Below are 62,971 nucleotides of genomic sequence, written 5' to 3'. Positions count from 1 at the left end.
TCACAGAACCAGGAGTGGCACTCCTAATGGTATCCTCAGATACCGTATCTGCAGGCACGTTGGAACTTGATTGCCCTTGCCCTCGTAAGGACCTCCTCTGCAATGCTGCCTCCTCAATCATGCGGTAAGCTTCGTCAAGTGACGGTGAAATCTCCTCAGGGGTGGCTGCAATGATAAAAAAAGTGGGTTAGGATACCTAGAAAATCAAAAACAGATGGATTGTGAGAAGATAGGGTGCATGATGTGAGATGTAGGTTGAAAAAGTGGGGCAGTTGACATGTGTGGTCCAACTACAGTGGCCATGTCATAGCAACTACAATTGTCATATAGTTGCACTGTAGTTGCCATCTAGTTGGACTGTAGTTGCCATGTCACAGCAACTACATTTGCCATGTTGTGTCAACTCCACTTGCCATGTGATTGCCGTATGAAAAAATGCAGCATGGAAACAAAAAATGCAGGCGACATGGTGTGGCAAATCCAGTTGCCATGTGTAATGCACTGTATTTGCCATGTGACAGCAACTATAGTTGCCATGTTGAATCAACTTCAGTTGCCACATGGTTGCCCAAATGTCAAATGCAGCATGGCAGCAAAAAAATGTAGGTGACATGGTGCATCAAATCCAGTTGCCATGTCATCACATGTCAGTTGCCATCACAAGTGAGAACCCCCAAAATATATGATTGGGACAAAAGGCAAACTACAAAGATGTATACAAGAAAAATCATAAGGACATGACAAGTGTACCTTGCACAATCGGCTCTGCGAACTTGACAACCTTCCTGCCCTCGACCATTGGCTGCGCCATCATTGCGGGCATGCCTCCTAGGAAAGCAAAGGCAACAGACATAGGATCTTGGACCACCGGTTGATCTTGACTGATGCCAAGGCTGAAGCTCGGTGGGGTAAAGGCCATTGGGTGCCTCTCATTCCTACTGGCCGGACCACGAATGACTTGCGGGGCAGAATCCAAGGGTGAAAGATCGACAAACATATCTGAATCGGCCGCTACAGAATGATCGGCCTTATTTGCAGGGCGGGGCGTGTTGTCAGCGGTATCAGCCGCAGCTTTCATGACAATCTTCTTGTTTGGGCTGTAGGGGACACCGACATTGACTGGGAGGCTGGAAATGCGCAGATTTATGCTGGGGATTTCCACTGCGGGTAAAGGCGCAGTCTGCTCCGGTTTTTCACCTGCGTCACTCGTGCCCGGCTTGACACCTGCATCAGTTGTGCTCCGGTCTTCCGGTTTCTCCATCACATTGCTTTTGGCAGGTGGCGGAAACAGTGTGGACGCAGGAACATAACCAGACTCGTCTCTCCTGCTCCTAGCTAAAGCCGGTGCATTGGGTATGTCTGTTGGTTGCTTGCGGGGGCTATGATGCCTAGGTGGAAGACCAGCACGCGAAACAGTCGCCTTAGCAATATCTGCACCGACAGGAGCTGGAGCTGTTGTGCCAGGACTCTCACCTGTAGATGGCATATCCTTGTGAACTGCCGCCTCAGCCGCTTCTGTCGTGGACACAGGAGTGCCACCACGCACACGCTTGGAATCAGTGTCAGATGAGCGGGAATCTTCCTTGCTTAGGTTCGTCTCGGGAGCGTCCACTTCAACGCTTGCTGATGGGGTGGCATGGCTCACAGCAGCATCCTTCATTGCCAGAAGAGTTGGCAATATTTCAGTTGTCCTGGCAGATACCGACTCGTCACTCCCCGATGTACGGATGCCTATTGTTCTAGCCTGCACATCTGCAGCCGGCGGAGATGGTCAGCCACTTGCATCAGAGTTGGTGGGAGCGGTCAACGGTGCAGCAGCAGTATTGTCGCATGGTGCCTCATGTACATCTGAGTTGCCCCTTGTTGGCAACTTTGAATGCAGGCGTTCGAGCGGGTCCTTACTGATATGCTTGGCCCCGCGCGTAGTAGTCTTCTTCACCCTGCAAAGAAAATAAAGCACATGAAAAAGGTATTAAAAATGAACAAAAATATGTTTGCCTTGATAGAAATCTTAAAAAAATAAAAAACAAGTGGAAAAGCTGGTAGTTGCCATGTAAGGGGAACGTGAGTTGCCATGTGTCATAATTAGCAGTTGCCATCCAGCAGCAGTTGCCATGTTAGCCAAATTGAAGAATGATAAAAATGTCTGATCTGCCATGAATGCAATTTCAAACCTAGGTGTGGGATGAGCTCACAAGCCAACGATAAAGATGGCAGTTGCCATTAGGTACATTAAAGTTACCATTTGGCCTAGATTTCAGTTGCCATGTAAAAAACAATTGGAGTTGCCATACACTTAAAAAGGAAGGAAAAAATCATTTGGAGAACAGCAGTTGCCATGTGGGGGCGATGAAAGAAGACAATGTGACAAGCTAAACGGATGCATTGGAAAATCAAGAAAATATAGCGCTATGTCAATGAAAGTGGATGAAAAAACCTACTTCTTGACTGCATTCCTCATGTCTGGCAACACGACAGGATCCCCGGTGTTGGTCGTCGTCGTGTGAGGAGATGACCTGGTGAAAGGGGTGTCACCGGCAATGGGGGCGCCTTTGTTCAACCGAGCAGAAACACGGGTTGGCGTTGGCGCCTGTTTCTTCGTAACTGCTCGTTCACCAGCTGTCGGCTCGCTGCACGTATGAGATGGAGGAAAAAAAGGTGGCAATTGTCAGACAGCAAACTCGTTGCCGCGCTTGACAAAAACAAGTGCAAAAAAGGATGAGTTTGTTCGAAGAAAATAGACAAAGCAAAAAACTAAAATAAAATTCGAACCTCTTCCTGGCAGCTACGGGGTCGGTCCTAGACCTCTTGCCAGCAGAACCCTGCCCAACACCCTCTGGAGCCCTCCCCCTCTTTGATGGCAAAACCCCCTCGCCTCTCGCAGCCGTGTGTTGTTTGACTTTCTCCGGTTGGGGGACATCTGTTGCATCCCTGCCCTTGTTACCACCTGCGCGAACTTCAGCATGATCATCATCATCTGTGTCCTCTTGCACATTCTCCATGACGTCGTCGTCATCCTTGCTGAGACCAGCATCTCCACCTAGTTCATCTTGTGTGTCAGCAGGCTCTTGGGAACTGTTGTAGTCATACCGGCCACGGCAACCGGTTGGCCGGTGTGTACGTTCTGGGACAAATGAAGTGAACTGCCTCGCAACCGCGTCGCTGTCAGAGCCACTGAGGGACGTCCACCCCTCAACCAACTTCCCGAGCAAGCCGGTCATTCCAGATGCAAACTGCCCTATTAGATGCTCAATAGGTGCCCTCGCATGTGCATGAAACAAAGAAGCATCAATGACCACCCGTATTGCAATCACTTGCACGACATCAAAAAATACTCCACGGCAAACCATAGATGTAGATCTTTTGATTACCTCGGCAGGGTAAGACGGAGCTGAGTGCACGTCCATCCACTTTCCAAAGTTTTGAGGCCCCCCAAACACGCTGTAGTCTATAGCATGCTTGGCCATCAGCTGGAAAGAACAAAAAAAGAAAAAAAAGCTAGGACGTAAGAGAGAGAATGTAAGTTTAAGCACGAATGAAAAGAGTTGCCATGTGGAATGAGACATGGATACAGTACTCAGACAGTCATGGATAATAAAGGTAGTCATCTCTTATGACCCACAGACGGTTGCCTCATGCCAATTTGTAGGCATGCCGTGTGGGCAAAGAAACCAGAACTAACCTGCAGTTTTCCATATGTGGTGTCAGTAGACTTGTCTGTGGCAAGCACAGCCTTGACAGCGTTGATAGTCCACGCAGAAACAGCAAACTTGTGCGCAGGCGGCGGGCCTCCTGTCCCAGTGAAATCCACGGTGGACAGGTCAAGACAGTCGACGTACATGAGCTGATGCAAAACAATTTTAAAAAGAAATAAATATCAGTTGCCATCATGGGTACTGTGTGGAGGAAAACAGGATAATATATGTTCCCATGATAATCAAGTTGAGGTGCATGAAAGAAGAGAAGAAAAAGAAGAAGATGCCATCTACATGTGCTAATTGCCATCATAGTGTGATAGCAGTTGCCATGTTGTTATGATGGCAGTTGCCATCATAGTATGATGACAGTTGCCATACTAATATGATGGGAGTTGCCATATTGTCATTATGCCAGTTGCCATATTGTCATTATGGCAGTTGCCATCTTGATATGATCAGGTTGCCATCTTGTTATGATCAGGTTGCCATGTATGAATAAAAGTGTGTAAAAACAGTGTTCAAAGAAAGAACTGGTAAAAAAATACCATTAAATGCAGTCGACAACCCTTTTGGTACATCTTGCTTGAGAATGCATCATGCAGGAAGTCGGCAATAAACTTACACCAATTCATGTTCTTCACATTTTCCAGATCCGCCTGCACCACACAAAATTTCAGGACAAAAAAAGGTTGCCGCATCAGAAATCAAATGGAAAAAAACATCGGAAAACGCTGGCAGTCACTAGCTTTACACATGACATCGGAGCCAAAAAGATCAAAGGAAAATAAAGTAGTAAAGATGGATCATTCATCAGGATGGGGAAGCATTTGTTGCTTGGGCGAAGAGAGGTGGTCGGCGCGAAAACAGCTGAGATGAGGTACATGAGTAGCTTCATCTTGAAAACATCTCCATGCGTCGTCATGGCCTGCAGCGAATTTGCCACTGCAGACGTGTTCGGCATGGATTCAGACCCAGGAAACAAACGGGGGAACAGCGCTTCCTCGATCTCATTGTTGACCTCGTACGGGACTTTCATATGTTCACGAGGCACACCCAAAATGCAGAACACGGATTCCTCGTTCAATGGTAGTCTTCCACGTCCCGGAATCACGAATTCCCTGGAGGCGGGGTCGTAGATCTCACCAAGCCAGTCGCATACAGGGTTGACAAGGTTCGTGCACCGGACATCCATCATAGACTGCATACCCATCTCAGCAGCAGCCCCCTTCTGATCGTCGGTGAATTTATCAGTCAACGCAGTCAGTCGTTCGTGGGAGGCTCTATTGCGAATACGTTTCTTCTTCTGCAAAAAACAGACAAAAAGTGATCAGTTGTTGCCATGTTTTTACAAAAAGTGATCAGTTGTTGCCATGTTTCGCAATGTCATGAAATTTTAGTTCGTGTCAGACGACTGCAAGCTCGAGGTGTCAACCAGTAACATAAAGCAGGAGAAAGGGGGGATGTGTGAACATTTACCTCATCACCCTCTTTTCTCCATCCAGTTGCCCGATTACGCTGTAGTGGATCCATGAAATCATCATCATCGTTTTGATGATCGCCACGAGCCATTCTGCTGAGATAGGAACAGACCAAATTATCATGGTGGAAATGTAAATGCAAGAGGTAAGCAGTTGCCACCTAACAGAAAATGTCAACTAGTGAATGCAAAAAAATAACATGAACACACACACACCCCTCCTATGATTGTCGGAAACATAAACGTGGCAAGTAAGCACGTTGATTGCATTATCAAGTAAAAAAAAGTGTGCATATGGTAAATGCACTTGAAAACAAAAAATGTTGAAGTTGCCATGTTAGCCCAAGATAGTACGATAGAAAGTCACAGAATCCTCCACATCAGAAAAACTAAGATGTAGCAGCTCACACACTGTCCTAAAAATACACCAATCAAATGTCACTTATTCAGCGGCAGAAATGTGCTAGGGTGAAATTGTCGTGCTGAAATGCAACACATACTACAACAAATCGATGAAACCACATCTAATTCAAGAATCTGAAAAATTGCCACAGTGTGATCAGATATTAGAAAGTCGTTGTGGCAAAAAAAAAATTGCGCCTACAGTACAATGAATTTGCCATATTGTACTGACGGCGGCATGGCAACAGACATGATGTGGTCAGCCAAAAACTTGCCACATGCAAAGCATATGTATGGCATCTGACACAATTGATATGCAAATTTGGTTGCCACATTATGCAGCCAATTTGCCACACTGTCTTATCTGCAGAATGACAACAGACAGTGTGTTCACATTCTATTCGCCACATGAATATACTATCCAAGTGGCAACATGCACACTTGATGTGCACATTAGTTGCCGTCCAGTGCAGTTGGCTCCTGAAACTGCATTGACTACCGATTTTGGCAACAATCACAGTGTGGTAACTATCACAAATCATTCAGAAAAATTAGATGCCACAATGAAAAAGCATGTTTGTGGCTACTATCACAGTAATTCAGCAAATTTAGTTGCCACATGGAAGAGCGTGTGTGTAGCAACTATCACAGTCATTCAATAAAAATAGTTGCCCCATGCGAAAGCTTATATGTGGCAACTAAAACAGCCATTTCAGTAATTTGTTACCGCAAGGGGAAACACGTTTGTGGCAACTATCACATTTGTTCAGGGAGTTAGTTGCCACACAATCATGATAGTTAATGAAACTATCAAGTTCGCCTCATACTACAGTTTCAAAACCCAACTAACTAGATCTAGGGTTCAATGGCAACTACGCGACTTCAAATTCACCCTCAAAATTCTCCCACGAACTGACTGCAAACACAAATTCGAACCAATGCGCATCAAACAAACCGGGAGACACCTGCCCAATCCATAGGCAAGACTAGTGCGTGCCTCCGAACAGGCATAACCACACCAACGATGCCGCCGCCGCGGCCGCGACGAAACTGTCCAGTGCCACCAAAAACGGCTAGCAGACGACTTCGGCACCGGCGGGAACGCCGACGCATCGCCGAATCGCCTGAATCTCTACGAATCTCGATCGAGGAATCGAACAGGGAGGGAAGGGGGAAAATGCAGGAAGGGATTGCGAGAGTTGTAGCGAGCATTACCTTCAACCCGCAGGCGCTCCGGCGAAGGCGCTCCGTTCCGGCGAGCCCCACCGACGGCCGCGAACACCGTTGATTCTTCCGCCTCCGCCGTCGCCTTCTCCTCCAATGGTTTGAAATGCGAGTGGGTTGTGCCAGTAACTGCGGTGCGGGTGAGTAAATGGAACCGTGAGGGAGAGGGGGCAGAGGTGTGCGACGTGTTTGACGTCAACCGCGATCGGAGCGTGGCGTGCGGGCGCATAGCAGTTCCACCGTACGCCTCCGAGTGGCAACCGCTGACCGCGGGATGGCAACCAACGTGCGGGCGAACTGACTCGCACACCGCACACGCGCCTCGTCCTACGTGACGCAGAAAACCGGCCGGTTTGTTCCAAGATTCGTGCACAAAGTTGTCAACGAAGATGCTTGCGTGTGGTCGGGATGGTGAACGCCCACACGTGTGGACGTTAACATTTCCGTTTACCTAATGCCTCACGAGCCTTTCGTTACTCCTTGCTTATCACGCACACAACAATGCCAACTTTTTTTTGAGGGGACGCAACAATGCCAACTAGGGCGTACTACACATACACTACCTCTATGATTGACACGGAACCAACATTCGCAGTATCACTTAACTCTAATCCGAAGCTACAAAATATCTGAGCCGAGTTGCGCTAAACAAATGACGCATCATCATTTCCAGATGGAGAGGTGCAGGTATCGGCACTGGCATGGGCCGGCGCAGCACACAGCCTCGGAGCGCAAACCGGCGACCATGTCCACCTCAATTCCAAGTGTCAGCAACCACCACCCAACGAATATAAACCCTTACTTGATAGTAATCCACGACTGTTTCCCGATGAGCACACGAGCACAGCCGAAATTGACCAGGCAAGAAATAGTACGTACATGCCAAACCCAAATGCAGTTTGCTACGTACTTTTGCATTCTCTAACAGCACTGCCAGATCTTTCACCCGGTTGGAAATGGAAAAAATATAGTGTAGCTTCGACTCGTTCACCACCCGCTCTAGCTTGCAGCAAGTTGGGAGCCGGTTGCCGGTGCCAAGAACTGCAAGTTGACAATGGCGCCGTGATTTCCTAATAAACAAGGATGCAGGTGGCGCCTGGCTGCTGGCCGCCCGTCGTGGTTCTCCTGTATTTCAGAGCATTCTTTTTTTTTCAAAACGGAGGCATAAGCTTTGCCTCATCTATTAATTAAGAAGGAGAATAGAGTTTGTTACACACCACCCCAAATACAAAAAAAAAGGTCATTACTCTCCCGGTATTATGTTTCCCAATTTTTTCGCACCTGCGATAACCCAAAGTCTAGCCTCCCTTTTGATGATACTGAAGATGACCGGTGCCGGAGTTGATTTGTGTTGGAATACACGAGCATTTCTCTCTTTCCAGATGGTCCAGCCGGCTAGCATGGTGAGGGATGCCATGGCCTTTCTATTGAGGATGTTGCTTCCAGACATGTTTCTCCACCAATGCGAGAGTGAGTGCAAGGTTCCCAAAGTTGCCGTGTCAATCACATGAAGACCGAGCCAATTTTTAATAAGGTTCCAAATCCTGACGGTGTACCGACACTTGAAAAAAAGATGTGCTCCACTTTCTTGCACACATTGGCAAAGTGGACAGAGTCCACAATTTTGCCAACCCCTCCTGGCGAGCCTGTCGGACGTCCAAATCCTATTACGGGTTGCAAGCCACGCAAAGAATTTCACCTTTGGCGGAGCCCAAACGCCCCAAATGTAGTAGTGGAAGGTGGTGACTGTAGATCCAATGAATTGTGCGCGGTAAGCCGATGCCGGAGAATAATGCCCACTCGTCGAGTGCTTCCAAATCATGTCGTCAATTACATCTTCGCGGAGTTGCGTGTGTCGAATTTGCTCCCAAAGCTCAATAAATTGCCTAAGGTGCTCCATGGTGAGAATCATATTGAGTCTTAACTTGCGAATCCAAGCATCGTCCGCCAAGGCCTCTTTGACTTTCCAATTTTTTCGCGATGAGGCCAAGTAAATGAGGGGAGCAATGTCCTTCGGTTTCTTCCCATTGAGCCAAGGGGAATCCCAAAAAGGGGCAATGGCACCATTGCCAATTGATATGATGGTAGAGGCATAGAAGAGGTTGATGTCCACTTTGTCGCATGGGTTCCCCATACCCACCCAAAGCTTGTTTGTTTCTTTCCACTCGTACCAAAGCCAACGTAAGCGCAATGCCCGAGCGAACTTGTCGAGGTCAAGCACACCAAATCCCCCAAGGTGTTTTGGACGGCACACAGTAGCCCAATTAACCTTGCACTTGGCACCCGTGATTTTTTCTGTTCCCGCCCAAAGGAAGGCCCTCTGGATTTTGTTGATGCTCTTTATGACCGGTGGCGGGATGATAAGCGGAGTGGCATGGTAGATGACTTGCGAGGTGAGAACGGATTTGACAAGGGTACCACGACCCGTAGTGGTGATGTTTTGCCCATCCCAAGGGACAAGCCTTGTGGCAACCTTGTCTTCAAGGAATTGGAAATCTGCTCTCTTGAGTTGCCATATGGAAAGGGGTAGGCCCAAATACCGGATGGGAAAATAAGCTCGGGTTGCCGGCAAATTATGTAGGATCTCCCCCAGATTGCGGTTACCACACCGAATGGGGACAAAGGAGCTCTTTTGGAAGTTTGTCTCTAATCCGGTGACCTCACCAAAACAGCCCAAGATGGATGAGAGGTTGTCAATATCTTGCTTGATGGGAGCCATGAACACCATTGCATCGTCGGCATATACTGAGGTCCTACACACAACCCCACGGCCTCTAATCTTGTGAAGCAACCCATGCCTAGTGGCCAAGTCGAGAACTTGTTGGAGAGGGTCAATGGCGATGACGAACAATAGGGGTGAGAGTGGGTCTCCTTGGCGAAAGCCCTGGCCGTGCTTAATTGGGGGGCCAGGAACACTATTGAGTAGGATCCGAGAGGTAGATGTGCAAAGTAGGGCCGCAACCCACTCACGAAACTTTCTAGGGAAACCTCTCCGTTGTAGAAGATCAAGAATGTATCCCACCGCACGGAGTCAAAAGCCTTCCGAATGTCAAGCTTGAGAAGGATGGATGGCGTTTTGCTTTTGTGGAGCCGACGAGCAAGGTTGCGCACGTACATGAAGTTGTCGTGAATACTTCTCTTTTTGATGAAAGCACTTTGGGCCTTGAAGATAAGGTTGTCCATATGAGGCCCAAGACGGATCGCAAGCAACTTAGCAATGATCTTGGCTATGGCATGAATTAGACTAATAGGCCTATAGTCACCGATCCCCTCTGCCCCATCTTTTTTGGGCAAGAGCACAACGTTCGTCGAGTTAAGCCAATGAAGGTTGGTAACATGGAGGTTACCAAACGTTCAGAGCGTTCTGATTGCTCAAGGACGAGGACAATCGGTGGCTTGCTGTGCAAGAGCTGGATCGGTGATTATTTTACTACTGGCACCTGGCACGGTCTGACTCGTCGACTAACATTGCGGTTAGGCCGGTTCGGATTATGATACATGGAGTGCGTGTTGGAGTTTCTGAAAGTGTGCTGTACCATTGGTTTCCACTTTTTTTTTATGTTGATCGCCTTCGCCTCTTCCGAGTTAAAACCAGCAGTAACACAATTTTGTGAGGGAACAATGTGGTATCTCATCGGGGCATGCGGGCAGGGTGTAATGCTCGGGTACATTTACTTATTTTGGTTCCGAATGGGGTACATTTATTTATAGCTCCTTTTTATTCAAACAACAATAATTCAGACGTGTGGGCGTGACGAAATAAGCGAATTGCTACTGCTTTAATAACCATTTACACATCCCTAGTTTGGTATCCTCTAGTCTGCAATAGCTGGTTGGAATTAACAGTCGCCAGAGCCGGATTCCACACTGCTAGGATTAGTTTAGCACCTGTCAGTTTACCACTTGTTAATTAGTGAAACGTTATTAGATTAACAACTGTAATTAGTGAAGAATTGTTTTCACCACCGAACAGGTGTCTTTCCTTCTTTCTCTTCTACTCCCTCCGTTCCGATTTACTTGTCGTGGTTTTAGTTCAAATTTGAACTAAAACCATGACGAGTAAATCCGAACGGCGGGAGTAGCTGTAAACGACGCCCCTTCGAGGCGCTCCTTCACCATGTACTTATATATATTCATCATGTCAATGAAATCTACAACTGTTGGTTCATTCAATCACTTTTACATTTAACACGCACAATACCGTAAGTATGACCCCCGGTTTGTTCGGCCGACAAAAACGTCGCTCAGCAGCCAAATTTTCACGAACCGGCAACGAAGTACCATCATATCTTACCCTCCCAAAAGTTGCTCCCAACGAAGTTCCCCAGAACGATCATCCAACGCATGGAGTAAAACTTGCCTGATTTAACCAAGGGTTTGAGGAGCAACACCATCCCGAGTTTATGATAGATATTACTCCCTCCGTTCATTGTTGCAAGTCGTTTCAGACAACTCAAAATAAGTTGTTTTGCACATTGTCTGAGATGTCTTCAAGGTCTTATAAAAATGAACAGAGAGAGTATTTGACTTAACTAGATAGTATCATTTGACCTGATCCTATCCTGACGCAACGCTCTCGAGTTAGGCCGTGTGGCAGCATCAGCTGCATCCTTTGACCACGAACGTACCACACGTTTATTACCACTCATTGTCACTGGCAGGCCAGGCCAGTAAACCGGTGGCGAGTGGTAATCACCAGCTAATCTCCGAAGCTTGCCAGCAAGATACAACGTACAAGTCCTCCGCTCGCGTGCACGGCCGGCGGAAAGGCAGACGTCGAAGCGCCTGCGCGTGGACGCGTGTCACTTCGACCAGATTTGGAGGTCGACGTAAACAGCCGACCTGTATACGGCGTCACGTACGTCTGCTGCTCCTGTCATGTAGCGTGCTGGGGCGCGCGGGTTCGTTGCTTCCGGAGGAAGGTGGCGGCTGCAGCCTGCAGGTGCGGTGCTGGATGTCGGCGTTAACGTGTGACAAGCTGGTAAGTATAGATAGATAGCCACTGCGCACGTCGTGAAAGCGACGGTCGGATGGCCATCAGCGAGGGGAGGCATCGGCGCGGGTGTCGACGCCGACGTGCCGCCAATCGGGAATATCGGGAAGCAATGGTGCGGGTTGCGAGCGTGTGTGTGACATGGTGTTCGAGTGTTCCATGTAAACTATGGTTTAGTGGGCTAGTGGCAGTGTAATTGGCTAGTGTGCCCATGGCCCATATGATCCATTCGATTCGAGCCACTTGCGTGTGTGATGGTCCCTGTTTTCTTTCAACTCCTGGAACCATATACTGTCTCCAACTATAGTTAGACTCACCACGTACCGTACGTGGTGGGGTGGCATCTCGGCGCCGCTCCCCTCTCCACTGTCTACTGCATGCCAGTACTGATTTACATTAAAGCATCTACAGCCAGACGCCTTAAACTCGTCTTAAATATTCGGATTGGGCAGGTGACCCATTCAGCGACCAGTCATAAAAATTCGATTCAGATAGACTCCTCAAACGTCCGGGCTGACCGACATCCCTCATAACCAGCCTAAATATGAGACGGATATGGACGCACGGGCGATGCTCTGGCAGGCTGCATAGTGCCTAGCTCGGCTATTTAATTAAGCCGGCCGGCGCCGCCGCCGCCACTTTCCACTCCCCATCCGCCACCACTAGTAGCCATGCTGCCTGGTAAGGAGCTACCTATATCTAACGCCGGAGCTCCGGCTACAGGTCTTTGAGCAGATCCGGACAAGGCGCAAAGCCCAAATCGCTGCGGGGCTACCTCCGGGTGTAATGTATCCGGAGTAAGACTTGAAGGAGGAGGAGGATGATGACGAGGTTGAGGAGCCAGAGGAGGATGGGGAGGAGGGGGCGCTGGGGACGCGGATTTGCAGGCGGAACAGCAGGCCATCCACGATTAATTCCCTCCGCTCGGAGTCGGATGCGGAGGCCAGACAGCATAGTCGACAGGAAATGGAGGTGGAGCACACCGCAGAGGAGAAGGAGATGCTTGACTACATGGACGAAGTCGAGGAGGAGCCGGAGCCCTCCTACGTGCCCATCCACGCGGCGCATGGCATCGACGTCAAGGTCGACTCCGATAACGGATCATAGCTAGGGTGTTATAGTATGTAGGTTTATTTTATATGATTTGTATGGATTTATAGGATAAAATATGAGACGCGGACGCAGATGAGCAAATATGAAGTGTGGCCGGTCAGTGTCCGCAGACGCGTTAGGTCATATCCACGGCCTTTTGAGGGGTCTAATTTGCCATCGCGTTCGTGGACGTTTGAGGGCTGTAATTGGATGATTCATCCGGAACCCCGATTCATCCATGTCTTTCCTTTTTCGAGGGAACGATTCATCCATGTCTTACGAAGCGACACACCGAACGAACTAGACCTTATCTTTCTTCTTATTTTGCGGGTGAAACTAGACCTTATCAGCATTGGATACCTGGTCCTGGGCAGATGCGGGTCTCAACCAATCCTTGGTTAGCATTCCTTGGCTCCTTCCTCATGGCACACATGCACTAGCTCCATTATTTCAAATCCCCAATACTACAAATATCTGAGCCATACCTGGTCCTGGGCATATGCAAGCCTCAACCAATCCTTGGTAAACAAACGGCGCCTCGTCATTTCCAGATCAAGAGATTCATCAGATAGCCATCGGCACTGGAACGAGCCTAGCTTGATGCGCGCACAGGTGACCATGTCCGCCTCAAAATTCCAAGGGTGCAGTGCACCCACCGCCTGATTAACCAATGATTTCCTCCTAGTCGACAACCCACGACTATTTCCCAAAAATTACACGAGCGGTTGCGCACAGCGGCGACGATTGAACACGCAACACATACCGAATCCAACCAAAACGCTCTTTGCTGCATTTTGCGTCTTCCTGATTATCAGCTGCTGGTGATAATATCTCTTCTCCGCTTTCGTTAGATAAGGATAAATGACAGAACGGCTATGAATCCTTCGCCAGCCGCCGCACCGGCGGTGGCATTATCCGTTGTACGTTCTTGCAGCATGATCGGAGCTGGCCGCCCGTACTAGGAGAACTGCGAGGCAGCAAGTTGGCAAGCCTGATTGCGTGATGGGACATGGGAGCTGGCCGCCCGTACTAGGAGAATAGCAAGGCAGCAGGTTGGCAAGCCCTGGTGGGCACCCAGATTTCTCGTCCGGCGTGCCCGGGATGGCACCGACACGCACGGTCCGTTTGATTTCCTGGCTCGTGGACGCGGCCAATCGGTGGAATAGGTGCTTATTTTACTCGTGGCACCTGGCAGCCTGCCGAAAATGGACTGCATGTTGAAGTCGCAAACCTATTTTTACCGTTCCCGGGATGTACCGGTGGTTCTGCAACCAATAAAATCCTGCCACCTCAAAAGTAGTCACAAGTTGTATCTCTGTATTCCTCATATATCTTCATTTAACCTCCTGTATTTCACCAGCTGGACCCCACCCACATGATTTGACCAGCTGGGCCAACCCACGTTATTTCAGCCACGGCCCTCGCTTTACACGTACGCTGAAGCCAGTCTCACTTCACACACACACACACACACACACACACACACACACACACACACACACACACACACACACAGTAATGTCAGCTTATTTTTCAAAGGATAAACCTCTCTCATTTTAAATTGATATGAAATCTGTTAAAACATATATGAGAATTTGAAAACTTGTTAAATTCATTTCAAATAAAACTCTTTCAAAAAATGCAACAACGCATTGAAATGTCAGTTTCACATTTTTTGTCCACAGCTCATCTACAAATAGCTATTTCAATTAGTATCTAACTGAAATAGCATTTCAACTCTTTCAAAAAGCATTGCAATCATTTTCATAAATATATAACACTTCCACCAGCTAAAATGATCTGGTTTCACCACATTGAAATATAAATTTCACATATCTTGCACAAACCATTACACTTAAATTAGTTTAACAACTCGTAATACCACATTGAAATATATTTCTGGAAAGGAATTACATATTTTTCAGGAAAGTAATTTCACATATTTCAATACATATCTCACTGATATAACAAGTTACAGATGTGACAAATAGCAGTTTCATATATTTCAAAAAAGTAATTTCATTTATTTTCACAGAAATTAGTTTCACAACTTGTAACAACACATTGAAATATATTTCAGGGAAGTAATTTCATATTTCCCAATACACATCTCACTTAAATAACAAATGCCAGATAAGAGAAACGACAGTTTCATATAATTCAGAGAAGTAATTTCATATATTTTCCCAGAAATTAGTTTCACAACTTGCAACACCGCATTGAAATATATTCCAGGGAAGTAATTTCTCAATACATATATCACTGAAATAACAAGTTACATATGTGACAAATAGCAGTTTCATATATTTCAGAAAACAAATTTCATATATTTTCACAGAAATTAGTTTCACAACTTGCAACAACACATTGAAATATATTTCAGGGAAGTAATTTCATATTTCCCAATACACATCTCACTTAAATAACAAATGCCAAATAAGAGAAACAACAGTTTCATATATTCCAGAGAAGTAATTTCATATATTTTCGCAGAAATTAGTTTCACAACTTGCAACACCGCATTGAAATATATTCCAGGGAAGTAATTTCTCAATACATATATCACTCAAATAACAAATGACAGATAAGAGAAATAGTTGTTTCATATATTTCATAGATCTAATTCCATATATTTTCAAAGAAATTAGTTTTGCAACTTGCAACAACACATTGAAATCCCAGTTTCACATTTTTTGCACATCTCAACTACACATAGCTATTTCAATTCAAATCTCACTGAAAATCATTCAATTCTCACTTCGACATATTGAAGTAATCCAGTTTCACCAGATTGAAATATAAATTTCACATTGTGCCACAAACCATTTCACATTACTTTGTTTCACAACTAGCAACACCGCATTCAAATATATTACAGGGAAGTAATTTCATAGATTTTGGTCTCTTTCAAAAAACTACAACACATGCAATCTGTCACAAACATTCAAAAATCCTGAAATTGAAGTAGCAGAGGAGGCCGACGATCTGGTGGTAAAGAAACATAGAGTGTTCAAATCATGCTAAATAAATCAGAAATCATGAAATACATATGGAGAGAGGTTAGGGGAGATGGGATTCATTACTCACCAGATCCGGTGGTAGTCAGGCTTGGTGTCGCCGGATCCGGCGACAACCTTGTGTGATGACCCGTCATGGTGCCCGTGCTGAACGGAGACACCAACAGCGACCACGGCTGCCGGGGCAGCCAGGATGTCGGTGGACGGGCTTCTGGTTGGCAGGATCGAGGAACCTCGCCAGATTAGCCACCCCCCGACGGCCAGTGGATCCGGCCCCCGCTCCTCGTCGGCCTCATGGTACCGTCGCGCCGCCGGCGGCCTTCTATGTGCCCCCCATGGTAGGTGCCGGCAGTGGAACCCGAATCCGGTGCCGGATGTTGCTGGAGAAGGTTGATCTCGCGGCGGCCATAGTCGGGATTAACCACGGAGCCCCATGGAACGAACTGACGAGAGATGTGGTGGGGAGAAAGGAGATCGATGCGGGAAGGAGATAGCGGTGTGGGGTTGATATCCTCTCTTTCGTGGGGTCCATCACGTATTTGCAGTTGTATACAGCTTGTATCCTGGAATTGAGGTGGAAATAAAAAACTGGTAGGGTCCACCCGCACGGATCTAGAAGCACCGAGGGATGGTGGATTGAGCACCGGTACATCCCCGCTCCGGTAAAAAAACTTATTCGATGTTGAAGTTGATACACTAGCCCTTTTTGGTTTGTTTTGTTTTGCCTTGCGTGTTGAGTCTGAGCCTTGTATGGTGTGCATGCTTTGTGTGAAACGCAGGGAACACATATTAGCAGCTCGAATTTCGAGGCTCATAATTTAACGAAGCATGCTTTAACTCTAGGGATGGACCGCCATGTTTGGTTAAGTCACCCCGGTGATCTTTGGTTTGTTTCTGTAAACATTGTGACGACTTAATAAAGCTTTGTGATATTGTCTAAAAAAACATATTTGCCAAGGGATAATACTCCTCTCTTTTTTCTTTCGAATCGTAATACTATTCTTTTAATTATAGGGTTCGACACATCAACTAATTTAATCACCCCCTAAAAAGTGAGCCTTGCGCTACACATATGCTGGCAATCGAGTGTACCGTCACGCCAAACTCAAAGCTTCCATTGCAGTTAATAATCTATCTGAACCCCAACAAGCTACAATTGTTAAAGGGTTGTTGAACATTACGCAACAACAACGGGTCAACTCATAAACCCCTCAGGTGTTCCATCATGTTTTCTGCTAATTGTTCTAAGCCAGTGGCTAATGAGGTTAAGAGGATTCTGGATATTACAAAAGAAGTTTTTGAACCAAAATACCTGAGAGTTTTTGTGCCTAGGCTATTTCCACCTATGTGATGAGCGTCTTTAAATTATCTGCTTCTGTTTGTGATAAATTGACACACATGATGATGCAGTACTGGTGGGAATAGGTAAAGGGAAGAAGAATATGGCTTGGTTCAGTTGGGGAAAATGTGTCTCCCAAAGTCTACAGGATGCATGGGGTTTACATATATGCATGCTTTTAACTAGGCCATGTTAGCTAAACAGGTGTGTAGGTTAATCGATAACTCTGATAGTATGTTTGCTCATCTCCTTCGGGCAAAATACTATCCCAGCGGAAATTTACTGGATATGATTTTTTGGGCAACTCTTCCTCCATCTGGAAAGGTATTGAGCATGGACTACAACGGTGAAAAAAGGTATTATTTGGAGGACCGGTGATGGGTCCCAGGTGCGCACGTGGCGGGATCCCTGGATCCCGAGAGGACATGATCTAAGATCGGTCAACTCAAAGAGAAATTGTCGGTCTAACCGAGTCTCAAATTTTTTGTACATCCATGGTGGTTGGAATTTCGAGAGGCTCCAACGGCATTTTTGGGATGTAGATGTTTAGCAGATTTTGAAGATGTGTAGTTCATCATGGAACCGGGCACACTTTCTTGCATGGTTCCTGAAGAAATCTGGACGGTTCAGCATGAAGAGTGCATATTATTTGGCTACTAAAGAACATGATGAGTGTGTCGCCGGAGGAGTGTCAAGTACAAACCTGGAGGGCGATCGCTCTCTCTGGAATAATGTTTGGCACGGAGGGTTCCATTGAAGATGCGTATTACCGCTTGGAAACCAGCAACCGACGCATTTCAACGGACCAAAAAAAGGTTTAGAACCACCTAAAAACTCTTGGTCAATGTTGGGTGTGTAGACGAGATAATGAAGGAACCTATCATGCTCTAGTTACATGCCCTCAAGAAAGATGTGTGTGGCAGACCATGAGCTCTATTTGGCCTTTGCCACATGATGATATTCTAAATTTCTAATTGATAACGAAAAAGAATGGCTCTTACACATTGTTGCTGCATGCAATCCTCAAGGTCGGGACATGGCAATTCTTCTTATATGGAGGATTTGGAAACTAAGAAACGATGTGGTGCATGGTAAGGATGTACCTCCAATTGAGACCACCGGGGAATTCTTGGATAGCTACTGCAAGTCTCTGGACTTAGCTAGGAATCATAGCTTGGATGAGATTATGAAGGGAAAAATATTGCCAGGAGAAGAGGCACCACGCCAGATGGTGAAGCAGGTGGTGCCGCCTACCCCTTGGCCCCCGCCTCCGATGGGGTGGACAACGCTATCGGTCAACGGCTCTTTCTCCGGTCAATATGGTTGTATAAATGTTGGAATGATCTTGCGTCAGGAGGATGGCTCGGTTATTTTGCTGCATACCAAGTTATTTTTAACTACAATGAGGCACTTGAGGTGGAGATACATGCACTGATGCAAGGTATGGCCCTAGAATTGTAACATACTAATAGGTTAGTGATGGTTCAATCTGACTCCTCGGAGGCACTTTCAATCCTCTCAGGCGATAACTTATCTTGTTCTGCACATGGACACTTAGTAGCTGAGATCAAGTCGATGTTGGTTGATAGGGAGTTTACGCCTCAGAAGTTTAGTAGAACTCAAAATAGGGTAGCAGATTGTATAGCAAATTATAGTCGTATCAAGTTGTGTGTTGCGGTATGGATGAGTACATGTCCCCCATGTTGTGAGAATATAGTGTCTCTCGATTGTGACCCTATGAACTTGGGATAAAACTCCCATCAGTTTCGCAAAAAGAAAAAAATTGATCTGAACCTCGATGTGCTACAAAACTTTAAGTTACACTCCATGTAGTGAGGAGTATCAGATACTAGTATCATGCATGTGATACTATTGTATGATACCACCTCTGCAGTGCATAGTGTCATGCTAGTTTAGTATTAGATGACATCATTTATTGGTTTGCACGCCACATAGTACCACAACATTTATTAGGATACAGTATCATGATAGTATGGTATTAGCATTTTATTTTTGCTTAATTAATACTACTAGCGAATGAGCATATGATAAGGAGAAGATTAATGTTACATGCAGTTTTTATATAAATGCCCAAGATATTATTTATCTACCTCCTTATCAAATACTTGTCCATACCTGGAAGGCGGGGGGTTGTGACATTAATGGTATCCTTAGAAAAGAAAAACCAACTGTCAATTAAGTCCATGTGCTCCACCATCCATCCTGTAAACTTCACAGCTTTTAAAGTATAGAGTGTGCATGCATGAGTGTTTTATGTGTTTGATGTTTGTGTGTCAGTAGCTATCATGTGACATATGAACATTAAACTGGGGTTAGGTGATTCCATGCACTAGTTTTTTCATTGCACTTAGATATGTAATAAGTACTTTGAATTCAAAGAAATATGTCCAAATAAATTACTTATGCATGGTACCATTGTAAAATGAGACCATGTGCAAAGACACATAGTTCCACTCCACGGAAAACTATTACTTGCTCATAGCTTTTCTTTTGATTGTTAAAGTAATCAATGCCCATGGTCCTTCCTTTATATTTGTCTTCTTTTCTCTACGGAAAGAAGGAAGGATCATGGGCAAGAAAATGGTAGACATGACAATAAGAGCCACCGCGAACCAACCTGTGGTTGGATGGTTAGAGGGACTCTGGTATTCCCAACCCACCAGAGTTCAAGTCATGGTGCTTGCATTTATTCCTGAATTTACTTCAGAATTTTCGGTGATACGCATTCAGTGGGAGGAGACGTTCCCGTCGACGAACGTTGTTCTTCATAAGCATAAGGAGCATTGGAGTAGTTAGGTAGCTTTTTTTGTCTTTCTATTGTTCTTGCCAATATGTCATACTAGTTATGTCCCCTATTAGTGTTCATATAACGCCATTGGCATTGATTAATTTTCCTTTCTTTGTACATTATTAAACTCTATCTTTAAATAACACAATATCCATCCAACATTTTTTATATATAATCACTCCTTATTTTCTTCCTCAATTGACCATCTCGCCATTTATGCGTTCATTAAAAGTTTCATTTATCATATTCCCTTTCCTGTCACTAGCCATCACCCCTAGGTTAATTTTTGTTAAACACATCTATATACCAATATAAAAAGATTCAAAGGGGCTAGATACAATTAATCTCGGCCATCGAAGCATGTCAATCCAATGATCTAGATTACCCCAATGGTGAGCACTCAACATTTTTATGCTAATCACATAATTATTAACATGTGCTTGATATCTTACCTAATATCAACATGCAATTAATTTCATCCCTAATATTAACGGAAATTTCACATACGCATTTACTAATTAAATATATAGAGCTCAAAGTTTATGTTGGTTTGAGGATATGAGATCCTTTTTCGTGGTCACCTATAGGACGAAAAGGAGTTTAGTTTGTTGAATCAATTCAAAATTAGATGCTTTACATGTACACAGTGTTGCATGTGCACATAGTTTGGAACCATCTCCATTAAAAAAAATACATTGATGTTTTAGATATAGATGCAGTTCTCATGATGCAACTTGGGTCGCTGTTTTCATACATAATATAAAACTTTATGTCATCGTTCACTGAAGTTAGAGTAGCCCCAAGAAATTGTGCTATGCAAGCCGCCGCCGCTGAATCCCCGTTGTCAAAAGTTTCCAACTTTTGTCATCCTCGGTGTCGCTATTAAGGTGCTTTGTAAGCCATAGCCATGAATAATCCCCATTTGTGGAAAAATTCCAACTTATGTCATCCTCGGTATCGCTATTAAGGTGCTTTGTAAGTTGTAGCCGCGAATAATCCCTATTTGTAAAAAGTTTACAACTTATGTCATCCTCGGTATCGCTATTAAGGTGGACTTAGCATAGATGAGTCGAAAGGTCGACAAACTCCAACGTATGGGCCACGTTTATCTCATTACTCATTTTTGATCTACATGATCCAACCCTCTTTGATCCCAGCCCTCTCACGAAGGGCTTGCTTCGCACTCTAATTCTTTCTTTTGGAAAGCCCATAGACGAGAGGTGTGATGTGATGTCTTGCGGTTTTCTACTTTGCAACCATGCCGAGCCCTAAAAGGGCGGCCTTTCTCCATCCTTTGTACTTGGTCTCACTTAATCCTTGGTCAGTATTTCGCGCTTCTTGGCTCCTTGCTCATGGCACACACGGTGGCAACTGTGTCGTGCAGGTATCCGAACCCTGTTCACTAAACAAACTGACGGAACGGGCCAGGCCGGCAGGGTATACGGCGCACGCAGGACGCAGCCAAGCGCAAACCGGTGGCCATGTCCACCTCAATTCCAAGTGTACACGTGCACCCACCACCTGATTAACCACTCCTAGTCGATAATCCAAGACGACTTTCCCGACAATCACACGAGCAGTTGCGCACAGCCAAAATTGACCACGCAACACGTACCAAATCCATCTTCGCTGCATTTGCGTCTTCTGCCAGATTACCAATTGTTGCTTGACCTTCCGTCCGCTTCCATCATTAGATAATACGAGTACTAACGATACGAATAACATAATAGCTATATCCCATGACCCCTTCGCCAGTCGCCAGCCGCTGCACCGGCGGTGGCATTATAGGAGTACCTTCTTCCAGCGTGTTGGGAGCTGGCCGCCCGTAGCAGGGAAACCGCGAGGCAGCAAGTTGGCAATGGCCGCGCCTGCCTGGCTCGCTGCCGTGGTGTGCACTCACCGTTTTGTTCCCGTTTCCCCGCGGATGGCACCGACACGCACGGCAAGTTTGATCTCCTGGTTTCAGAGTGTCCCGACTGCCGGCCAATCAGTCGACAGGAGATTACTTTACTCCTGGGCTCGTGGCAGCGGAAGCGGATCCTCTAACATCCTCAAGAGGTGTCAAAAAGCTACAGTGAAATGTATGTAATACGAAAAGGGATGTCAGAGTTACTGTAGCAACTACAGTGCGGATTTATTGTAGCATGTACAAAAATAAATAATTTTATTAATTTTGTTTGTATGTAATTTTTGTAAATGTATACAGTAAATTTGTAATTTATAAATTAATTATAATTATTTTAGGCTTAACCATATGAATGTGATGAAGGGATGTGACGGTTAGTATAACTTACGTGACATCTTTTGAGGATGTTAGAGGATCCGATTCCCCCGGCAGCCTGCTAAAAATGTACTGCATTTTTCGAAGTCGATAGCCTTCTACTTCTATGGCGTGCTTTGCTTTGCGTCGAGTCCGAGGCTCCGAGCCTTCTACGGTGTGCATATTGTGAGCCAGAGAAACTGATCTGGGGACACATTTTCGTCGGGGACAATACTTCTTTTAAATGATGAAGGGTCCGGCATATCAGCTAATTTAATCACGTCCCAAAAAGTGAGCACTACCTTTGCAGGAGACACTAGTGCACAACAACATTGGCCTCTGTGTCCCCCAAAGGAGCGGTGGATTTTGCAGGGCGCACTAGTGGCGCTACATATACGCCGGCTATCCAGCGTCGGGTCTATATTTTGTTGCTGTGTTGTGCATCCTCCACTCAGTACCGAAATACCGCAACACAACACTTGAAGCTTTCATTTCAGCTAATAATCCTTTCTTCTTTTTTTCGTTTCTTTGAAAAGGAGGTGTTGAAACCTCCGGCCTCTGCGTTTGTGCTAAGTGGATGTAGCTTGATGTCTGCTGCCCACGGTTCAATTTGCGTGCAATAGGGCACTACGGTGGTGATAAAACCAAGTGGTGAGAGAGCAAAAGCTTGAGTTGGCGATGACATGGCCTACCCCGCCGGCGCTGATGGAGACGGGGATGATACCAAGCCGGAGCCGACCACTCGCTGCTACAGTGTGAGTATCACTGCAGAAGAAACTCAGGAGTGTAGGGTACGTGTGCGGCGGAGCTTGCGGACGCGGACAAAAGGGGCCTGGGGGAGGGGGGGGAGCAATTATCGAGGAAGAAACTGTGGAGGGAGGGATGGCTACAAATCGATGAATGTAACAACTTAGGCAGGACGGGGCAGTGCCACGAAAGCGTTGAGTGCGGGTGGTGAGAGATGATTGTTAGGGCTACTGCCGGTAGGCGGTCGACGAGCAGGAGAGATGACAAAATGGACGGCAGTGTGGCGTGGTGGTCTCGGCCAACAATCACTCGCTTCATGCGGTCTTGGCCCACACCAAGATCCCTTGAGTTTTTTTAGGCAAATGAACTCGAGTAGCTCACTGTTGTTGGCAGTTCGTCGGCCTCGGACGGGGAACGGCTTTGTATCGCTTGTTGCGAGACCAAAGGAGGTCTCGCCTGAAGGGCGCCCTCTCCTCGCTACTAGTGGGCCGACCCTAGTAGCTCCCTATGGGTTAGTTTGTTTTCTTTTTTATTTTGTTCATATTTTTGGAAAATATTCTAAATACATACATTCCAAAAATTTACCTAAATATTTGAAAATACAAATTGAAAAATGTTAAGACAGCATAAAATATTTATGAGCATAGTTTTTACAAAAAATTAATCACATTCAAAAAAATTGTGGTTAAAAACTGTTCACGCATTTCAGAAAAATATACATGATATTTTTAAAGAACGTTTATTCAATGTAAAAAAATGTTTGCATGATTCAAAAAAAATGTTTTCAACCATTTTAAAAATGTACGTTACGTTTAAGAAATTATTCATGGGTTTTAAAAAATTTATCATGACATCTAATTTTTGAATATACAATGTAAAATTATTCGCATAGTTTTAGAAAAATGTTTCATATCATTGAAAACTATGATTCAATGTGTGTTTGAAATTTTTTTAACATGTATTTTGAACAGATGTGCAAAACATATATCAAGAAAATATTAATCTTTTGTTTGAAAATGTTCAATGTGTGCAAAAATGTTTCAGATGTGCACAAAAATGTTCAGTGTATACTGTAAAAAGTATGCTTGTATTGATGAAAGAAAAGAAAAACCAAAAAAACAGAAGAGAAGCCAATGAAAAACCCATAAAACACATAAACGAAAGAAAAATAAACCATATAACAGGTTAGAAAAACCAGTACGAACCTGTCCATAGAACCGCTATGGTATCTACAGTGTTGGCCGGCCCATTTACTCGAGTACGAGAGACGAGACTGAAGGATCTCTCACAGTAGGCGAGAAATAGCTCTGGCGCTCGGCCGTGTCTACATGTTTGATATTTCGTGTCATTTAGGCCTCCACGAGATGCAGTCAAACGGCTTGTCTACTTTTGGAGAGCAACTAGATGAGGAGCGCTCCTTCGGGAGCCTCCCCAACAATCACACGGGTGCGTTGAGAGTGCGCTCTCAGCTGCCGCCATGTGACGCGCTCTGAGTGCTCCTTTCGAATTTTGTTTTTTATTTATTTTTTCACTTCAGCTTTTTAGATGCATTTTGTGTTTTTTTACTTTTCGGTTTTCAATCTGTTTTTCTTAGCTTTTCGACACAAAAAAAATTTACACGAAAAAGGCAGTTTTTCATGAGAAGCATGATTTTCCTTCAGTGAGAGGCATGGCCGTGCCTTTCGAAAACGAAAAAAAAATGCATTTCCACTTTTTTTCTTTCACGAGAGCCAGGGTTTCGCTTCTGCGAGAGGGAGGCACGGCCGTGCCTCTCGGAAACAAAAGAAAAGTGTTTCTTTTTTTTTCACGAGAGGCACGGTTTTGCTTCCGCGAGATGCGCGGCCGTGCCTCTTGAAAACATAAAAAAACATGTTTTCTTTTTTTTCTTCCACGAAAGGCACGGTCGTACCTCTCGAAAACAAAAAAACTTTGTTTTCTCTTTTTTCTTTCCATGAGAGGCATGGATTTTCTTGTGCCTCTCAAAACGGCTTCCAAAAAAGAAAGAGAACATGCTCCCGGTTTGATTTTTTTGATCGGTTTTTCTGTCCATTTTTTTTGGAAAAATAGTTCGTCAAAATCTATCAACATGAGATCTAGTATTGAAGATGTCACGCAAGAAATCCAATGGTGAAAACGTTTTAAGATTTGGATGCACGGTTTAAGATAAAACATTTGATAAATGAATCTATGAAAAAAGGAAAAACTCTTAGCGCGTCACTTGCGCATCCTGGGGAGGGGGAAGTGATCTTTGAAAGGAGTACTCCTTAATTAGTTTTTTAACAATACCTGTAACTTTATTCATATTAATAACAATTACATGTACATTAATTTGGACCTAAGATCCAAGAAAATGCAACTTAACTCCTATGACTAAGAATTACAATGAAATCTCTTGAAAACACCTTCTTCACAATGCCAATCTTTGCTTGAAGAAATACTACGAAGACTTCGATAAAGATGTTGCAATTGAACTGGAGCAACGATGTTGTCACTCTTTCACCCACACAAACATTATCAATAATAGTTTTCGAAAGCGCCTTAAGTCGCCCATCCAAAAAGATGGGAAGCCTTGATCGATGAATATATTTGGTCCGGGGATGATCCCCTAGATGTGCAGGTCGTCGAATCGCTATATCTTCATCCATGGTGTCGATGAAAGATTTCACCTGCACAAAGAATCAGACTAACAAAAAAGCTTGACACAGCAATATAAACTTATCAGATCTGAATAATCGGTTTTGCAAGAATAGAAAACTCTCCAATCTCGTGACACCGTTAAAAGAATGAGAGAAAATTTGTTCTCACAAAACTATGATGATCAATAGACGATGACGAAGAATATAGAAGTCTTAAATATCCAAGGTCCCCCACCTCTCAGCGTCAAGATGGCAACTAGAGACGAGGGGACCTAAATTTTTCAGATGGCGGCGGCCGAGTACTCTTTATAAAGTGATTTCGCTACTTTTGCTTGTCTCCGATGGATCAGTCCATATTGGAGCAGCAACATAACAGTAGGCATCGCGTTACTGGACAATGCGTTTAAGGCCCAGAGAATGTTTGGGCCCGTTAGTGCCTTGGTCCCACATGTCATCCGCTCTACTCGCTAAACCCCATTTCCCCTCCCCTCCCTCCCCTCCGCTTCCTCCCTTCCCTTCCAGGGGACTCTCCCCTTCTTCCTCCCCCAAATCCCGCCGACGCAGCCAATGCGGCCACGGAGAACCTAGCCGCGCGTCGCCATGCCGCCGCCCCACCCCTCCACCCTCTTCCTCCTCCCCCTCCTCCTCCTCGCCGTCCACCTCCCGCCCGCCGCCGCCGCCGCCTCCTCCTACCGCCACATCTCGTGGGCGAGCAACCTCACGCTCCTGGGCTCCGCCTCGGTCCTCCCGGGCGGGGTCGCCGTCGCGCTCACCACCAACTCCAGCGACGGCATCGGCGCCGGCCGCGCCCTCTTCTCGGAGCCCGTGCGCTTCCTCCTCCCCCCACCCGACCCGCGCGCCGCCCCGGCGCAGGCCTCCTTCTCCACCCGCTTCACCTTCCGCATCACCCCGTCGCCCTCCTACGGCGACGGGATCGCGTTCGTCCTCACCTCCTCGCGCGCCTTCCTCGGGGCCTCCAACGGGTTCCTCGGCCTCTTCCCCTCCGCCTCCGCCTCCGACGACGACGGCGAGCCCCACGACGTGTACACCGTCGCCGTCGAGCTCGACACGCACCGCGACGTGGCGCTGCGCGACCCCGATGGCAACCACGTCGCGCTCGACGCGGGCTCCATCTTCTCCGTCGCGTCCGCGAGCCCCGGCGTCGACCTCAAGGCCGGCGTGCCCATCACCGCCTGGATCGAGTACCGCGCGCCGCGCCGCCGCCTCCGCGCCTGGCTCTCCTACTCGTCGTCCCGCAAACCCGACAAGGCCGCGCTCTCCGTCGACGTCGACCTCTCCGGGCTCCTCCTCACGCACATGTACGCCGGCTTCTCGGCGTCCAATGGCGAAGGGGCCGCGCTGCACGTCGTCGAGAGCTGGACCTTTCGCACCTTCGGCTTCCCCAACACCTCGCACGCCTCGGCTTCCCCAATTCCTTCGCCACCGCCCAAGGACCAGGCGTCGTCGCTCAAGAGCCCACTGCCGCTTCCAGAAAATCACCACCACCACCATAACCTATTCTACACGGTGCTGGGTGGAGCTCTCGGTGGCGTGGTCTTGCTGGTTGTTGTGGTCATCAGCTCTATTCTATGGATTCGCCATCCAAAGCGCCGCACAAGTGAAAAACCTGCTGTGCTGTTCGACGACAAGAACTTCCGTGGGATGCTGTCCATGGAGGTGGTACGCGCAGCAACAAAGGACTTCGGCAGTGAAAATGTGATTGGCATTGGTGGCTCTGGCGCGATTGTGTTTCAGGGGGTTCTCCCTTCTGGGTCAAGGGTTGCTGTCAAACGGTTCCAAGCTATGTGGCCGTGCTCAAAGGCGTTTCTGAGTGAGCTTCGTGCCATGCTTGATTGCCCACACCACCCCAATCTTGTGCCACTCTTGGGATGGTGCTCCAGTGAGCATGACCTGGTTCTTGTTTACGAGTTCATGCCCAATGGTAATCTTGACAGTGCACTGCACACAAAGGGTGGAGCAATACTTCCTTGGGAGGCACGGTTTCGGGCGGTGCTTGGTGTTGCATCAGCACTTACATTTCTGCATGATGAATGTGAGCACCGCATTCTTCATCGTGATGTCAAGTCATCAAATGTGCTGCTTGATGCAGACTTCAATGCTCGGTTAGGAGATTTTGGTCTTGCTCGCGTGGTGAGCCATGGCGGGGTGCCTTTGGCAACACAGCCAGCGGGCACACTGGGATACCTCGCACCAGAGTATGTGCATTCAGGTGTGGCATCAGAGCGGTCGGATGTTTACAGCTTCGGGGTGCTTGCTTTGGAGGTGGCCACTGGCCGGAGGCCAACAGAGAAGGGAACCGCAGTTGTTGACTGGGTGTGGAGTCTCTGGGGTCGTCGGAGACTGGTTGATGCAGCAGACCAGCGGCTTCAGGGACAGTTTGTCGCTGAGGAGATGCGACGGGTGCTGCTTGTGGGCCTCTGCTGTGTGCATCCGGACTGTAGGAAGCGGCCTGGTATGCGAAGGGTGGTCAGGATGCTTGATGGTAGTGCACCCATGACACTGGTGCCAGATAAGAAGCCACCAGTTGTACTGAAGTCACCACTAAATCAAACATCGTCAGTGAACACCATGGATACTATGAATACTGCATTTTACAGCTGTCGGTAGACATATATACAAGGTAGGCTTGTAAGGAACTTTCTTATCCATATGTAGTGGTGTTCTATCTGCCGCTAGTTCTGATGTATATGTGATGGTATTGCTTTCTGAATTCTTAGCATTCTGATGTATAGGTTGAACATTAGATATGTCGTGAATGTTGCATACTGTTGTTTGGAAAGGTTACTACTGGCGCCCTATCAATGACACCGACATATTAGGAATTAGGAAAGGTATTGAAAGTGTTGTTTTCTGGTGCAAATTGTAGTGAGGTACTCGTATTTCATAATTAGCTTTGCTCAGATTCAGGTGTCATTTATGTGAAGATACTTATATATTGCCCTGGCAAATGCGAATTGTCATTGTCACATATTCATATGGTATTTGGACGTTGCTCCTATTGTAAGCAGTGTGTTGGAACAGTAGCTGATTTTGTTTTCGCAGGGCATGGTAGCTGCATTGTTGATATAGATATAACAGAATTGTCTTGCTGCGTTTATTTTACACTTATGGTATTCGCTGTACACTGTTTGTCTATTGATACATGAGAGACAAAATATACAATCTCTTTCCTATTCCTGTTTCCCTTTCCTTTGTATGATGATCCAAACATTTCTTATAATCTGGATTATACACAACGTGGCCTGCCGCGTGGCATAAGTCCATGATTACCCTAGACAGTTTTGGCCTGTACCTTAGATCTTGTACAAAAAATAGCATTTGGTGAGTGGAAGCACCCATTTTCTCTTGATTAATTATGGCATTGTGTGTGATAATTTAAAATTGCCCTGTTTATTAGAAAGTGTTCACCATCACTTCTGGGTTGTAACCTTAGCGGTGTTTCAATGCTTAAAGACTATTAGCTGCATAGTACTTTCCCTTGCCTGATTGTTGTTTTGAGCTTCCATGCATAGTTTAAAATTCTGTAATTTCCAGGTATTAATTAGCCCAGATTGTTCTTCTTCAGCATTTCACGATTTTTTGATTCTAGCTGGATCCATCAAGTCTTGTGAAAACAATCTGTGAACTGTGGGGTTGCTATCATTACCCAATGTTAGAATGCTGTGCTGCACATGGATGTCCATACTTCACTGTTCCTTTTTATTGTTGTTTTGACCTTTCTGTTGTGATAAATAAAGCTAGATTTAAGACTAATGTGGGCCTGTGGTTGCACCAGCATGGTGTTTTGATTCCCTGAACCATCTAATTATTTGTTGAAGCACATTCGCAGTTTGTGCAGGCAACTGTGAGCATAGTGCTCTGTACCGTCTAATTATTTGCTGAAACACATTGGCAGTTTGTGCAGGAAACTTTGAACATAGTGAGTATATCTATAAAACTGTGCGCTGACTGTTTATTTGATGTTGCGCTACAGTTTTTGGATAAGTTGATAGCTTCTGCAGCATGAGTGTATGCCCATATGATCTGATAAACTTGAAATTTATTCCACAGGGCAGGCACTCTGATAGGTAACCTGAAAAGCAGTATAGATGTGCAGCATTCCCTTTTGTATTATATTAATCCAAGAGATGCATTCCCCTTTGTTCCGGACAAGAATACTTCTGTTCTCTTTTCTTATTGTTTTGATATGTTTATATTTGCCCTGTTCCGAAGTTGGACGAGTCATGTGGGAATTCTATTGTTATCTTTGCTATGTTTTGAAGTTTGAGAAGGGATGTGATACTGCTACGTTCAGCACTCATGTATTCATGTTTTGGGACGATTGGCTGTTCTTTTGAAGTGTTGACTTATTTCTTGTTAACACGCTAAGCCTAGATCCCATTTTTTTTGACTTATCTTGTACTACCAGTATGCAGCAATTTCATATAGTTGGTTCTGTGATTTTCTTTTAACTGTGACTCGTTGAGGTTCGGTTAAAATCAACTGGCTTTGTGGTGACGAAAATGCACGACATGTCAATCAGTGTCACTGTTTTGGCTTTGCAGGTACCATGCTTAAACAAGAGCGTCACACGTGAGCCCATGTCGCCATTGCTACACCATGTGATGAGAGATCAAGACGATCCATTGCTGTCGCCTCAAAGCTTCAAAGGTGGGGCGTGACCTGTACAAGGTGAACCCAACAGTCCCTGGTGCTGCCGGACATTCTCTCCGTTTGGACTTAAGGAAGGCGACTCCCGCAGCGGCGGCCGCGGCGCCGTGTCTTTGGACCGCTGCCTGGTGGCCTGGAATGGCGGCGGTGCAATGGATTAAGCCCGCCATGGCAAATGCGAGCTTTAAATATGTACGAAATCTCCTCCTCTCAACTCATAAGTCATAATTGTTGGAAATATATCTTAGAGGCAATAATAAATTAATTATTATTATATTATATTTCATTGTTCATGATAATCGTTTATTATCCATGCTATAATTGTATTGATAGGAAACTCAGATACATGTGTGGATACATAGACAACACCATGTCCCTAGTAAGCCTCTAGTTGACTAGCTCGTTAATCAATAGATGGTTACGGTTTCCTGACCATGGACATTGGATGTCGTTGATAACGGGATCACATCATTAGGAGAATGATGTGATGGACAAGACCCAATCCTAAGCCTAGCACAAGATCGTGTAGTTCGTATGCTAAAGCTTTTCTAATGTTAAGTATCATTTTCTTAGACCATGAGATTGTGCAACTTCCGAATACCGTAGAAGTGCTTTGGGTGTGCCAAACGTCACAACGTAACTGGGTGGCTATAAAGGTGCACTACGGGTATCTTCGAAAGTGTCTGTTGGGTTGGCACGAATCGAGACTGAGATTGTCACTCCGTGTAACGGAGAGGTATCTTTGGGCCCACTCGGTAGAACATCATCATAATGTGCACAATGTGACCAAGGAGTTGATCACGGGATGATGTGTTACGGAACGAGTAAAGAGACTTGTCGGTAACGAGATTGAACAAGGTATCGGGATACCGACGATCGAATCTCGGGCAAGTATCGTACCGATAGACAACGGTAATTGTATACGGAATTGATTGAATCCTTGACATCGTGGTTCATCCGATGAGATCATCGTGGAGCATGTGGGAGCCAACATGGGTATACAGATCCCGTTGTTGGTTATTGACCGAAGAGTTGTCTCGGCCATGTCTGCATGACTCCCGAGCCTGTAGGGTCTACACACTTAAGGTTCGATGACGCTAGGGTTATAGAGAATAGATGTACGTGGTTACCGAATGTTGTTCGGAGTCCCGGATGAGATCCCGAACGTCACGAGGAGTTCCGAAATGGTCCGGAGGTAAAGATTTATATATGAGAAGTCATCATATGGTCACCGGAATAATTCGGGGGGTTACCGGTATTGTACCGGGACCACCGAAGGGGTTCCGGGGATCCACCGGGAGGATCCACCTGCCCCGAAGGGCCCTATGGGCTGTGTGTGAAGAGGGACCAGCCCCTTAGTGGGCTGGGCGCCTCCTCCCTAGGGCCCATGCGCCTAGGGTTTGGGGGAACCCTAAAGGGGGCGCCCCCCTTGCCTTGGGGGGCAAGGCAACCCCCCTGGCCGCCGCCCTCTCCTCAGATTGGATCTGAGAGGGCCGCCCCCCCTCTCCCTTGCCCCTATATATATGTGGGGGGTGGGAGGGCAGTCGTACCCAAGTTCTGGCGCAGTCCTCCCCCTCTCCCAAGTCCTCCTCCTCTCCCGCGGTGCTTGGCGAAGCCCTGCAGGATTGCCACGCTCCTCCTTCACCACCACGCCGTCGTGCTGCTGCTGGATGGAGTCTTCCCCAACCTCTCCTTCTCCCCTTGCTGAATCAAGGCGTGGGAGACGTCACCGGGCTGCACGTGTGTTGAACGCGGAGGCGCCGTTGTTCGGCGCTTAGATCGGAATCAACCGCGATCTGAATCGCCGCGAGTACGACTCCTTCATCCGTGTTCTTGCAACGCTTCCGCTTAGCGATCTACAAGGGTATGTAGATGCACTCCCCTTCCCCTTGTTGCTAGATTACTCCATAGATTGATCTTGGTGATGCGTAGAAAATTTTAAATTTCTGCTACGATCCCCAACAATGGCATCATGAGACAGGTTTATGCGTAGTTTCTATGCACGAGTAGAACACAAGTTATTGTGGGCGTCGATTTTGTCAATTTACTTGCCGTTACTAGTCTTATCTTGATTCGGCAGCATCGTGGGATGAAGCGGCCCGGACCGACCTTACACGTACTCTCACGTGAGACAGGTTCCACCGACTAACATGCACTAGTTGCATAAGGTGGCTAGCGGGTGTCTGTCTCTCCCACTTTAGTCGGATCGGATTCGATGAAAAGGTCCTTATGATGGGTAAATATAAATTGGCATATCACGTTGTGGTTTTGGCGTAGGTAAGAAACGTTCTTGCTAGAAACCTATAGCAGCCACGTAAAAATTTGCAACAATAATTAGAGGACGTCTAACTTGTTTTTGCAGCATATGCCTTGTGATGTGATATGGCCAAAAGGATGTGATGAATGATATATGTGATGTATGAGATTGATCATGTTCTTGTAATAGGAATCACGACTTGCATGTCGATGAGTATGACAACCGGCAGGAGCCATAGGAGTTGTCTTAATTTATTTATGACCTGCGTGTCAACTTAAATGTCATGTAATTACTTTACTTTATTGCTAAACCGTTAGCCATAGTAGTAGAAGTAATAGTTGACGAGACGACTTCATGAAGACACGATGATGGAGATCATGATGTCATGCCGGTGACGATGATGATCATGGCGCCCCGAAGATGGAGATCAAAAGGAGCAAAATGATATTGGCTATATCATGTCACTATTTGATTGCATGTGATGTTTATCATGTTTTACATCTTATTTGCTTAGAACGACGGTAGCTTAAATAAGATGATCCCTTGCAATAATATCAAGAAAGTGTTCCCCATAACTGTGCACCGTTGCGAAGGTTCGTTGTTTCGAAGCACCAAGTGATGATCGGGTGTGATAGATTCTAACGTTCGAATACAACGGGTGTAAGCCAGATTTACACACGCAATACACTTAGGTTGACTTGACGAGTCTAGCATGTACAGACATGGCCTCGGAAAACGGAAGACCGAAAGGTCGAACATGAGTCGTATAGAAGATACGATCAACATGAAGATGTTCACCGATGATGACTAGTCCGTCTCACGTGATGATCGGACACGGCCTAGTTGACTCAGATCATGTATCACTTAGATGACTAGAGGGATGTCTATCTGAGTGGGAGTTCATTAAATAATTTGATTAGATGAACTTAATTATCATGAACATAGTCTAAATTGTCTTTGCAAATATGTTGTAGATAAATAGCTCACGTTGTAGCTCCCTATTTCAATACGTTCCTAGAGAAAGACTAAGTTGAAAGATATGGTAAGCAATGATGCGGACTGGGTCCGTAGTCCGAGGAGTGTCCTCACTGCTACACAGAAGGCTTACGTCTTTGATGCACCGCTCGATGTGCAAACCCCTACAACGTCGTCTGTGGATGTTGTGAACACCTGACAGACACATCCTGATGACTACTTGATAGCTTAGTGCACCATACTTTACGGCTTAGAATTGGGATTCCAATGACGTTTTGAACGCCATAAGACATATGAGATGTTCCAAGAGCTGAAATTGGGATTTCAGGCTCATGCCCGTGTTGAGAGGTATGAGACCTCTGACAAGTTATTTTGCCAACAAGATGGAGGAGAATAGCTCAGCTAGTGAGCATGTGCTCAGAATGTCTGGGTGCTACAATCACTTAAATCAAGTGGGAGTTAAACTTCCAGATAAGATAGTGATTGATAGAGTTCTCTAGCCACTATCACTAAGCTACTAGATCTTCGTGATGAACTATGACATGCAAGAGATGGAGTTGATCCCGGAGCTGTTCGCGGTGCTTAAGACCGCAAAATGTAGAAATTAAGAAGGAGCATCAAGTGTTGATGGTTTAACAAGACCACTGGTTTCAAGAAAGGCAAGGGCTAAAAGGGAAACTTCATGGATGGCAAACCAGTTGCCGCTCCAGTGAAGGAACCCAAGGTTGAACCCAAATCCGAGACTAAGTGCTTCTATTGTAAGGGGAACGGTCACTGGTAGCGGAATTACCCCAAATGCATGGTAGATAAGAAGGCTGGCAACTTCAACAAAGTATATACATGTTATTAATGTGTACCTCACTAGTACTCCTGGTAGCACCTGGGTATTGGATACCGGTTCAGTTGCTATTATTGGTGACTTGAAGCAAAAGCTACGGACTAAACGGAGACTGGCTAAGGGCGAGGTGACGATGTGTGTTGGAAGTGTTTCCAAAGTTGATGAGATCACCATCGCATGCTCAATCTGCCGTCAGGATTAGTACTGAACCTAGATAAATGTTATCAGGTGTCTACGTTGAGCATGAATATGATTAGATCATGTTCATTGCAATACGGTTATTCATTTAAGTTAGAGAATAATGGTTATTCTGTTTACATGAATAATACCTTTCATGGTCATGCACCCTATGTGAATGGTTCAGTGAATCTCGATCATGGTAATACACATGTTCACGCCAAAAGATGTAGATAGTACCACTTTATTGTGGCACTACTGCTTAGGTCATATTGGCGTAAGATGCATGAAGAAACTCCGTGTCGATGGATGTTTGGAGTCACTTGATTTTGAATCGCTTGACACATGCGAGCCATGCCTCATGGGCAGGATGACTAAGACCCCGTTTTCAGGTACAATGAAACGGGCAAGTGACTTGTTGAAAATCATACATGCTGATGCGTGTGATCCAATGAGAATTGAAGCGTGTGGTGGATATCGCTATTTTCTCATCTTCACTGACGATTTGAGTAGATATAGGTATATTTAATTAATGAAGCACAAGTCTGAAACATTTAAAAAGTTCAAGCGATTTCAGAATGAAGTTAAGAACCATCATAACAAGAAGATCAAATTCCTACGATCTGATCGATGAGAATTTCCGAGTTATGAGTTTGGCAATCACTTAAGACATTGTGGAATTGTTTCACAGTTGAAGCCACCTGGAACACCACAGGGTAATGGCGTGTCCGGACGTCGTAATTGAACCTTATGAGATATGGTGCGATCTATGATGCCTCTTACCGATCTACCGTTTTCATTTTGAGGATATGCGTTAGAGACAGCTGCATTCACTTTAGATAGGACACCATCTAAGTCCGTTGAGACGACGTCGTATGAATATGGTTTGGCAAGAAACCAAAGTTGTCGTTTCTTAATGTTTGGGGCTGTGATGCTTAAGGCTTCAGCCGGAGAAGCTCGAACCCAAAAGCGGACAAACACATCTTCATAGGATACCCAAAGGTGACAGTTGGGTATACCTTCTATCTTAGATCCGAGGGCAAATTGTTTGTCGTTAAGAACGGGTCCTTTCTCGAGAAGGAGTTTCTCTCGAAAGAATTGAGTGGGAGGAAGATAGAACTTGATGAGGTTGTCGAACCTTTACTTCAACCTGAGAGTGATGCAACACAGAAAGATGTTTTCTGTGGCGCCTACGTCTGTTGAATAGGAAGTTAATGATAGTGATCATGAAGCTTCGGATCAAGTTGCTATCGAACCTCGTAGGTCGACAAGGATATGTACTACTCCTGAGTGGTACGGTAATCCTGTCTTAGATATCATGTTGTTAGACAACAATGAACCTACGAGCTATGGAGAAGCGATGGTGGGCCCGTATTCCGACAAATGGTTAGAAGCCATGAAATCCGAGATAGGATCCATGTATCAAAACAAAGTATGGACTTTGGTGGACTTGCCCGATGATCGGCAAGCCATTGAGATAAATGGATCTTTAAGAAGAAGACGGACGTGGGCGGTAATGTTACCGTCTATGAAGCTCGACTTGTGGGAAAGAGTCTTTTCACAAGTTCAAGGAGTTGACTACGATGAGAATTTCTCACCCGTAGCGATGCTTAAGTCCGTCGGAATCATGTTAGTATTAGTTGTATTTTTGATTATGAAATCTGATAGATGGATGTCAAAAACAAGTTTTCTTACCAATTTTCGTAAGAAAGAGTTGTATGTGATACAATCGAAGTTTTGTCAATCCTAAGGATGCTAAAAGGTATGCTGGCTCCAGCGATCCTTGTATGGACTAGAGCAAGCATCTCGTAGTCAGAATATATGCTTTGATGGAGTGATCAAAGCTTTTAGGTTTATACAATGTTTGCTAGAAACTTGTATTTACAAGAAAGTGAGTGGGAGCACTACAACATTTTTGATAAGTATATGTGGATGACATATTGTTGATCCGAAATAATGTAGAATTTCTGGAAAGCATAAACGGTTGTTTGAAGAGTGATTTTCAAAGGAAGACCTGGATAAAGCTGCTTACATGTTGGGCATTAAGATCTATAGAGATAGATCAAGACGCCTGATGATACTGTCAAAGAACGCACACCTTGACATGATTTTGAAGGAGTTCAAAATAGATCAGTCAAAGAAGGGATTCTTACCTGAGTTGTAAGGTGTGAAGTTGAGTAAGACTCAAAGCTTGACCACGGCAGAAGAAAGAGGAAGGACGAAGGTCGTCCCCTATGCTTTTGTCATAGGCTCTATACGGTATGCCATGCTGAGTACCGCACCTGATGTGTGCCTTGCCACATGTCTGGCAAGAAGGTGCAAAGGTGATCTAGGAGTGGATCACCAAATAGCGGTCAAAATTATCCTTAGAGGAATAAGGAAATGTTTCTCGGTTATGGAGGTGATAAAGAGTTCGACGTAAAGAGTTACGTCGATGCAAGCTTAACACCTATCCGAATAGCTCTGAATAGAGATACCGGATACGTGTAATGGAGCAACAATTTGGAATAGCTCCAAGTGGAACGTGGTAGCAGCATCGACGATATGACATAAAGTTTTGCGAAATACATAGGGATCCGAATATTGCAGACCCGTTGACTACAACCTCTCTCACAAGCATAACATGATCAAACCCAGAACTCGTTGAGTGTTAATCACATAGTGATGTGAAATAGATTATTGACTCTTAGTAAACTCTTTGGATGTTGGTCACATCGCGATGTGACCTGTGAGTGTTAATCACATGGCGATGTGAACTAGATTATTGACTCTAGTGTAAGTGGGAGACTGTTGGAAATATGCCCTAGAGGCAATAATAAATTAGTTATTATTATATTATATTTCATTGTTCATGATAATCGTTTATTATCCATGCTATAATTGTATCGATAGGAAACTCAGATACATGTGTGGATACATAGACAACACCATGTCCCTAGTAAGCCTCTAGTTGACTAGCTCGTTAATCAATAGATGGTTACGGTTTCCTGACCATGGACATTGGATGTCGTTGATAACGGGATCACATCATTAGGAGAATGATGTGATGGACAAGACCCAATCCTAAGCCTAGCACAAGATCGTGTAGTTCGTATGCTAAAGCTTTTCTAATGTTAAGTATCATTTTCTTAGACCATGAGATTGTGCAACTTCCGAATACCGTAGGAGTGCTTTGGGTGTGCCAAACGTCACAACGTAACTGGGTGGCTATAAAGGTGCACTACGGGTATCTTCGAAAGTGTCTGTTGGGTTGGCACGAATCGAGACTGAGATTGTCACTTCGTGTAACGGAGAGGTATCTCTGGGCCCACTCGGTAGAACATCATCATAATGTGCACAATGTGACCAAGGAGTTGATCACGGGATGATGTGTTACGGAACGAGTAAAGAGACTTGCCGGTAACGAGATTGAACAAGGTATCGGGATACCGACGATCGAATCTCGGGCAAGTATCGTACCGATAGACAACGGGAATTGTATATGGAATTGATTGAATCCTTGACATCGTGGTTCATCCGATGAGATCATCGTGGAGCATGTGGGAGTCAACATGGGTATACAGATCCCGTTGTTGGTTATTGATCGAAGAGTTGTCTCGGCCATGTCTGCATGACTCCCGAGCCCGTAGGGTCTACACACTTAAGGTTCGATGACGCTAGGGTTATAGGGAATAGATGTACGTGGTTACCGAATGTTGTTCGGAGTCCCAGATGAGATCCCGAACGTCACGAGGAGTTCCGAAATGGTCCGGAGGTAAAGATTTATATATGAGAAGTCATCATATGGTCACCGGAATAATTCGGGGGGTTTCGGGGGTCTACCGGAAGGGTCCACCTGTCCCGGAGGGCCCTATGGGCTGTGTGTGGAGAGGGACCAGCCCCTTAGTGGGCTGGGCGCCTCCTCCCCTAGGGCCCATGCGCCTAGGGTTTGGGGGAACCCTAAAGGGGGCGCCCCCTTGCCTTGGGGGGCAAGGCAACCCCCCTGGCCGCCGCCCCCTCCTCAGATTGGATCTGAGGGGGCCGGCCCCCCTCTCCCTTGCCCCTATATATATGTGGGGGGTGAGAGGGCAGCCGTACCCAAGTTCTGGTGCAACCCTCCCCCTCTCCCAAGTCCTCCTCCTCTCCCACGGTGCTTGGCGAAACCCTGCAGGATTGCCACGCTCCTCCTTCACCACCACGCCGTCGTGCTGCTGCTGTATGGAGTCTTCCCCAACCTTTCCTTCTCCCTTTGTTGGATCAAGGCGTGGGAGACGTCATCGGGCTGCACGTGTGTTGAACGCGGAGACGTCGTTGTTCGGCGCTTAGATCAGAATCAATCGCGATCTGAATCGCTGCGAGTACGACTCCTTCATCTGCGTTCTTGCAACGCTTCCGCTTAGCGATCTACAAGGGTATGTAGATGCATTCCCCTTCCCCTCGTTGCTAGATTACTCCATAGATTAATCTTGATGATGCGTAGAAAATTTTAAATTTCTGCTACGATCCCTAACAATAACTTCACATACTATAGCTGCATTTTGCTCATGTATACATGCTATAGCTGTTAATTTCGCTCATACTTCTAGTACTTCTCAAGCCCTGAAAAGTTTTTTTACCAGCCAAGCGAGATCGCATGTGTGTGTCTTTGACCCACACCTGTGTTGGGAACAGATGGATCTAGAACGGTCAATCCTGAAATAGAATGGCAGATGGTACCGAGTAGCTAGCCTTAATCGCAGGTTCACACGCTGGCAGAAAAGCTGATGAGAGTAGCTAGAGTGGATCATGGCGACGGGACCCCAGGCCTGCCCCCCTTTGGAAAATCTGTCTGCTACAACGATGGACGCCATCTCGCATGAAGCCGCCCACATGCATCTTATCCGTCGGACTTGCGAGCCCCTGGGTGAGGCGCCTAGTGCGGGTACTGTGCCAGCAAAAGTGCGTCCATGTCTGGGTTTCCCTGGATGAAATTCAGAAAATGCGTTGAGAAAGAAGAAGTACGCCTTTTATTTCTTCAATCCTCTGAAATGATCACCTTCGATGGAATACTTGCAGCGCATAGTTTTGGTGTGACGAGACCTCCATTTGGAGGCACAATACTAGTATTTTTTCGGTTCATAGTTTACCATCAGATCGTCGGCTCTCAGGAGTTCTTGCCATTATTGGGAACATACATACATAATGTGCAGCTATCCATGGAGATTGAGACACTGAGACTTAGCAAAACTGTTATTGTACAACAAAAGATCTCATTTTAGCGACTAAAAGAGTCTGTAGGACATTGTCACCGCCTGCAGAATTTCACCGTCCATTGTTTGCAGCACACAGCGCGCGCACACGAGCCACAGAGACGGAGCAAGGCACTAGTGCTACCACTCGATCAATCAAGAGCGACGCAGCGGCGAAACAGTAGGAGGCCAGCGTGTCGCTACCACCGCACGCATAGTGAAGCCTGCATGCAGTGAGCAGCAGGGGAAAGGAAAACAGCAGCATGTGGCACTGTTGAGGCACATGACCTTCCCTTCCCTCCTCTCCTCTCCTCGCCCATGGAGACGGAGACGGAGCAGCTGGAAAGAGACGGGCGGGCGGCCAGACAGAGATGCCTTTCCGGTTTCCAATCTCACCGTCTCTGAGACTGAGACGTCGACGCGGCCGATGGATGGATGGATCCATCCCGAGTCCAGTCGCGGCCGATGTGACCCAACCTTTGCTCGTGGCTCCGCCTTTAATTCCCCACTGCTCCCCCTCTCAGTCTCACCCACCGCAATGTTTACCGCTTCCGGCTTGCACCGGAATTTTACTGCAGCTTCTTGCACGGTGCCGGTGCCGGCCCGGCCGGGCTCGGCGCCGGAGGGCACGCGCGCCAGCGAAGCCCGCGGCGTGCATGCATGGATCATGGGTGGATGACGACATGACGTACAAGGTCTCTGCCTGCGGATCCCAGCATTTTCAGATTACGAGGCACCGGAACACGAACCGGGGCGTCTGTCTATCTATCCGCGTCGACGACGCAAAAGCATGGTAAAGCCACTGGGGGAAGCTTTGCATCGTCTGCCTGCGCTGGGTGTACTGGGAGTGGTGGTGGAGGAGAAAGCTAGCTCAGTACGTACGGGGCTGGCAGGGCATGGCCGCGCCGGTGAGGGAGGCGCAGTCCCAGACCGCCATGGATTTTACTGCTGCCTTGCACGGAGGCGACACCGGCCGCACTCAGAGCCGGAGAGCGCGCTGGCGCGGCCCGGTGCATGCATGCATGCATGCACAAAGTCTCCTCGGAGTCCAGGCGACGAACCCGAACCGCGGCATCCACGACGACGCAAGTACTCCATGAATTTTACTGCTGCGCGCCTTGCACGGAGTATGAAAAGAGCCCTGAAGCATGCATGCATGCGCTGCGCTGCGTGCGCTGGGAGTTCGAAGTTCGAGTAGTGGCGTGGTAGAGGAAGCTACGTACATGCAGGGCAGGGCATGGCCGGGCCGGGCGAAGGTGAAGGGACAAGACGGCGTGTCCGGCCCGGGGGATTCCTCTCTGAAGCTGACGAGGCTGCTGCACCGTCCAGACCAGCCAGCCAGCCAGCCAGCCTCTTCTTTCTCGTCGACGCGCCGGGTTTGGCTTGTTTTTCTTTTGTTTTCCGGAGCTTGAAGGCTGGGATTCCCCCTCTTGACTTGGAGGGAGCCATCCAATTATTTGGCCGTTGAGCTTCCCGCCGTGCATGCATGCATGCACGGGCTGGCCGGGCGCAGATCCTCCCGGTCGGTTCGGATCGAAACGCCGTGCCACCACTAGTTGTTGAAATGGCATGTCACTGTGTCACACACCTTACACGCAGGGTGACGACGTGATGGCTAGACGGCTAGAATGTACTCGCTAGGGCTTCGCTGGCTAGCAGTAGCTTGTGCAGTGCGTGCTACGCTACGGGTGTGGTGTCTGATTGAGTCCTTCGTCGACGAGACCTCACGTAAACCAGATGCTTGCCTCCTCTTCCTCTCAATCGGGACCTGGCAATGGGATCGTCGAGTTAGCTGTCTGGAACTTTAAGATAGTTGTGATGGCAATGACGGGGTTAGGTTCTTCACATTTCACATTTTTTGTTAGGGTGTGGCTAGGTCTAGTCGACTGAGACTTGACGGAGTCTAAGTCAACTAAGATTTAACAAAACTGTTTTTATATACTATTTTCTTTATCTAAAAAAATAAGTGTCACTGATTTAGTACAACAATTTATATGAACGTCAACAAAGTCCAAATCCATCGCGGTCTGCACCACATCTGATTACCAGACAAAAGAGAGCCCACCTGAGCACGAGGGTTCCCAGGAGCACACCAGCCAGTTTGACCAACATTAGCACACCACCAAAAGAGAGGGAACCGCCCGCGTACTCGGCAGCGTCTCCCTCGTCTCCACAGCGGTGATGGTTCACGGCGGAGGAGGAGAGGTGAACCGAGAAGCCGCCAAGGTCTCCCCGAAATAATCCGATGACGACCCACGTGATTCCTGGCGATAGTTAAGACACGAGCCAGCCAGTGCATGCACGCATGCGCGGACGCAGAGGCAACACATGAACTCCTCTGAATCATAGAGCTGCAGAACGCTTGACTCCCGGAAGTGAGGACCGGAGCTCGGCTTTGTTGCCACGGTCGACGTCTCAGTCTCGTCTCTCTCACTGGACCACCAAAGTAGGAGTGGGAGTAATTAGCCATGGCACAAAACTCTGGGCAGTGGAGGAGTGCCAGTGTTTCTGCACGCACGCATTGCAACATTTCTGGTGGTCCTATCCTGTATCCTCTCTCTGCCTGCTTGCTGCCCATGTTAATCTGTAACGAGCCGTACCGATACCACTACAAGCTACTACGACCAAAGAAAAGAAAGTAAAAAAGGAAAAAGATTGCTCTCAGACAGAGCAGCCCCATTTACCAGCGACTACACTTACTTGTATGATGCCAACTCCAACGCACGAACCAAACGAACGTCCGTTTGGTCCCAGTTTCGGCTGCGTCCGGCCGTGCGTCCGGCCGTGCGCCCAACAAGCGGAAGCATCTGGTCCACCACGGCCGGCCGGAGCCCCTGTGTGCATTTCTTTTACCACTGAAAACACATTGCTTTTATTTCATGAACAACATTTTAATACATTGCAGTACACAATTCACTAATTCTTAGCTGAAATCAAGATCAAAGAAAACAAAAATCGCAATTTGACATTTAAGAAAATATCCAACTTCTGTAACTGTTCTCACTATTTGGATTAATATCTTCTCTATGTCTTCATTGTTAATCAGCGACTTCTCGAACTTGCACACTTCTTTCTTCTTCGGTTCTAAAGAAGTAGACGTTGCTTCGCATCTAATCTCATCCGTAGCCTCTATTCTAGAAAGGAGTACTCGAGCATCTATAAAATTTCATTCTATCGATAGATCAATATATTCTTCTTCCCAATACCAAAATTTGCATCCATTCTACATACAAATTTGGCAAACAACGAGCTACCGAAATTGCGCTAAATCCGGTGAACATCCGAATAAAAAAGAAGCACATACCCCATATTTTTGCACTTGAAGAACACCCATCCGGGATGTTTTTGGCGTGATAGAAACGCGGCGCACGACCTTCTGCGTGTAGTCGTTGTTGGGGAACGTAGTAATTTCAAAAAATTTCCTACGCACACGCAAGATCATGGTGATGCATAGCAACGAGAGGGGAGAGTGTGATCTACGTACCCTTGTAGACCGACAGCGGAAGCGTTAGCACAACGCGGTTGATGTAGTCGTATGTCTTCACGGCCCGACCGATCAAGCACCGAAACTACGGCACCTCCGAGTTCTAGCACACGTTCAGCTCGATGACGATCCCCGGACTCCGATCCAACAAAGTGTCGGGGAAGAGTTCCGTCAGCACGACGGCGTGGTGACGATCTTGATGTACTACCGTCGCAGGGCTTCGCCTAAGCACCGCTACAATATTATCGAGTACTATGGTGGAAGGGGGCACCGCACACGGTTAAGAATATGATCACACGGATCAACTTGTGTGTCTAGGGGTGCCCCTTGCCCCCGTATATAAAGGATCAAAGGGGGGGGGTGCGGCCGGCAAGGAGGAGGGCGCGCCAGGAGAAGTCCTACTCCCACCGGGAGTAGGATTCCCCCCCTTTCCTAGTTGGAATAGGATTCGAGGAAGGGGGAAAGAGGAGAGAGAGAAGGAAGGGGGGGGGGGCGCCGCCCCCCTCTCCTTGTCCTATTCGGACTAGGGGGGAGGGGCGCGCGGCCCAGCCCTGGCCACCTCTCCTCTCTTCCACTAAAGCCCACTAAGGCCCATATACCTCCCGGGGGTTCCGGTAACCTTCCGGTACTCCGGTAAAATCCCGATTTCACCCGGAACACTTCCGATATCCAAATATAGGCTTCCAATATATCAATCTTTATGTCTCGACCATTTCAAGACTCCTCGTTATGTCCGTAATCACATCCGGGACTCCGAACAAACTTTGGTACATCAAAATGCATAAACTCATAATATAACTGTCATCGAAACCTTAAGCGTGCGGACCCTACGGGTTCGAGAACAATGTAGACATGACCGAGACATGTCTCCGGTCAATAACCAATAGCGGAACCTGGATGCTCATATTGGCTCCTACATATTCTACAAAGATCTTTTATCGGTCAGACCGCATAACAACATGCGTTGTTCCCTTTGTCATCGGTATGTTACTTGCCCGAGATTCGATCGTCGGTATCTCAATACCTAGTTCAATCTCGTTACCGGCAAGTCTATTTACTCGTTCCGTAATACATCATCTCACAACTAACTCATTAGTTGCAATGCTTGCAAGGCTTATGTGATGTGCATTACCGAGAGGGCCCAGAGATACCTCTCCGACAATTGGAGTGACAAATCCTAATCTCGAAATACGCCAACCCAACATGTACCTTTGGAGACACCTGTAGAGCACCTTTATGATCACCCAGTTACGTTGTGACGTTTGGTAGCACACAAAGTGTTCGTCCGGCAAACGGGAGTTGCATAATCTCATAGTCATAGGAACATGTATAAGTCATGAAGAAAGCAATAGCAACATACTAAACGATCGGGTGCTAAGCTAATGGAATGGGTCATGTCAATCAGACCATTCATCTAATGATGTGATCCCGTTAATCAAATAACAACTCTTTGTCCATGGTTAGGAAACATAACCATCTTTGATTAACGAGCTAGTCAAGTAGAGGCATACTAGTGACACTCTGTTTGTCTATATATTCACACATGTATTATGTTTCCGGTTAATACAATTGTAGCATGAATAATAAACATTTATCATGATATAAGAAAATAAATAATAACTTTATTATTGCCTCTAGGGCATATTTCCTTCAGTCTCCCACTTGCACTAGAGTCAATAATCTAGATTACACAGTAATGATTCTAACACCCATGGAGCCTTGATGCTAATCATGTTTTGCTCGTGGAAGACGCTTAGTCAACGGGTCTGCTACATTTAGATCCGTATGTATCCTGCAAATCTCTATGTCTCCCACCTGGACTAGATCCCGGATGGAATTGAAGCGTCTCTTGATGTGCTTGGTTCTCTTGTGAAATCTGGATTCCTTTGCCAAGGCAATTGCACCAGTATTGTCACAAAAGATTTTCATTGGACCCGATGCACTAGGTATGACACCTAGATCGGATATGAACTCCTTCATTTGCTGCTTCCGAAGCAGCTATGTATTCCGCTTCACAAGTAGATCCCGCCACGACGCTTTGTTTAGAACTGCACCAACTGACAACTCCACCGTTTAATGTAAACACATATTCGGTTTGCGATTTAGAATCGTCTGGATCAATGTCAAAGCTCACATCAACGTAACCATTTACGATGAGCTCTTTGTCACCTCCATAAATGAGAAATATATCCTTAGTCCTTTTCAGGTATTTCAGGATGTTCTTGACCGCTGTCCAGTGATCCACCCCTGGATTACTTTGGTACCTCCCTGCTAGACTTATAGCAAGGCACACATCAGGTCTGGTACACAGCATTGCATACATGATAGAGCCTATGGCTGAAGCATAGGGAACATCTTTCATTTTCTCTCTATCTTCTGCAGTGGTCGGGCATTGAGTCTTACTCAACTTCACACCTTGTAACACAGGCAAGAACCCTTTCTTTGCTTGATCCATTTTGAACTTCTTCAAAACTTTGTCAAGGTATGTGCTTTGTGAAAGTCCAATTAAGCGTCTTGTTTTATCTCTATAGATCTTAATGCCTAATATGTAAGCAGCTTCACCGAGGTCAAAAACTCTTATTCAAGTATCCCTTTATGCTATCCAGAAATTCTATATCATTTCCAATTAGTAATATGTCATCCACATATAATATCAGAAATGCTACAGAGCTCCCACTCACTTTCTTGTAAATACAGGCTTCTCCAAAAGTCTGTATAAAACCAAATGCTTTGATCACACTATCAAAGCGTTTATTCCAACTCCGAGAGGTTTGCACCAGTCCATAAATGGATCGCTGGATCTTGCACACTTTGTTAGCTCCCTTTGGATCGAGAAAACCTTCTGGTTGCATCATATACAACTCTTCTTCCAGAAATCCATTCAGGAATGCAGTTTTGACATCCATCTGCCAAATTTCATAATCATAAAATGCGGCAATTGCTAACATGATTCGGACAGACTTAAGCATCGCTACGGGTGAGAAGGTCTCATCGTAGTCAATCCCTTGAACTTGCCGAAAACCTTTTGCGACAAGTCGAGCTTTGTAGACAGTAATATTACCGTCAGCGTCAGTCTTCTTCTTGAAGATCCATTTATTCTCAATTGCTTGCCGATCAGTGGGCAAGTCAACCAAATTTCATACTTTGTTCTCATACATGGATCCCATCTCAGATTTCATGGCTTCAAGCCATTTTGCGGAATCTGGGCTCACCATCGCTTCTTCATAGTTTGTAGGTTCATCATGATCTAGTAGCATGACTTCCAGAACAGGACTACCGTACCACTCTGGCGCGGATCTCATTCTGGTTGATCTACGAGGTTCAGTAGTATCTTGTTCTGAAGTTTCATGATCATTATCATTAGCTTCCTCACTAATTGGTGTAGGTGTCGCAGAAACAGGTTTCTGTGATGTACTACTTTCCAATAAGGGACTAGGTACGGTTACCTCGTCAAGTTCTACTTTCCTCCCACTCACTTCTTTCGAGAGAAACTCCTTCTCCAGAAAGTTTCCGAATTTAGCAACAAAAGTCTTGCCTTCGGATCTGTGATATAAGGTGTATCCAATAGTTTCCTTTGGATATCCTATGAAGACACATTTCTCCGATTTGGGTTCGAGGTTATCAGGTTGAAGCTTTTTCACATAAGCATCGCAACCCCAAACTTTCAGAAACGACAACTTTGGTTTTTGCCAAACCACAGTTCATAAGGCGTCATCTCAACGGATTTTGATGGTGCCCTATTTAACGTGAATGCGGCCGTCTCTAGAGCGTATCCCCAAAACGATAGCGGTAAATCAGTAAGAGACATCATAGATCGCACCATATCTAGTAAAGTACGATTACGACATTCGGACACACCATTACGCTGTGGTGTTCCGGGTGGCGTGAGTTGCGAAACTATTCCACATTGTTTCAAATGTACACCAAACTCGTAACTCAAATATTCTCCTCCACGATCAGATCGTAGGAATTTTATTTTCTTGTTACGATGATTTTCAACTTCACTATGAAATTCTTTGAACTTTTCAAACGTTTCAGACATGTGTTTCATTAAGTAGATATACCCATATCTGCTTAAGTCATCTGTGAATGTGAGAAAATAACGATATCCGCCACGAGTCTCAATATTCATCGGACTACATACATCTGTATGTATGATTTCCAACAAATCTGTTGTTCTCTCCATAGAACCGGAGAACGGTGTTTTTGTCATCTTACCCATAAGGCACAGTTCGCAAGTACCAAGTGATTCATAATCAAGTGGTTCCAAAAGCCCATCAGTATGGAGTTTCTTCATGCGCTTTATACCGATATGACCCAAACGGCAGTGCCACAAATAAGTTGCACTATCATTATCAACTCTGCATCTTTTGGCTTCAACACTATGAATATGTGTGTCACTACTATCGAGATTTAATAAGAATAGACCACTCCTTAAGGGTGCATGACCATAAAAGATATTACTCATGTAAATAGAACAACCTTATTCTCTGATTTAAATGAATAACCGTCTCGCATCAAACAAGATCCAGATATAATGTTCATGCTTAACGCTGGCACCAAATAACAATTATTTAGGTCTAATACTAATCCCGAAGGTAGATGTAGAGGTACCGTGCCGACTGCGATCACATCGACTTTGGAACCATTTCCTACGCGCATCGTCACCTCGTCCTTAGCCAATCTTCGCTTAATCCGTAGTCCCTGTTTCGAGTTGCAAATATTAGCAACAGAACCAGTATCAAATACCCAAGTGCTACTGCGAGCATTAGTAAGGTACACATCAATAACATGTATATCACATATACCTTTGTTCACCTTGCCATCCTTCTTATCCGCCAAATACTTGGGGCAGTTCCGCTTCCAGTGACCAGTCTGCTTGCAGTAGAAGCACTCAGTTTCAGGCTTAGGTTCAGGTTTGGGTTTCTTCTCTTGAGTAGCAACTTGCTTGCTGTTCCTTTTGAAGTTCCCCTTCTTCTTCCCTTTGCCCTTTTTCTTGAAACTAGTGGTCTTGTTGACCATCAACACTTGATGCTCCTTCTTGATTTCTACCTCCGCAGCTTTCAGCATTGCGAAGAGCTCGAGAATAGTCTTATTCATCCCTTGCATATTATAGTTCATCACGAAGCTCTTGTAGCTTGGTGGCAGTGATTGAAGAATTCTGTCAATGACGCAATCATCTGGAAGATTAACTCCCAATTGAATCAAGTGATTATTATACTCAGACATTTTGAGTATATGCTCACTGACAGAACTGTTCTCTTCCATCTTGCAGCTATAGAATTTATTGGAGACTTCATATCTCTCAATCCGGGCATTTGCTTGAAATATTAACTTCAACTCCTGGAACATCTCATATGCTCCATGACGTTCAAAACGTCGTTGAAGTCCCGATTCTAAGCCGTAAAGCATGGCACACTGAACTATCGAGTAGTCATCAGCTTTGCTCTGCCAGACGTTCATAACATCTGGTGTTGCTCCAGCAGCAGGCCTGGCACCCAGTGGTGCTTCCAGGACGTAATTCTTCTGTGCAGCAATGAGGATAATCCTCAAGTTACGGACCCAATCCGTGTAATTGCTACCATCATCTTTCAACTTTGCTTTCTCAAGGAATGAATTAAAATTCAATGGAAAACAGCACGGGCCATCTATCTACAATCAAACATACATAAGCAAGATACTATCAGGTACTAAGTTCATGATAAATTTAGGTTCAATTAATCATATTACTTAAAGAACTCCCACTTAGATAGACATCCCTCTAATCCTCTAAGTGATTACGTGATCCAAATCAACTAAACCATGTCCGATCATCACGTGAGATGGAGTAGTTTCATTGGTGAACATCACTATGTTGATCATATCTACTATATGATTCACGCTCGACCTTTCGGTCTCCGTGTTTCGAGGCCATATCTGTATATGCTTGGCTCGTCAAGTATAACCTGAGTATTCTGCGTGTGCAACTGTTTTGCACCCATTGTATTTGAACGTAGAGCCTATCACACCCGATCATCACGTGGTGTCTCAGCACGAAGAACTTTCGCAACGGTGCATACTCAGGGAGAACACTTCTTGATAATTAGTGAGAGATCATCTTATAATGCTACCGTCAATCAAAGCAAGATAAGATGCATAAAAGATAAACATCACATGCAATCAATATAAGTGATATGATATGGCCATCATCATCTTGTGCTTGTGATCTTCATCTTTGAAGCACCGTCGTGATCACCATCGTCACCGGCGCGTCACCTTGATCTCCATCGTAGCATCGTTGTCGTCTCGCCAATCTTATGCTTCCACGACTATCGCTACCGCTTAGTGATAAAGTAAAGCATTACAGCGCGATTGCATTGCATACAATAAAGCGACAACCATATGGCTTCTGCCAATTGCCGATAATTCGGTTACAAAACATGATCATCTCATACAATAAAATTTAGCATCATGTCTTGACCATATCACATCACAACATGCCCTGCAAAAACAAGTTAGACGTCCTCTACTTTGTTGTTGCAAGTTTTACGTGGCTACTACGGGCTTAAGTAAGAACCAATCTTACCTACGCATCAAAACCACAATGATAGTTTGTCAAGTTGGTGTTGTTTTAACCTTCGCAAGGACCGGGCGTAGCCACACTTGGTTCAACTAAAATTGAAGAAACTGTCACCCGCTAGCCACCTTTGTGCAAAGCACGTCGGGAGAACCGGTCTCGCGTAAGCGTACGCGTAATGTCGGTCCTGGCCGCTTCGTCCAACAATATTGCCGAACCAAAGTATGACATGCTGGTAAGCAGTATGACTTATATCGCCCACAACTCACTTGTGTTCTACTCGTGCATATAACATCAACACATAAAACCTAGGCTCTGATACCACTGTTGGGGAACGTGGTAATTTCAAAAAATTTCCTACGCACACGCAAGATCATGGTGATGCATAGCAACGAGAGGGGAGAGTGTGATCTACGTACCCTTGTAGACCGACAGCGGAAGCGTTAGCACAACGCGGTTGATGTAGTCGTACGTCTTCACAGCCCGACCGATCAAGCACCGAAACTACGACACCTCCGAGTTCTAGCACACGTTCAGCTCGATGACGATCCCCGGACTCTGATCCAGCAAAGTGTCGGGGAAGAGTTCCGTCAGCACAACGGCGTGGTGACGATCTTGATGTACTACCGTCGCAGGGCTTCGCCTAAGCACCGCTACAATATTATCGAGTACTATGGTGGAAGGGGGCACCGCACACGGTTAAGAATATGATCACACGGATCAACTTGTGTGTCTAGGGGTGCCCCTTGCCCCCGTATATAAAGGATCAAAGGGGGGGGTGCGGCCGGCAAGGAGGAGGGCGCGCCAGGAGGAGTCCTACTCCCACCGGAAGTAGGATTCCCCCCTTTCCTAGTTGGAATAGGATTCAGGGAAGGGGGAAAGAGGAGAGAGAGAAGGAAGGGGGGGGGGCGCCGCCCCCCTCTCCTTGTCCTATTCGGACTAGGGGGGAGGGGGGCGCGGCCCAACCCTAGCCACCTCTCCTCTCTTCCACTAAAGCCCACTAAGGCCCATATACCTCCCGGGGGGTTTCGGTAACCTCCCGGTATTTCGGTAAAATCCCGATTTCATCCGGAACACTTCCGATATCCAAATATAGGCTTCCAATATATCAATCTTTATGTCTCGACCATTTCGAGACTCCTCGTTATGTCCGTGATCACATCCGGGACTCCGAACAAACTTCGGTACATCAAAATGCATAAACTCATAATATAACTGTCATCGAAACCTTAAGCGTGCGGACCCTACGGGTTCGAGAACAATGTAGACATGACCGAGACATGTCTCCGGTCAATAACCAATAGCGGAACCTGGATGCTCATATTGGCTCCTACATATTCTACGAAGATCTTTTATCGGTCAGACCGCATAACAACATACGTTGTTCCCTTTGTCATCGGTATGTTACTTGCCCGAGATTCGATCGTCGGTATCTTAATACCTAGTTCAATCTCGTTACCGGAAAGTCTCTTTACTCGTTCCGTAATACATCATCTCACAACTAACTCATTAGTTGCAATGCTTGCAAGGCTTATGTGATGTGCATTACCGAGAGGGCCCAGAGATACCTCTCCGACAATCGGAGTGACAAATCCTAATCTCGAAATACGCCAACCCAACATGTACCTTTGGAGACACCTGTAGAGCACCTTTATAATCACCCAGTTACGTTGTGACGTTTGGTAGCACACAAAGTGTTCCTCCGGCAAACGGGAGTTGCATAATCTCATAGTCATAGGAACATGTATAAGTCATGAAGAAAGCAATAGCAACATACTAAACGATCGGGTGCTAAGCTAATGGAATGGATCATGTCAATCAGACCATTCATCTAATGATGTGATCCCGTTAATCAAATAACAACTCTTTGTCCATGGTTAAGAAACATAACCATCTTTGATCAACGAGCTAGTCAAGTAGAGGCATACTAGTGATACTCTGTTTGTCTATATATTCACACATGTATTATGTTTCCGGTTAATACAATTGTAGCATGAATAATAAACATTTATCATGATATAAGGAAATAAATAATAACTTTATTATTGCCTCTAGGGCATATTTCCTTCAGTCGTCGCATTTTATTACCGACATCAGTGAGCCGGCGAGCCGCTGGGCCAACGCCGAGCCCGGGCTACGGCCAGGCTCGTCTTTGCCGGCGAACTGCCGACGGGATATATCCGAGCGGCTAGCGGCGCAGTCAGTATTTGCATGCGCCTCGGAGGCGTTGCCTTGGCTGTGTGATGCGGTAGCTGGCCAATCCATGGCAAGCTGCACTCGCTGGCGGCCCGGATGCGCCAAATCCCGTCGCCGAAGTTCTAGCGGTTGGCCGCCTGCGTCCGGGCGAGAGAGGCACAAATGCGATGGTCATGCTTGGGGGGCGGGCGGGCTGGACAGGGAGGTGGCCGGGAAAATGGGCGGCGGCTATGGCAGGGATAGGGGCGGGGGCGGTGGGAGGGGGAGGGGAATAGAAAAAAAAGGCGTTTGTGTCACCGATGGGGGGCAGGGGAGAACAAGGGCACACGTCCCGTCCGTCCGCTCGTGTCCATTTTGACGCAAATGCAGTCTAAATTTAGGCCGGTAATGGGTTAAAAGCGGGCAAAAATGAACGTTTATCCGTTTGCTTTCTTGCGTTGGGCCATGTCCTGCGTCCGTTTACTCTCATACTGATGCTGCCGAACTATTTGGGTCGTGCGTTGGAGTTGGCCTGATACCCTCCCGTGAAAAGAACATGACTGATGGCCACAAGCCCTTCCCTCTTTTTACCGGTGTCCGGAGCTCGACCCCGTCTAGTAGTACGCCACGCTGCTAGTAGTAGCAACTTTGTAGGTAAGCACAATACTGCACAGCTACGTACTAGAGTACTTAGTAGAAACCTTGTAGGTAAGCAGAAGTGGCATGGTATCGCACACGCCAAGATTGGAAGCCGTACAGGTAGTATACGTGTAGGTGAACGCACATGGCGTACGCCGTACTTTGTGCGCGCCCGATATTAAAAGTTGGCGACCGCGCCTGCCTCCCCGCCAGCTACCGGGTGTGTGCATACATGCAGATGCAGCCAGCCATGGGTGGCCACTGACTGACAGTGTCGACTCGACTCGGCATATATAACAGCTGCTTAGAGGAGCTGGGCTCCCAGATGCGATGCAGCCTGTACAGTGCCCCCACAACCGCACCACCCCGCCCCCGCCCTCGTCCCCGTCCCCGTGTCTTCTTCTTCCTCTCGCCTAGTGTGTTGGCTTCGGGCTTTCGCCTTGGCTAGCTGAGGCGGAGCTTCTCCCTCCCTCCCTTTCTTCCTTCCTTCTGAAGACCAGGAAACTGAAGGTAGCTGGGCTGCGGGTCTGGCAATGCCGCCACCCAGGGGGAGCCGGCCGGCGGGGTGCAACGGCGGATCTATGCTACGGCTGCTCGTCGTCGCCTCCCTCTGCTGCGGTTGCTTCGTCGTCGGGCGCTGGGGGAGCGGCGTGCTCCGGCCGGGTAAGCGATGAGCTGGGCTAGCGGGTGTCCGTTCCCTTGTGTTGTGTTGGCAAAGATCTCTTCATCTTGCGCGCGTTCGTGCTTGTTCTTGGTTTCTTTCCTTCTCTTTCTTTTCTGCTTGCTACAGCTGCAGATCTGAGAAGAGAGCGTAAAGCGTAGTATCATACACTTGTTTTTTGAAGCCTCTATATGATGATGATGCGAGGTGTCGTAGTGTGTTGTTAACTCGTTTCAGTTTCCTCTCGACAGATTCTGGGAGGATGGCAGGAGCAGCGATCTACGCCGGTGATCTGGTGAGTTTGATCGATCTTCTTGTGTTGTGTCTTGAGTGTGTTAAGCTCTAGAGTGTTCCCCTGCTAGCTAGCTTAGCTTCTCTGTTCATGTAAGAAAAATCTGTGGAGAGCAAAGCAAACAAAGATGCCGTCCATCCTAGCTAGATGTCGCAAGTTTTCATGTTTGGCTTCGGCCGATGCGTCTGACAAAGGCACGAATCCAAATCACACGATTGCGACTTCGCCGACTTGCGCAACGATAATCCACCAGGATGCGTCAAAATTAAGGACGCGGACCTTGGCTAGCTAGGGCCAGCGCCGCCGTCTCGTCGGCGTCGCTCGCTGGTCCCGTCGCCGGCCGCGGACAGCGACCGCCAGCCGGCCAGCTCACGGCGGCGTACGGCGCACCTGCTACTGCTAGCTTCCGACAGGCCTTCCACGGCGCGCGTCGGGGACCAGACGTCGGTCACGTCGCCGAGGTGGCGACCAGACGTCGTCGCTCGCTGCCCGTACGACTTTTGCGTAGCAGCACATTAACGCCGCGCGCACGGCCGGGCGCTCGGACCACACGCGCACGTACTACTACGTGCTTGATTGATTGCGCGGACGCGATATTTTCAGTCGTGAGCTAACGAGCAGTTTCCATTGGTGTCGCAGGACGGCTACCACCATGGGGGCGGCAGGCGGCGGCTGCTGGCCGGGGGCCCCGGCCCCGGGTCGCACCCGCCGCGGTGCACGTCCAAGTGCGGCAGCTGCAGCCCGTGCGTGCCCGTGCACGTGTCCGTGCCGCCGGGCGTGCTGGTCACCACGGAGTACTACCCGGTGGCGTGGCGCTGCAAGTGCCGCGACCGCCTCTACATGCCGTGACCACCGGCCGCCGCCACATGCAGCCCGCGCGCGTCGGTGGCCTCGGTCGAACGTCCGGCGGCGGGAAGAAGACGCGGCGTGTAGCGCCGGCCGCCCGGGCCGGCCGCCGAGCGTACGCGACCGCATACGTGCGTACTGTGCCCGTGCCGTACAGGGGCGCGCACCGTCAGTGTACATGTATGTATGGCAGTGAGTGACAGACATGGGTGGTGCTGGAGTGATGGATGCACGTGGTGGGCTACCGTGGCATGGCAGGGCAGGGCCGGCCTGCATGTGTAGCTGCGGACGGTGCTGCTGTGCACTGGCGTAGCGTGGACGTGGTGCGGCAGCCCCGGCGCCATGGACCTACCGGGGGCGGTGGCGCAGGCAGGCAGCTCCCCCAGGCGCCTCGGCCTCTTTGCATGATTTTCGTGCGTGTCATCCTGTCATTCCTAGGCACTGAAATATACTACCACATGGCATTTTCTCTTCTCTCATCTTAGTAGGAGTATTTCGCTATTTTGTGTTGCATCCATCAGTCATGACTTTCTTCGTGGGGGAACATCCTTCAACGATTCTACAGTGTACGTAGTAATAATACTGATAAATTATAGTAACGTGATGTATTTTTTTTTTTGCGGGGTTAGTAACGTGATGTACTTGATGGGGAAGACGACAGGCTCGTCAACAGCGCGATTGTGCAGTGTTTCCGACTTCATTTATTCTTGTGTGGGAGGACATGCATGTCCTGAAGCGGCCAACGATTCATGTGCCCACACTGTGCGTGCATCCATCTTGAAACCCTGGGTCACACAAATAAAGATGTCCCGGAACATCTTGCCAGGTGCCCCAAGCAGCAAAATAAGAAAAAGGTTGTTCAACTAAACAAAATTGAGTATCAGCACAATGCTAAACATAACCAGATTATGGTAATCCTTGTACTATTTAGCTTCCATTTCCCCCCATTTGAGCCATGATGTACCTTGCGTTAGATTTTACAGTTTTGCTATTTCACATCTAGATGTGAAATATTTATCTCACACCTAATTTCTAAGTCATTTGATGAAAAACTTTAAGATTTGTGCTCTTTTAAATTGTGGGCTCGCTTTGTTTCTTAACGTCGTTGTCTTGTTGCCCCGTAGGCTACATTATAGTAGCTGCGTTCGGCTCATATAGGTTCTTTTATGGGCTATACTCCATATGGGCTGCTCCATGCGTTCTTCTCCTTTTTTTGAATTATAAACTATTTATTTTCATGTTTTTGTTACTTATTTATATTTTCTAGTTTCTCCCTTTTTCTTTTTTCCTTTTTCTATTAAATTTCCTTTTTCATTCTTTGATTATTTATTTTAAATTCATGAAAAAAAACATATTATCATCTGTTCTGTTTAAATGTCCTGCAAATCTAGATCAAAAATTATTTTGGCGCCGTATCCCATGTTACTTCATGTGTCTCGTGTTTACTTGTCGACCTGCTTGCATGTGTGTTTTTTGTTAGGCCGTTTTTATGGCGTGATCTAGGGGCCCATTTCGAATTGTTTTTACTAATTCTCATTTAGATAAGAGTTAACAATGTCTAATCTACTCCCTCCGCTCCTAAATATTTGTCTTTCTAGAGATTTTAATAAGTGACTACATACGGAGCAAAATGAGTGAATCTACACTCTAAAAGCTGTCTACATACATCCGTATATGATAGTCCATTTCAAATATCTAAAAAGGTAAATATTTAAGAACGGAGTGAATAACTCATACACTATTAGATGGATGTGCTTATGAGTCGCGTTTGTTGTGGTTGTGATGTGTTTTCGTTCGCCCCTTATGAAGTAGTGAGGTCCGGTATGACATTTTTGGTGGGCTTTTTTATATTTTGTGTGTTGGCTTTATTCTGTGGGTTGTATCTTTTTTGTGGAGGGTCACCCGTATTTTTATTCCTTGTTTTATTTATTTTGATTTGACTATGTAGTAGAGAAGGGCATAATTAGATTATTTTTTCCGATTTGCTAAATCTCTTCTAGATGAGATTTAGTGATGTCTCATCTAAGTCTATTAGTTATTTGATTTGTTTAATGTTCGCACAAACTCGATCATGTGCGCCTCGTGTCAGCCCGTTCTTTTTGTCATGTGTCCTCTTGTCCCATTTTATTTTGTGTCGGCCTATTCTGGTGTTTGGGAGGCATGGCCTATTTCTTTCTTGTTTGTTTTTGCTGTGCGTTTTTTTGACTTGGTGGACCATTTGTAACGTCCACCGTCGACTTGCAAATGGATTCGTAGTTGTCCTAGTTGCAAGTTCACCCTCGACTTACAACTGTCCATGTGTTTTGTTTTTCATCCTAATTGCAAATCCATGCTCGACTCGCAACTAGGCTCGTAGTTTGTTATTTTCCGAGTTGCGAGTACACCCTTGACTCCCGAATAGTATTGCAGTTTTGTGTAGTTGTCCCAGTTGCAAGTCCGCCCTTGACTCGCAACTAGGCCGGTAGTTTGTTTCATCCCGGTAGCAAGTTCACCCTTTACTCAAAACTAGACTTGTAGTTTTGTAGTTGTCCCACTTGCAAGTTTGCCCTCGACTCCCAATTGGGTCCATAGTTTTGATGTTAGTTTTGTTTAGTTGTCCGATTGCATGTCCACCCTTGACACGCAACTCGTATCATAGTTTTGTGTAGTTGTTCCAGTTATAAGTCCACCCTCAAGTCGTAACTAGGCCCGTAGTTTGTTTCATCCTAGTTGCAAGCCCACCCTTCACTTGCAACTCGACCTATGTTTTATATTTCATCTCATTTGCAGGTCCACCCTTGACTCGCAACTGGAATTCTAGTTTGAGTTAATCCCACTTGCAAGTCGTTCTTGAATTGCAACTGGGCTTGTAGTTTTATAGTTATCTCAATTGTAAGTCCACCCTCAACTTGTAAATGGAGCATCTGTTTTTGTTTTTCATCAGAGTTGCAAGTCCACCCTTGACTCGCAACCATGCTCATAGTTTGTTTCATCCTAACTGCAAGTCGATCCTTGACTTGCAATGGGACCCGTAGTTTCGTAGTTGTCCTAGTTACAAGTCCGCCTTGACTCACAACTGGGTGTGTGTTTTGTTTTCATCCCAGTTGCAAGTCCACACTTGAATCGCAACTGGGCTTGTAGTTTTTTAACGTGTTAGTTGTAAGTTCACCCTCGACTCACAAATGGTATCGTCGTTTTGTGTAGTTGTCCAAGTTGTAAGCCCGTCCATGACTCACAACTAGGCCCTAACTTTGTATTATCCCAGTTGCAAGTCCACCCTTGACTCACAACTAGGCTCGTAGTTTCCTAGTTGTCCCATTTGCAAGTCAAACCCTCGACTTACAATAGGGCCCATAGTTTTTTTGTTGTCCCAGTTGTTCATTGTTTTGTGTAGTTGTCTCAGTTGCAAGACCATCCTCGACTCGCAACGCATATAGTAGTTTTCTGCAGTTACCCCAGTTGCAAGTACACCCTCGACTCACAAATAGGCCCGTAGTTTGTTTCATATCAGTTGCAAGCCCACTCTCAACTCGCATCTCGACATATGTTTTATTTTTCTTCGCAGTTGCAGGTCCACACTTGACTCGCAACTGGGCCTATAATTTATTTCATCCCAGTTGCAAGTCGACCCTTGACTCGCAACTGGCCTCGTTGTTTTATACTTGTCTCAGTTGCATGTCAACCCTCGACTCGCACCTGGGCTCGTAGTTGTCCCAGTTGCAAGCCCACCCTTGACTCGCAATTGGAGCCTGTGTTTTCATTTTTACATCACAGTTGCAAGTCCACCCTTGACTGACAACTAGGACCATAGTAGAAACATTATTTTCCTGTTACGATGACTTTCCACTTCACTTTGAAATTCCTTGAACTTTTCAAATGTTTCAGACTTGTGTTTCATTAAGCCCATATCTACTCAAATCATCAGTGAAAGTAAGAAAATAACGATATCCACCGCGTGCTTCAACACTCATCGGACTGCATACATTGGTATGTATTATTTTCAATAAGTCACTTGCCCGATCCATTGTACCGGAAAACGGGGTTTTAGTCATCTTGCCCATGAGGCATGGTTCACATGTTTTAAATGGTTCATAATCAAGTTATTCCAAAAGTCCATCAGCATGGAGCTTCTTGATGTGCTTTGCACCAATATGACCTAAGCGGCAATGCCACAAGTTTGTGGTACTATGATCATTAATTTTGCATCTTTTGGCATCAATATTATTGATACTTCCATTTTGCATCATGTTTTCCTACTGTTATTTATATTGTTTTTATGTAAAGTAATGCCTTTTGGAGTAATTCTAATGCCTTTTCTCTCATAATATGCAAGGTTCACACAAGGAGGGAGAATACCGGCAGCTGGAATTCTGGACCTGAAAAAGCTATGTCAGGCTACCTATTCTACACAGCTCCAAATGAGCTGAAACTTCACGGAGATTTTTTATGGAATATATAAGAATTATTGGAGCAAATAACTACCAGAGGGTGCCCATGCCGGTGTCAAAACCGGCGGATCTCGGGTAGGGGGTCCCGAACTGTGCGTCTGAGGTTGACGGTAACAGGAGACAGGGAACACGATGTTTACCCAGGTCCGGGCCCTCTTGATGGAGGTAGAAACCTACGTCCTGCTTGATTAATATCAATGAGTATAGGGGTTACAAGAGTTGATCTACCACGAGATCGTAATGGCTAAAACCCTAGAAGTCTAGCCTATGTGATTATGATTGTCTCTACGGACTAAAACCCTCCTGTTTATATAAACACCGGAGGAGACTAGGGTTATACATAGTCGGTTACAGAGAAAGGAATCTTCATATCCGAACGCCAAGCTTGCCATCCATGCCAAGGAGAGCCCCATCTGGACATGGGTGAAAGTCTTTGGTCTTGTATCTTCATAGCCCATCAGTCCGTCCCATGTCCAACAGGCCGGACGCCCGAGGACCCCTTAGTCCAGGACTCCCTCAGTAGCCCCCGAACCAGTCTTCCAATGATGATGTGTCCGGCGCGTAGGTTGTCTTCGGCATTGCAAGGCGGGTTCCTCCTTCGATTACTTCAAAGTCCCTGACTTAAAGAGCAATATTCGGCTTTCCATTTAATATCGCGCCCATCGGCTTCCACGCCTTCCTGACTTCAGCCTCCACGTGTCGAGCGAATATGAGAGGTCGGGGTATTTTTGCACATATCACCCTGACCATACACCTATTTAAAGAGATTAGATCTCAGATCCATTCCACACCCTATGAAAAAAATCCTCAGAGCTTGCTAAGAGAAACCACTCCAACATGGCTAGCGCTCCCAGCTCTTCCTCTGGCCTCCACGGCTCTGAAAAAGGTGATTGGGAGAGATGTTCCGTATCTCATGGTCAGCTGACGAAGCTGCAAAATAGGGATTTCTTCCCCCTGCGGATCTAGTCCCCGTCCGAGCAGGATCGACGTCCTTCAATGGCGGGGTTCAGGCGGAGAATTTCCCCAATCCATCCGGGGGGAACGAGTGTGCTTCGTTCCCTACTTGCTAAGAGGCGTCGGATTTCCAATCCACCCATTCCTCCGAGGACTTCTGGAGTATTATGGCCTCCAACTGCACAATTTTACTCCTGCCTCCATCCTGCACATTGCGGGTTACATTGCTCTTTGTGAGCTATTTCTGGGCTGTGAGGCCCATTTTGAATTATGGAGGAAATTGTTCTGCCTCGTCCCTCGTAACCAAGGGGATCAATATTCGAAGTGGGGGGAGCCGAGGTATGGCGCATCGCCGGGACCTGATACCTGTCCGGCACGCCGAAGAAGGCACCCGAAGAGTGGCCTTCTGAATGGTTCTATATTGACGACGCCGCTCTTCCCGACCCAGTTCGAATGGGTCTCCCTGAATTTTCAAGTGCTCCATTGAAGAAACGCCACAGCTGGCGCCCTCGGAGCCTCGAGGAGGAGGATAGCACGGAAGTCAGTCAGTTGATGGGCAAGATTAAGATGCTCGCCCAGTCCGGATCATCAATAATTGAGGTAATGGCGATTTCTATAGTGCGGGGGGTCCAACCACTCCAATACAGAGGGCTTCCCATGTGGCACTATAATGGGGAAGATGACGCCTCACGCTGTGGTTGGAAGGGTCCGAAAACCCCCGCCGCTTTGGCCAAAATATTGGCCGAACTGTACAAAGGGGAGAAGGAGGAGTTCAGTCGTCTCCAATGTCGAGATGGATTTTCCATGTATAATCCTCCTAGCTGGGTAAGTTCCACTCCCACCATTTTACTCAATTCTCTCCCTGAATCATTTTTAATGGATAGTAACATATCCACTCGCAACAGGAATGGCGAAAGGCTACCGAGGGGATCCATAGCCCCGCCCCCAGCCGGAGGGTCACAATCGGGACCTTGACCCCAGATTCGAAGAAGATCCATACATATTTGTGGAGCTCGAGAATGGAGTATTCTACCAGACGAGCTATGATGGTACGGAAGTGCCCATCATTGCCGATTATCGGCCTCCTTCCTGCTTCGCATGTAAGTAATTTTAAGAGACACCTTCTTCGAAAGAGCTTCCTTATTATGCCTCACCCACCGCACCGTTTCATGCTCCAAAGGGGAGGCACTTGACGCCGCAATGCGCACCAGAAGCATCTCCAAGGAGAGCGGTGCCCGCGCCGAGCACATCTTTGAAGAGAAAGGAAAACAACGATACGGCAGGACCTTCATCAAAGAGGTAAGGCTTTCTTTTAAAAATATGCCTCCTGGTCGTCATATCAAATCATGATGTCATCCGCCGCATTCTATCAGGAAAAGTGTCCGCCGGACTATGTCCGGGGATCCTGTCGATCATGCCTCCACTAGTCAGGTTCGAGATCCTGCCCTAAGGACGGGGGTTGACACGAGAGTGGCGCCGGACTGTCCTTCCGCAGAGGATTCGAATGATATGTCCGTCACGAACTCTGAAGTGGAGAGCACCATGAATCATCATCGTCGGAGGGCCGCTCTCCGTGACCCCGACTTTTCAAAGGAGGCATTTGATGCCTTCAGCTCGGCCGATGCGTGTACATCCAAGCTGCTCAGGATAGACTTGCCAGAGCCACGGACCAACATCTAAAAGATATGCGGGTAAGCGTAGATTTAATAATCAAATACCAGTAGCCCCCGAGACTTAAAGCAGTTGATACAACTGATTTAAGGATCATTGTATAATCAGGCACTTATGGAGAAGAATAGCCTGTTGTCTCAAGAGGTGGCAAAATGTCAGACTCAGCTAACTGCGGCTACCGCCGAATTGGAAAAATCCAAGGAGGCACCTCCTAGTAATGCTTATTCCCGTCATAAAAAAGTATAATCATATATCAGCTGTATTAATACTGTTGTGTTTCTGCTGACAGAATCAGTAGAGCAACTGAGAGGGAAACTGAAGGAAGCCCAAGCTGGTGAACAAGAGGCCAAAAGGCAACATGCGGCAGGCAAACGTGTGCTGACGCGGGTCAGGGATGAAAAGAACAAGCTGCAGGATTCCCATACCCAACTGGGCGAAGAACTGAAAGATGTTTGAGCCCAGCTAGCTGATGCCGTCAAGGAGAATAGGAGGCTGCAAGGCGGCATATTTAGTATGCTTTTCAAACTTGCCTCCCTATAATTCGGCGAGGGCTGAAACTGACAGATTTACGTCTGCAGGTATGTTGACTGGCCGCCCCAAAGAGGAAATGTCCGGATCTCAAGGTGACCTGCTACAAGAGCTGTCCCAGATGCACGGGCGAGTTCGGCAAGCAATGTGGAGTGTTGCCAAGGCTTTATGGCCATCCGCCTCTCCTCCAGGAGGTATGGCGGAGCTCGTGGAGCTGTTCAAAGGGGCACATCGGCGTATTAGATTATGGAAGATATCAACCTACCGGGAAGGTACGCGAGAGGCCCGGGACATGGTAAAAACACGGTATACCAAGCTTGATCCAAATCATATGGCCCAGGTCGGACCTCTAGGGTCAGATGGGAAAGAAATTCCTGTTAATTTGGTATATGACCAAGTATAAGTAGCCGCCAAATATTCCCAACAGGATTGTAAGCTAGACAGCCTGTTAGACGGTATAGAGGAGGAAATTTTTGAGTCCAAGTGACTATGTACTTTCCTTGACATATTTGTCCCTAGCCAGATTGTAAAACGATTATCATGGCCGACCTTTTCGCTTAGACCTCTGGACCCGAAGGTCCAGAGTGTTTACGGATACCTGAGCGGCGAAATAGACCGGGGTATGCGTGGAAACCAGGCGTAGGGGTCATAATTGCTTGAACAGACAAGTTGTATCCAGCTAGCTATGTTATATTACATTGTGATTGTAAGAAACATCTTCCAGAGAGAATAGTTCCGTTAAGGGTTTGTTTCCCTGGGTGTACATGCGTTGATGTGCATGTCCGAACTGTGATTGAAAAGATCGCAGTATACGTAACATCCGGGGGTTCATAGTGGGAGAAATATAAAAACATCTTTAGTCCACCGACCGAATATTCCCTTAAGAATGCTTGCTTTGGGCTTCACCCAGTCTGAGGTA

At 46.6% G+C, this 62,971-nt stretch overlaps 2 protein-coding genes and 1 long non-coding RNA gene across 3 annotated transcripts; 2 read left to right on the top strand and 1 right to left on the bottom strand.

The window, feature by feature from the left end:
• Positions 1 to 15,619: 15,619 nt before the first annotated feature.
• LOC125536330 (uncharacterized) lies at positions 15,620 to 16,423 on the bottom strand. Its single transcript, XR_007294989.2, has 2 exons — positions 15,974 to 16,423; positions 15,620 to 15,871 (listed from the first exon to the last, which is right to left on the bottom strand). It is a non-coding gene; the product is annotated as an uncharacterized LOC125536330 (long non-coding RNA).
• A 9,780-nt stretch (positions 16,424 to 26,203) lies between these two features.
• On the top strand, positions 26,204 to 30,607 carry LOC125521636 (L-type lectin-domain containing receptor kinase S.7). The gene is made up of 2 exons (XM_048686700.2): positions 26,204 to 28,335; positions 30,260 to 30,607. Exon 1 carries the CDS (start codon positions 26,295 to 26,297, stop codon positions 28,320 to 28,322), a length of 2,028 nt encoding a protein of 675 aa, XP_048542657.2. The 5' UTR covers positions 26,204 to 26,294; the 3' UTR covers positions 28,323 to 28,335; positions 30,260 to 30,607.
• Positions 30,608 to 52,919: 22,312 nt separating this feature from the next.
• Positions 52,920 to 55,089, top strand: LOC125536322 (uncharacterized). The gene is made up of 3 exons (XM_048699520.2): positions 52,920 to 53,336; positions 53,586 to 53,629; positions 54,266 to 55,089. Exons 1-3 carry the CDS (start codon positions 53,207 to 53,209, stop codon positions 54,473 to 54,475), a joined length of 384 nt encoding a protein of 127 aa, XP_048555477.1. The 5' UTR covers positions 52,920 to 53,206; the 3' UTR covers positions 54,476 to 55,089.
• Positions 55,090 to 62,971: the final 7,882 nt, after the last annotated feature.

Source organism: Triticum urartu, chromosome 1A, assembly GCF_056163025.1.
Source record: "Triticum urartu cultivar PI428250 chromosome 1A, HENAU_Tu73, whole genome shotgun sequence".
NCBI lineage: Eukaryota > Viridiplantae > Streptophyta > Magnoliopsida > Poales > Poaceae > Triticum > Triticum urartu.
Note: the sequence above shows the minus strand (reverse complement) of the source record. Positions and strands in the feature narration are given on the sequence as shown.

Excerpts from the sequence above, each read along its gene's own strand:
- LOC125521636 (XM_048686700.2), top strand. The coding sequence starts at position 26,295 with ATGCCGCCGCCCCACCCCTCCACCCTCTTCCTCCTCCCCCTCCTCCTC.
- LOC125536322 (XM_048699520.2), top strand. The coding sequence starts at position 53,207 with ATGCCGCCACCCAGGGGGAGCCGGCCGGCGGGGTGCAACGGCGGATCT. Across the intron at positions 53,337-53,585 it reads GAGCGGCGTGCTCCGGCCGG|ATTCTGGGAGGATGGCAGGA; the intron begins GTAAGCGATGAG and ends TCCTCTCGACAG. Across the intron at positions 53,630-54,265 it reads CGATCTACGCCGGTGATCTG|GACGGCTACCACCATGGGGG; the intron begins GTGAGTTTGATC and ends TTGGTGTCGCAG.